Source organism: Mytilus californianus, unplaced genomic scaffold (assembly GCF_021869535.1).
Source record: "Mytilus californianus isolate M0D057914Y unplaced genomic scaffold, xbMytCali1.0.p SCAF_6, whole genome shotgun sequence".
In the NCBI taxonomy this organism is placed as follows: Eukaryota; Metazoa; Mollusca; class Bivalvia; order Mytilida; family Mytilidae; genus Mytilus; species Mytilus californianus.
This window is the reverse complement of record NW_026262712.1, coordinates 68,765,885-68,837,973: the sequence shown is the minus strand read 5'-3', so window position 1 is coordinate 68,837,973 and position 72,089 is coordinate 68,765,885. Positions and strand designations below refer to the sequence as shown.

Below are 72,089 nucleotides of genomic sequence, written 5' to 3'. Positions count from 1 at the left end.
ATTTATATTCAATTTTCAGTTTAAAGCGTTGCAAAATTTTTCAAAAGACAATTTTATTGCTGGTGCTTTATCTCGTGGACAGATAAAGAAGTTAAGAGAAGTAACAAGCAATGCCGACCCGAAGCCACATACTTTTTAACTAGAATTCATAGATCTTTTGATGCAGAAGCTTCAAAAATTGTTGAACTAATCAATTTCTCAAAGTTAGAACGTTTATGAAAATGCAATGCGATCGTTCAATATGTTCAGGATTGAATATTCTATTCCACTGAATTGGCCACCAATTAACTGACATATTATTCGTTTTATTTGTTGTTTGTCACTTAATCATTATTATTCATCTACAAGTAGATCATATACAGTAACATAATTTACAATTTCAAAATTGAAGGTAATGAAGATTTAACTAAATCTTTTATCATTCAGAAACTTTTGGGTGGTTGTGATAGACTTTACAAGATATCGGGGTACTATTAAATATTGATATTTTAATCAGATTTAATTCGGCTTTGAGGCACGTGTGCTCTTCTAGATTTGAAACCATAATGTTTCAAACAAAATTTACTTCGCTTTTGCTGCATTTTTACGTGTGAGTGAATTTGCCATTACATCAAATGTTATACAAGAACATGTTTAACATAGGCGAGATGTTCATATTGACCATGTATAAAATCGGCTATTTGTTACTATAAAATTTTGAAAAAACTTATCAAAAAGGGAGATCCACTACTTAAGTTGTTGATAGAAATAATCAAATGAGATTTGTCCTCTACATAGTTTGAAAGCTTTTTTGTAAATTAGACCTGGAAATGATGGTCCTCTTTTTTGCCATATTAATGGGAAATCATTGACAATTTCAGTTTCAGACTGTTTTAAAGAGAAGACTCCAATTTTTTTAGTTTAAAAAATCTAGATTTAATACCCATTCGTTTAGAATAGGAGCAGCGACATCAGCCTTTATGTCTGGTAAATCTGAAAATCAGATAAAAACCATGGGTCGCTATATGTCGTCGTCATTCCAGAGCTACATTAGAATTCCTAATTTTTAATTTTGGTTTCAGCAAAAATGACATTTGGATTATTGGTTCATCTTTGTAATTTATTCGGTTACTAAAAACATGCATTAAGTTGAACAGTTCTGTTGAATATACAATTTTGTTGTAAGTTGTAAATGCACAGTTGAATAAATGTTGAGTTGTACACATTGTTTACAGTTGTACTGTTGTACTGTTGTATAGTATAGTTGATACACTCTGTTGAACTGTTGTATAGTATAGTTGATACACTCCGTTGAACTGTTGTATAGTGTAATTGATACACTTCGTTGAACTGTTAACGTTGTATAGTATAGTTGATATACTTCGTTGAACTGTTGTATAGTATAGTTGATATACTACGTGAACTGTTATATAGTATGGTTGATTTACTACGATGAACTGTTGTATAGTATGGTTGATATACTACGTTGAACTGTTGTATAGTATGGTTGATATACTACGTTAAATTTAATAACGTTGAAAACCTATGTTATTTCAAAAGGAGTAGGGCCACGAAGGGTTAAAAACGGCCCTGTCCCAGAAATTGACGAAATTACTGCAGAAGGATCACTAACTAGTGTAGTTCATAAAACGATAACCAATAGACTTGTAACTGTGTTTGTATAATTTTCCAGGGCGTCAGAAAAGACCAAGGTACAATGGTATTTTAGCCGTTTGCGCGTAACGTTAAAATTGTTTTCATTAACGTTCTAGTAACTTTATAATCATTTTACCACAAGAATTCTTTTACAAAATATTTCTTGAATCTCGTCCATATATCTTGTTTTTTTTTAACTCTATTAACAGAAACTTACTCATATTAAGGTTTAAGCTGCACATAAGCGCTTCAATTAAATTTTGTATAAGTGGCCCGAATACTCGTTTTCTGTATTGATATTCACAAAAGAGAAGTTGCAGAGACTATGTAAACAAAGATAATTCTATAGCATAGATTAAATTAAAAGTCATAAAGGATTTTAAAACATAAGCAATGAATGTCTTCTATTGGGTAGAAGGAATTTAGATTGAAAGCTGTAAAATATCTTGGCGAGCGAAGTACAGTCGTAAAAAAGTATGAGGATAGTTGATCACACCACATCATCTTATTTGTATATGGAAAGAAAACCGTGATTCACTTAAACACAGAAATTTTTTTTTCTAGTAAAGAAGTAAAAGATGAAAACACAGATAAAGATAAACATTGTGTATAGACAGTACGTATCATTATATGTACTTCAATAATCATAGAACACATTATAATTGTACAAAAGTCATCAGACACCAGAACCACACGTGCACTCATAAACATCATTCTCATTCCGGAGGATTACATGCTTACTCTCAAATCAACATTCAGATACATGTAGCATCTATACTATTAAACGAGAAGACCTCATTTTGTGTGTCGCTTCTCTTCCTTCCACAATAAATTAATCATCATGCCTTTGTTTCCAATAGGTACCATGCATAGTCGCATTTGTCATCCTCGCTTATGATTATTCCGTTAGGGTTATTTTGGGAGAAAAACGACAATAAAGGCGTCCGGATATTGTTTCCGACATCGGTTGGACTTTTAAGTAATAGACTAGACTTCCGTTTAAAATTACACATAGTTTTCATGAATCTTCAAGTTCATAGGTGCTTGGGGGACAGGACATATCTTTTTTCGCTTTATCTGTATACTATGAACATACATATACTATAAATAAAGAGTACATTGTATTTGCTATTTACTATCAATTCCAAGTTTACCACCATTCATCAACGGCGGTCATATATTACATGCTAATCTTTTACTTTCTTTTTGGCTACTTATTATCAGAGACATATATATGTCTCTGTTATTATATGTTTATTTGATCCAACTTAAAAAAGGGGGAGGGCTAAAATAAATTGCTCTGCCACCAAGTACCTTTGACTTTTGATACATTTCCTTAAATTCTCCAGTCATAAAATCTTTTACACAAATTCACCCTACAACAGTTTTCATACTTTCAACCAAGCTCTAAATGCCCGCGATTTCTAGTTCTAGTTAGACTGATTTTAGAAGTATTTTTTCAACTACATGTTTTGATATGATTTCATTTCTACAAATGGATGCTCAATAGTTTTTATCTTTATTCCTTTTTACAAATTCTTATTTTCGCTTGGACTCATAAATGTTTTTAAACGATTATATGTATCTCAAATATTTTGACATTTATGAGGGGGGTAGGACCTTTATCGGGACTTCGGGATAGGGTGTTTTTAAGCTCGGGATTTGGGGATTGATCCTTTCGGGATCCGGGAATTCTTTTTTCAAATTTCGGGATGTCGGGATTTAAATTTCTTTAAATTCGGGACCTCGGGATTTCATGTTTTTAAGCCCGGGATTTCGGGATCAGGACCCCTCCGACCCTCCTCAATTATCTTATTCAACTATATGACGAATAATAATTTGATTCTTTTATGTTGCCAATGCACATTTTTGTAGTATTTTTCACAAGTAAATATCAAAATTCACTCTTTACAAAGAACTGGCAAAATAACAAATTCACTATATTGCCGGCGCCGGCAAAATAGTCATTGCTATCGAAATATTCTATTTTGCTTGTTTTAATGAAGATATTTTAATCAAAGACGACAAAATAGCATATTTTCTATTTTGCCTGCGGATGCAAAATAGCCACTGCCTAGTTTAAAAAACTCAAAAATTTGACTGAATACTCATTCTCAGTTGTCCATTGTGGACGATTTCATTTAGTGATTTAGCTATATTCAATTAAATCTATACGAATTTTGCAAAGTTTTAAAAGTACAAATACTTTTATTATTTTATGATTCGTGTTCTCGTTAAAGGGGCATTAGCTGCGAGATATAGAAAAAAAAGTAGATTTATTTTTGTTCAATCATTAATGAAAGTAAAATAATGAAATAATAATTCGCTTTTAGCAGCCAGTTTGGTTCAGTTTTGTCAAAATAAGCAAAGAAACATCGCTAATGAATTATTCACTTGCAAGTGGATAATTCGACCTTATTAAATCCGTATTCATGTGAAGTTCAATTGAACCCCTTAGCTAGAGATGGGTTACGCATGAACTAGGCGTGTTCAGGTATTAAAAGAAAAAGTATGTCAACATTGGAAGTGGAATAAGGGTAAACCATTTGGTTGACTGATTCGATCTACAAAAACTCATTCTTATACAGGTAAAAATGATTATTAACATATTACTTTAACCTGTAATATCAAATCAAACAGACCTAGAAAAATCCAATTGCACGAGTTTGCTATCTATTTTTATATCTTTGTTTATGTTTATATCGGGTAAGATGACCGTCGGCAGTCTTCAGATGGTCACCTCGATGGTTAATTAGATGGCGTCTAGACTAAAATACACACAAAATGCTGATACATAATATCGAGTCTATGCATCGTAAATTGTTTATTTTATACTTTTTTTTCAATTGGATATACGTTTTAGTATGTTATAAGTCGAATATTAGAATTTGAGTCAAATCGGTGAACATGAACTTGACGGCTAATGCCCCTTTAAGTTTTAAACTGAAATTATTTTTAAAGGTTTTCACAATTGTCAATTTATTCTTAATTAGCTTTTATCTTGTAATCTTACCTAGTCTTGCTCGTGGTTAAAGTGTCCCGATATTCCACATACAACTATCATTCTTATCTCGAAAAAAGTTCGAGTGTACTTTATTATTTTTATTATCATTTGGTCAAATTTAACAGATTCATGCCTTAATCCGTATGAAAAAAAGCAGATGTGTGATATTATTGCAAAGAAGACAACTTTCAACCAGATACCGAATGACGTGCATGGATTCATTTTAAAACTAATAGAAATCCATGAATATCAGTTTTTTTATTTGGCGTTGATTGTAACGATATAAGTGTATGTAAGCTGCGTCCATCCAAGTAATGGATTATCTATAACTATAATTAATATACAAGATCAATTATTTTCGTCTATATATAAAAAGGAGATATGGTATGATTGCCAATGAGACAACTCTCCACAATGTTTGTTTTCTTTAAAATGAAATGAATTGTGAACTATTTCTCGTGGATATGTTATATCATGGAAGTAAAAATATAATACTTCCATGGTTATATTAACCTGTAAAAATGTGTTAAGAGTTTTCAAAAAGTTTGCTTAGTTGCAAAAAGTACGATATAAACAAATAGGTTTCAAAAAGAAGAGCAAGATGAATGCTGAGATAAACGTCAATGTCACAGGTACCTAACAATGATAACATTAATATTCTATTCTTCAACTACACTCTGCTCACTGCCACTTTCATCCATGGCATGTGGGATAAATGCTTCAAGAGAAGCTCCCCAATTCTGGACTCCATGTGTGATGTCCAGATTATGTCTTGTATACCCTAGATACCAAAGTCTAGAGGTAATGTGCGCAAATTAACATGTTCTCGTCCGGAATATGCATTTGACTTGCCGCCGGACGTTAAACAGTCATCCATCATCATGAGACAAACAACTCATGTAGTAAAATGGTGTTTGTATTTGATATTCAATATTCTTTTTTTTTCTTTTTTCCCAAAAAGTGAAGTAAATACCTTCTCAAAAGATTTTAAAAACTTTAATCAATTTATTTAATTATGTTAAAAGTCATTATCGTACTGTAACTTTAGAGGAGATCTGATTGATAGTTGTTTGACGAACGTCCAGTGGCAAATACTTCATGCATATTTATGACGGAGAGCAATTTAGAGAATCTATTTCAAACAGGAAACAAGAAACTGCATGTGTTATCATTGAACATAAGAGAAAATTCTCCAAAAGGAGGGGGGTGGGGGCAATAAAGAATCATTAGACCAATAAAATCATACAACACCATGAACATATACATGTAGAGGCGACAAAAAAAACAGCAATACAAAAAGATAAAAACAAGTAACTACAGATTGAACACGAACTTCGGGCCACCACAAGAAACGAAAAAATCAGAAATATAAAGATATATCATAGATAATTTATTCATAGTAAGCAGCCATTTTTTGTTGGTCGCTTGTGACATAGTCTCACTCAAATTTAAAAGAGACCACCAAAAAGGGACAAAATGAACAATTGCTCCTTGTATGCATGCTGACCAATTATGCACGCTATCCCGCGTGAATATCAGATATGTATTTGAAGTCACCCAAGCTATATGATTGTGTCGGATAGTTTTGTTTCATCTTTATTTCAGTTTTCATTGAAAACAAATATTTCTTCTGGTTGAATGTCACGGACAGTATACACCATGCCCTCTCATGGCGTCGTAATTTTAATTAAAGAAATATTGAAAAGCTTATTTAACCACTGTGCAATATGATATCAAAATTCTCAAGTGGCTTCTTCTTATGTCCTACGATTTTCTATGTATGTTTTTGTTCATAGTTCTGTAATTTATTTACACCATCCATAGTAATTATTTAAAATGTTAACTTGGCATGCCATACATGATAGAAAATGCGGACGTGAAAGAAAGCACTTCATCAAAGCGTCAACATGAGATTACATTCCGCGGAGGTTACATTTCGACGATTTCGTCTTTAAAATACAAAATACGTGTATCTAAAAGGAAATTTGTATTAAATTTTTATGTTGACACCAATATCGATCTGCTGGATGAGTAGAATTTTACGGGAAAAAAACTACGACTCTAATTTAAACTGTCATATTTTTGTTTGCATAGCACAGACCGGGATAATTATTACAAAATAACGTGGAAATGAACTTTGAAATAATTTTCAAATTCATAATTTTTATTTCGAACAATTTGTCTTGTTTTCTAATAAAAACAGTTATGAGGACGTATCTATCCGTGTTTAAAAACCTCGCCGGATCGGCGGTTAACGAAGCTTCGCTAAAAACAAAGACTTGCTATTCCATTTTCTTCTTTTTTTTGTTATGAAAAAGAAAATAATAAATTATAGAATTTATTCTATTTAAAGCAATTGTACAAAATCTTGGTACAGTTATTTCGTCACAGAATCTATCGTACCTCGGAAATGGCGGCGTTGAATCAGGATTTGCTTGTTAGCAAAAGTTAAATTTTCGATGTGGCCACAGGCCTCGACCACGCTAAATAATGTTGCAAACTGAGTCAAAGTGTCAAACAATCAAAATAAGAGTAAAATTACTTTGGTCGAGGCCTGTGGCCAATGCGAAATTTAACCAGGAAGTGTGAAATTCTTAAAGAATTTGGACATTTTGAGCGTTCCGGTTTGATTCCGGGTATTACGTCACATTAATGACGTCACAAAAATATGATTTTATACTATAAAAACAAATAACGATATACGTAGATATGTTTTAGCTATAAAGGATCCACCTTATTACTCTTTTATTTTTTGTCACCTCACAGGGCCAATATCGGCACTTCGTGGCCATACTCCTTTGTTCTATGTGTTTAATTTTTTTGTCATGGATTGATAAATTTTATTTGGCGATGCTAACAAACGAAGTTTGCAAGCATTTGGCTGAATTTATCACAGTTGGCGTCTGGTAGCCCAGTTGCCATTTGGAGAAAACATATGATGGTTGCCCTTCAATGTTTTTATCTTGGACATTAATGGGACATTGTCGATGAATGCAAATTCGTTGGCCGGTTGATGAACTGTCCTAATAAATCCATGACAAAAAATTGCCAAAATTCAAACTTACTTTTTGTTGTTTTTTATTATGATTATTAATTAGTTTGACTTACAATTTGTCTACATTTGTATAAGGAAGATAATCTGGGGTCGTTGGAAATATTACGAGTGATTTCAATGAATTTGGGTTATCTTGAATCTGGTATCTCGAATTCCTAAATTTACATCTGTTGGTTTCTTTCGAATATTTAATAATAAGATTTAATCATTAAGCATTAAATCAATTTAATAGATTGAGATTATCGTCTGCTAAACTAGAGTTAATTTTTCTTTAATTTTGAAGGACTTTAGCATCTTTCATTTACCTACATAATTTTATAAGCGGTTTTCCCACTTTTATTTGATATACAATTGTATGCTTTTCGTGATTTGTTCATTGTGTGATTTGAACTGAAGAAACACAAAAACCCACCCTATCCCACCCTTTAGAATATATTTCTGCTGGGTGTTGTATATTTTCAGATATTGTTAAAAGAAGCGTCATGGATTGGACAGAATGTGAACTGAATATATAGTTTTCCTGAATGGCTGAATATATCACAGTTGGCGTCTGATAGCCCAGTTGCCATTTGGAGAAAACATATGATGGTTGCCCTTCAATGTTTTTATCTTGGACATTAATGAGACATTGTAGATGAATGCAAATTCGTTCGCCGGTTGATATATAGTTGAACTGACCTAATAAATACATGACAAAAAATTGCCAAAATTCATACTTACTTTTTGTTGTTTTTTATTATGATTATTAATTAGTTTGACTTACAATTTGTCTACATTTGTATAAGGAAGATAATCTGGAGTCGTTGGAAATGTTACGAGTGATTTCAATGAATTTGGGTTATCTTTTATCTGGTATATCGAATTCCTAAATTGACATCTGTTGGTTTCTTTCGAATATTTAATAAACAATTTGAATCATCAGTAATCATGAACTCAACAGATCAACTGGACCAACAATAGACTACTTAAATTGCATGTTTATTTATTATGTTGTTAAAAACTTATTAAGGTCATCACTTTTTTCAAGGACATTTCCAGTGCTTTCATAGTCTTCCTTATAAGACAATCACGTTCAACACTATATTGATAATATGTAGCTCTTAATTATCAATGATACAAGCTGAGATTGAGCTTAAAATAAAAGACAAATAATAAGGCAGTATACCAATGGAAGTAGAATTCGAAAACGTTCTGAATTATAGAATCTGGCACGGACAGTTCATTCATACCTATATACAAAATATACCCAAAAAAAAGTTATTTGAGAATCAGCAGTATGCCATCTCTTCTTGTGTTGCAAGTGCAATTCCACTAAATTGATAGTTATGAGAATGAATGAGAGCCGAGATGCAGTTAATAATATATGTGTTTTATACTCATATTAACATTTTTTACCACTGTTTACCAATTAAATCAATTTGTAGATCATAACATACAGAGCACTTCGTAGCAGTCAACATACAGATGAAGAACAGCAATGAAAGCTGTTCCTTTGATTTTTGTTTCTTTTTTTTTTTGTTGCTATTCTTGAACTGATTTTTTGCCATGGATACATACCCTATATACTTTGTTTTTCTATTTTATCAACGGCATTCGTCTCTCGTATTATATAAAATTGAAATTGAGAATGGAAATGAGGAATGTGGCAAAGAGACAACAATGAATGCCGTAGATAATCGGTCTATGAGACCGTCTTAAACTTGCAGTTAGGTAAGATTTTTGTTTTTCCCCTATATATTTTGGCATTTTTTTGGTTACTAAGTCATCATTATTTCTTTATAAAAATAGATATCTATTGTCAAAATCTCATATGGCGTAGTTTATATTTATATGCTGTTACAACCAATAGGTCGATATATCCGCCGGAGGACTATAAGTCCCCAAGGGTATGATGATCTTTATAGCAAGTACTATATTTCGGTACTGTGAGATAAATATCAATAGTGTGTTATTAAAATTTGCTGTGAAAACAATTTTGAATGTTTTTTTTTTTTAATTCAAGAATATATTATTGTCCTAGTGGAAATATATGTTTCCTTGTCCAGCCTTGTATTTGATTGGTGTACGTTTATGTTTATAAACTCGTTATTTTGTTTTACATTGTGCTGTATAATTGAAATTGTGAGCGTGGGAAAATAAATTCCATGTCTCCAGTTTTAAAGAACTATAAGGAGTAAACGGCTTTTTAAAGGAATTTATTGGTGTATAAACTGTACCAAGTCACTCACAAACATATCATAAAAGTCCAAACATAAAAGTTTGGACTTTTATTTGTTTGTTTGTGAGTGAATTGTCCGAGTTTATACACCAATAAATTCCTTTAAAAAGGCGCTTGTTCCTATAAGAAGTGTCCATCTGGTGCAATACCAGATTATGATTGTACCGATACTGCTATAAGCAGTACAGTTATATTATATAAAATATAGGTATTAATAGCACACAATACAGTTATTAATTTAAAACAATTGTACTATATTGAGAGTCCTGCAATAGACTCATTGTAAAAATAATTTTCAGCTACTCGAGCTCGAAAAGTATATCAACACAGAGGGTCAGGTATCGTTTCAAGAAAGTGAAAAAGAATCAAAAATGCTTTCTAGTAAGTGAACGGTTTTTAAGTATATCTCTAAAGTTACAGTCCCTTTTCTTTTGAGAAAACTTATTTTACTTAAATGTGGGATGTGTTTGTTGTTTTAATTCTGCAATTAAAATATTTATTATGGAGAAAACTGAAGCTGCTTTTCGAAAGATAAAAAAATTGCACGAAGCGTCCTTGCTTTTATGATAACAACGATTAAGAGAAAAAAACATCGTTAATAACGTCAATGAATGTATAATATACAAATCATTACGAAATTATAGTTCCAGAATTTGTGACAATATGTTAATATTTAAAATAGTTTGACTTAAAGGTTTCGTTTAAAAAAAGGCTCACTCTTAAAAAAAAGCTCAAACACATCAAACGAATAGATAACAACTGTCATATTCCTGATGAAGTCATAGCGTCACAAAGGGAGCTATATTTTACAGATTTAATTTTTGTTTATGTATCTAATATGACTTAAGTATAAAGCGATATGTTTGTAATTATGTAGAAAGCAGAACATGGAAGACTGTAGGCGTTCATCACACTACCAAATGCAAAATAATTCAAACTGTATATAACAAAAAACGAAACAAAATTATTAAAGACAGAAGCCAACAACAACCCTTCAATAACATGCATCAAAACCGGATAACTTATTCTTTGTTTTTCACAGATTGTTTGTATCACGGGCCGTTCGTCTTTTGGACAAAATGTTTACTGACAACGAACGAATGGCTATACAGGCTCTGGATACCGTTTGTGATGTTTGGATAATAGGGAAATTCCTTTGCACTTCGGACACCAATTTAATATAGAGGAATTCATAGCTCACTCTTCCATCAGAAAGATGCAAGTAAAAGATTCTATTTGTATAACGAAACTGCAGTTAATGACGTCCATTCATATACAAAATCAGAAAAGATAATGGCGAAAGGTCCATCATCACAGAAACAGAAATTGACACATACAAGTAGCGTTTATTCAACTACTATGAGTGGGTGGTTTTCATTTGTAAAGGTTTGTTTACTTCTTTTCAACAGAAAATAATATGTCTCCTTTGGTTTGAACTGAACCTTACAGGCACATTTTACGAGTTTCTAATACTGTTAAAATCGTACACGTTATTTTTTAACAATAACACATCGCTAGTTATAGTCCCTGCATATGTATGAAGCGTGTCTGAAGTTTTCTTGAAAACGTACAAGCCGCACATATGAACGCAAAGAGGGGATTACATTAACAGACAAATAACCAGCAAAATTAACTAACATGAACACCTTTCAAGATAAACACAAACAATATCTTCTAATTAAGTGATTATTAAGCTATGTTAACTACAATGACAATATTGGTAATTCAGGATCAAAGTAATCATATTTAGGATTTCTAGTTTTTAAATGTAAAAATGAAAATAACGTCGCACCAACAATAAATGTAGGAACGATAGTTTACCGATGTTCACATATCATGATTCGAAACGAAGATATTAATCGATGAAACATACATCAACTGATGGAATGGCATGAACTTCAAAAGGAACGATACTTATTGCGTCGGTATTGTGAACAGTTATATATATATAAAAAAAAAAAACATTGAACTCTGAGGGAACTTCTAAACGAAAAGTCCTTAAGCAAATTGCAAAATCAAAAGCTCAAACCCATCAAACCAATGGATAAGAACTGTAATATTCCTGACTTGTTACATACATTTGTTTGTGTAAAAATGGTGGATTAAACCTGATTTTATAGTTAGCTAAATCTCTTACTTGTATAACAGTCGCAAAAAATTCCATTATATTTACAAAACAAACACACATAATAGGTAAAAATGTCAAAATAGGGGTACAGCAGTCAACATTGTGTTGTAAACAAAATTCTGTTACAATCGAAATCGCTATAAAGCAAACAAATATGTCAACACCGTAAAAGAAAAAGGCATACATGTATAGAGAAAGCACATTATGTAGGCAAAAACTAAAGACAAGAATACAAAAAAAAATTACCAAAGCACAATAACACAATGTTAGGATGCATAAGTACCGAGCCACGCCAAACTGATAGCACATAAAATAAATTAAACAGTAACAACTATAATTGACAAAGACAAATTCTTTTTGAAATAAGAAAAACTCGGATTGTGTTACTTACAAAGGGCATTTGATATGATATCGTTAGATAAAAATATGTATATCAACTGCCAACTGTGCGTTTTTTTTTAATTTTTTAAGGGAATACGCTAACCTATTTTTGTTGAACTCGGTTTCAAGTGGATAGTTGTCTCATGGGAAATCATTTCGTATATTCCCATTACTATGTTGATAATTGTGATCATAAATGATTTTCAATAACATTGAGAATGGAAACTGTGAATATGTTAAAGATACTAAAACCCGACCAAAAAGCAGAAAACAGACAAAGGCCACCAATCGATCTTCAACATATCGAGAAAATTCCGCACCTATAGGCAGGCTTCAGCTTCTTCAAGTATGTTAAAAAAACATTAAAAGAAAGTTGTTTAAAAATGGTTCCAGATAAAAAAAGATATATAATGATTTGAAAAAAATGCATTCTTTATAATATATAAAATCACCGCTTGAACAAATGTTTACAACATATCAAATCTACAACAAGGACTGATATATTAATTATGGATTTTTAACGCCCATTTGATAAATGTCAATGATAGTAATCAGATTTATAAGTGTACAAACGGCATTACTCGGAATATAAATCTGTGGTAAAACGCATTATACTTCGCCCTTTTGCGGTTTCTCTTCAGGGACCCTATGTATTCTGTACTTATGTAATTCAGCTGAAATATATTATATACATATGAATTGAGGTATGAATCATGAGAATAAATATGACGAATCGCGCGAACTCCAAAAAATTAGCAATGTCGAAATCAACTGTTTCACATCCATCATCTGACATACGAAAATAAAGTACTTTTCAGTGGCAAGCGTAAATCAAAAAAATATGTAAACAGGTAAACAAAAAAAAAAAAACACATTCATTGTCGAAATGAACATATGATGCCAAAAACTTGGCAACGTTAATGTAACATATACCAGTTGGTCGATACTTCTGCTGTTGAACCTTTAGTGTCCGGGGGTTTGACTTGTCACTTGGGCACTAGACATGAAAATACGGATATTGATTTATTACAAATTGCTTCTAAATTTTTTAAATATTTTGAATTTACGAATATAATACCCTTATGCAAAGCTCTAATTACTTGTCCATCTTTGTCAATAGTGTTTTCCTTTGGATTCCAAATAGTTAAGTCTCGATCATCACCAATGTTGCATGTTTTGTCAAATTGCGCATCTGCATGGTACCGTAAAATTTATATTGTTAATGTTATTGAAAAATCAAATATGCATCGAGATATATTAACTTTCAGACAAGGGACGTTCCTCCAGTATCGATGTAATGGCTTTAACAACATGATAACACCAACAGTTCAGACAATCGTTATTATTTCAGGACCATAATTTCTCCTTTTAATGGTGGTTTAAGTTAACATATATCAAACTACAAGAACATATTCCCTGCAGAGACATTTATTGTCGGAATGCACAAATTTTTGTGTATCTAATTTGGTACCGTAAATGTAATTATTACCATCCTGGTGAACAGTTAGTCGTTAAGATTCTCACAAGTAAAGTAACCTGTAATTTAATACCTGCATTCAAATACGGATAGAGTGTATAATTTAAACTAGCTGTTAGATTACATTATTTTTAATTGAAAAAAGAAACATGTTATGCCTCCAGCAAATCTGTGATTCCTTGTCCGGCTTTAGCTTTACATTTGTCTAAACACTTTAATGTTAAAAGCTCTTCAACTTTTGAATAAGTTTTGAAGTTTTAACTGTGTTTGATAAAGGCAATAGTAGTATACCGCTGTTGAATTATCATCAATCTATTTAGCTGATACAAATCCGGGTTAAAAACCATAACTGAGGAAAACACATCAACTTCCATATTCCGGACTTGGTACAAGACATTTTTAAGAAAAAAATAGTAGTTTGATCCTCGACTATCACATATTCATGTACCACTAAATTACCTTTATTCTTGAAATGCACACCTTATGTTCTTCAATTGGTACATGTCATGTTTTGAGATATTGAGATCAAAGTTTTCAATGGATGATTGTTAATATGTATCATGCATTGGTAATGTTGGTTAAAAAGCCATCAATAAAAATACTATTTCAAACATACCGTATTGCGGGTAATTTTCGCAGGTGTAAAATTTCGCGATTTTCATTGAATAAGTTACTCGAAATATTTTGGCGGTTATTATTTTGGCGGAATCAAAACTTTTATCAATATCTTTGCATGTGCACTTTGAAATTGGCGGAATTTATTTTGGCGATTAAACCTGATTTTATAGTTAGCTAAATCTCTTACTTGTATAACAGTCGCAAAAAATTCCATTATATTTACAACGATGTGTGAACAAAACAAACACACATTGTAAACAAAATTCTGTTAAAATCGAAATCGCTATAAAGCAAACAAATATGTCAACACCGTAAAAGAAAAAGGCATACATGTATAGAGAAAGCACATTATGTAGGCAAAAACTAAAGACAAGAATACAAAAGAAAATTACCAAAGCACAATAACACAATGTTAGGATGCATAAGTACCGAGCCACGCCAAACTGATAGCACATAAAATAAATTAAACAGTAACAACTATAATTGACAAGGACAAATACAAGAATATTTCAAAACGATGAAAACGTTATAAAGATGAAAAACAATTGTATCTTTCTATGCAGCTTCCGGTATTCACATACATAATCAGACATAAAATGTTTGACAGTAGATGTGCGTGCGCACATTGTCTCACATGTTTAGTAATCTATCTCTGTATTGATGTCATTTTGCATTACTGAAATCATTGTGTTTATCAAAATATTTGTTAGCAATGAATTTTGTTAGCGCATGATCTGTTTGAAATATATCACTTTGAAAATCGAATAATCAAGGAAATACAGGTAACGAAATGTGTTCAGGACAATTCGACTTTGAGTCGATACTGACGAATTTTGAGAAATACTTTGTGCAGAAAAAAGACTTAATACTGCCTAATTTTCTGTCGGTTGTGGTATATGTTTGGTAACACAATTTCACGACAACACTCAAATAAAACGTCATATTATGAATCATGTATTTTATTTGTCTTAATCGCAGTCACCTAATCATTGTTGTTAATAATATTGAAAGATGTCCTATTCATCGGGGAAATAAGCATTTTCAAACAAATCTTAGATTTGCTACAACATCATTTTTTTTTTATTTTCGGGTGTTCTTAAAAAAACAAATTAATATTCAACATCTACTACATTTATTTGAGTCATCAATTTAACATAATTGGATATACGTATGATAAAGTACAAACAAATAAATAAACAAACATTGATACACGAACTACGTCATTGATTTACTTGTATTTTATATAATAAACCACGACTTATCTGAGTTATAGGACGTAATTGATTTTTTAAATAGTGAAAGACGTAATTACTTGAACAGAACATGAAACATTTGAAACATGACTACGACAAATAATACAATCATAAAACCATAGAATATGATAACTTTATGTCTCCAATTTTATATCATTGATGTATAACATTACTTTTGCCTGGGAGACATTCATTACTGGAGTTCATTTCAGGACCACTGGAGTAGAAACAAGATGGCAATTTTTACAGCACCTGTTACGAAAATAGTTCTTCACCTAGTGAGTTTAGAAGTTATTGCAATATTCTTCAATTTTATTAATACAACAGTACATCTATACAATCAGATAGCTTTGGCAACTATATAATTGAGTTATAATTAGTTATACTCAGCACATTCATGACACCTTCATCAAAAGGACTTACGGGTACACATACATGTACGGACTACAACACACGTACGTGTTTTTTTCAGATATAAAAGAGGGGCGACAGATACCAGATGGACAGTCAACCTCATAGATCAAAAATAAACTGACAACGCCATGGCTAAGAAATAAAAAGATAAACAGACAAATAATAGTACACAAGACCCAACATATAAAACTTAAGACTACGCAACGCGAACCCCATCAAAAACTGGGGTTGATCTCAGGCGCTCCGGAAGGGTAAGCAGATCCTGCTCCACATGTGGCACCATAATAGCTTTTAAAAGAGTAGTTTACGGATGTGTGAGCATTAAATGGGCGGTGTAAGATATTTACAGATTATTACGACTGTTTAACGAAAACATCAATTCGTTTACCATATAGTTTAATGATTTTTGATATGACAAAGAAATTGCCTCTCCTTTCGGGATTCTTTAGAGCGTTAGCGTATTGTAATGAGATATCTGTGGACACCATTAAGGTATTTGCATATGACTTGTTATTGAACACGAATTGAAAATCCAAAAGGACCAGTGACAACGTTGAGGGGGATTGAAAGGGCTAAGTAAAAGAAGTATAAGACACCAGAGCACTACATGATTTCTCTATATTCATTAAAATCCACAGGTTCCAAGCAGATGGGCTTGTGTTACCCTGGTGATACTCGTTTGGTCAATTTGTCAAAATGCAGATGTATTCAACCGTGGTTATAATGATATGAGGTGAAACCCTTTATACCCAACTAGTTTTACTTTTCAATACTCTGTTTGGTAATGGTCATGTTTTAAGTATTTGAATGCACTGGACATGGGGATGTGAATTCTCGAGGCGTAAACATACAGTATTTATTTAAACCACGACATTTTATTTCTAAATAACGGTTAAAAGAGCGTTTGCTTTCAAATGCTGTCTATGTATTGAACTATGTGTGTTGTGGGAACTTCAAAAGAAACTAACACCATGTTTACAAATGTATGTCTAATAATTAATTCAATCAATTTTCAGTTATTTTTCATAACTACTTTGATCCTGTTCAGCTTTTTTCTCACTCGACAACTGAAGGCTGATTCAATAAATCTAATAGAAGGTCTGATCTTCATATACATGTTTGGTGATTTATTGGAGGAAATATGGAGCATGGTAAGCGTAAATGTTTGCTTCAATTAAAAAAAAATGATGTAATTCTTTTATAATTGGTCATCGTTTGTAAAGGTATGACACTATGGCTGTTTTTCTTTGTAAATCATTGTGTATGACAATGGTTTGATTATACATTTTCTTTTCTATAATTCCTTTTTTTTTACCTAATTGTTTTTAGAACAGTATGTGTTCAGTCATATATTGATTACGGGTATAAAAACAAATAACTCCAAAGGTACTAGTATTTATTCACAAATCAGTAGACAAATGCAAATGACAGCATAAATACTCAATTGTACTTAAAATATTTCCTTTACAGATTCGACCACAAAAAATTGCAACTGGTCACCACAGAGAATGTTTCTCCACATATTTAACATTTGGAATACTTTGGATTTTCTATGCTCAACCTTGTACATTCTTGGATTTTGTATGCATATTTTGGACTAAAATTTGATAGCACATATTAGGAGAATCTACAGCATAGCCTTGTTTATTATGTTCCTCCGACTCTTAAATTGTCTATTATTGTCCAAACGATTTGGTATAATCATAATCATGATGAAAGAAATGGTGAGTTTATATAGCCTATCAACAATCTATTCAGCATATTATGAAATGTTTAATCTTTGTAAACTGAATGAAAATATATCAAACTTAATTTGATGAAACGTGTCTGATGCAAGTATTGAAAGAATCTTAGCATTGTAATTATTTCATTGTGACCATCAAAATCCGAAAGTAGTTTACTCTTACCATAAAGGACACAAATTTTAAAAGATTACTTACGCTTTTGATCAAAATCTCACTTTTTGAAATAAGAAAAACTCGGATTGTGTTACTTACAAAGGGCATTTGATATGATATCGTTAGATAAAAATATGTATATCAACTGCCAACTATGCGTTTTTTTTAATTTTTAAAGGGAATACGCTGACCTATTTTTGTCAAACTCGGTTTCAAGTGGATAGTTGTCTCATGGGAAATCATTTCGTATATTCCCATTACTATGTTGATAATTGTGATCATAAATGATTTTCAATAACATTGAGAATGGAAACTGTGAATATGTTAAAGATACTAAAACCCGACCAAAGAGCAGAAAACAGACAAAAGCCACCAATCGATCTTCAACATATCGAGAAAATTCTGCACCTATAGGCAGGCTTCAGCTTCTTCAAGTATGTTAAAAAAACATTAAAAGAAAGTTGTTTAAAAATGGTTCCAGATAAAAAAAGATATATAATGATTTTGAAAAAAATGCATTCTTTATAATATATAAAATCACCGCTTGAACAAATGTTTACAACATATCAAATCTACAACAAGGACTGATATATTAATTATGGATTTTTAACGCCCATTTGATAAATGTCAATGATAGTAATCAGATTTATAAGTGTACAAACGGCATTACTCGGAATATAAATCTGTGGTAAAACGCATTATACTTCGCCCTTTTGCGGTTTCTCTTCAGGGACCCTATGTATTCTGTACTTATGTAATTCAGCTGAAATATATTATATAAATATGAATTGAGGTATGAATCATGAGAATAAATATGACGAATCGCGCGAACTCCAAAAAATTAGCAATGTCGAAATCAACTGTTTCACATCCATCATCTGACATACGAAAATAAAGTACTTTTCAGTGGCAAGCGTAAATCAAAAAAATATGTAAACAGGTAAACAAAAAAAAAAAACACATTCATTGTCGAAATGAACATATGATGCCAAAAACTTGGCAACGTTAATGTAACATATACCAGTTGGTCGATACTTCTGCTGTTGAACCTTTAGTGTCCGGGGGTTTGACTTGTCACTTGGGCACAAGACATGAAAATACGGATATTGATTTATTACAAATTGCTTCTAAATTTTTTAAATATTTTGAATTTACGAATATAATACCCTTATGCAAAGCTCTAATTACTTGTCCATCTTTGTCAATAGTGTTTTCCTTTGGATTCCAAATAGTTAAGTCTCGATCATCACCAATGTTGCATGTTTTGTCAAATTGCGCATCTGCATGGTACCGTAAAATTTATATTGTTAATGTTATTGAAAAATCAAATATGCATCGAGATATATTAACTTTCAGACAAGGGACGTTCCTCCAGTATCGATGTAATGGCTTTAACAACATGATAACACCAACAGTTCACACAATCGTTATTATTTCAGGACCATAATTTCTCCTTTTAATGGTGGTTTAAGTTAACATATATCAAACTACAAGAACATATTCCCTGCAGAGACATTTATTGTCGGAATGCACAAATTTTTGTGTATCTAATTTGGTACCGTAAATGTAATTATTACCATCCTGGTGAACAGTTAGTCGTTAAGATTCTCACAAGTAAAGTAACCTGTAATTTAATACCTGCATTCAAATACGGATAGAGTGTATAATTTAAACTAGCTGTTAGATTACATTATTTTTAATTGAAAAAAGAAACATGTTATGCCTCCAGCAAATCTGTGATTCCTTGTCCGGCTTTAGCTTTACATTTGTCTAAACACTTTAATGTTAAAAGCTCTTCAACTTTTGAATAAGTTTTGAAGTTTTAACTGTGTTTGATAAAGGCAATAGTAGTATACCGCTGTTGAATTATCATCAATCTATTTAGCTGATACAAATCCGGGTTAAAAACCATAACTGAGGAAAACACATCAACTTCCATATTCCGGACTTGGTACAAGACATTTTTAAGAAAAAAATAGTGTAGTTTGATCCTCGACTATCACATATTCATGTACCACTAAATTACCTTTATTCTTGAAATGCACACCTTATGTTCTTCAATTGGTACATGTCATGTTTTGAGATATTGAGATCAAAGTTTTCAATGGATGATTGTTAATATGTATCATGCATTGGTAATGTTGGTTAAAAAGCCATCAATAAAAATACTATTTCAAACATACCGTATTGCGGGTAATTTTCGCAGGTGTAAAATTTCGCGATTTTCATTGAATAAGTTACTCGAAATATTTTGGCGGTTATTATTTTGGCGGAATCAAAACTTTTATCAATATCTTTGCATGTGCACTTTGAAATTGGCGGAATTTATTTTGGCGATTAAACCTGATTTTATAGTTAGCTAAATCTCTTACTTGTATAACAGTCGCAAAAAATTCCATTATATTTACAACGATGTGTGAACAAAACAAACACACATTGTAAACAAAATTCTGTTAAAATCGAAATCGCTATAAAGCAAACAAATATGTCAACACCGTAAAAGAAAAAGGCATACATGTATAGAGAAAGCACATTATGTAGGCAAAAACTAAAGACAAGAATACAAAAGAAAATTACCAAAGCACAATAACACAATGTTAGGATGCATAAGTACCGAGCCACGCCAAACTGATAGCACATAAAATAAATTAAACAGTAACAACTATAACTGACAAGGACAAATACAAGAATATTTCAAAACGATGAAAACGTTATAAAGATGAAAAACAATTGTATCTTTCTATGCAGCTTCCGGTATTCACATACATAATCAGACATAAAATGTTTGACAGTAGATGTGCGTGCGCACATTGTCTCACATGTTTAGTAATCTATCTCTGTATTGATGTCATTTTGCATTACTGAAATCATTGTGTTTATCAAAATATTTGTTAGCAATGAATTTTGTTAGCGCATGATCTGTTTGAAATATATCACTTTGAAAATCGAATAATCAAGGAAATACAGGTAACGAAATGTGTTCAGGACAATTCGACTTTGAGTCGATACTGACGAATTTTGAGAAATACTTTGTGCAGAAAAAAGACTTAATACTGCCTAATTTTCTGTCGGTTGTGGTATATGTTTGGTAACACAATTTCACGACAACACTCAAATAAAACGTCATATTATGAATCATGTATTTTATTTGTCTTAATCGCAGTCACCTAATCATTGTTGTTAATAATATTGAAAGATGTCCTATTCATCGGGGAAATAAGCATTTTCAAACAAATCTTAGATTTGCTACAACATCATTTTTCTTTTATTTTCGGGTGTTCTTAAAAAAACAAATTAATATTCAACATCTACTACATTTATTTGAGTCATCAATTTAACATAATTGGATATACGTATGATAAAGTACAAACAAATAAATAAACAAACATTGATACACGAACTACGTCATTGATTTACTTGTATTTTATATAATAAACCACGACTTATCTGAGTTATAGGACGTAATTGATTTTTTAAATAGTGAAAGACGTAATTACTTGAACAGAACATGAAACATTTGAAACATGACTACGACAAATAATACAATCATAAAACCATAGAATATGATAACTTTATGTCTCCAATTTTATATCATTGATGTATAACATTACTTTTGCCTGGGAGACATTCATTACTGGAGTTCATTTCAGGACCACTGGAGTAGAAACAAGATGGCAATTTTTACAGCACCTGTTACGAAAATAGTTCTTCACCTAGTGAGTTTAGAAGTTATTGCAATATTCTTCAATTTTATTAATACAACAGTACATCTATACAATCAGATAGCTTTGGCAACTATATAATTGAGTTATAATTAGTTATACTCAGCACATTCATGACACCTTCATCAAAAGGACTTACGGGTACACATACATGTACGGACTACAACACACGTACGTGTTTTTTTCAGATATAAAAGAGGGGCGACAGATACCAGATGGACAGTCAACCTCATAGATCAAAAATAAACTGACAACGCCATGGCTAAGAAATAAAAAGATAAACAGACAAATAATAGTACACAAGACCCAACATATAAAACTTAAGACTACGCAACGCGAACCCCATCAAAAACTGGGGTTGATCTCAGGCGCTGCGGAAGGGTAAGCAGATCCTGCTCCACATGTGGCACCATAATAGCTTTTAAAAGAGTAGTTTACGGATGTGTGAGCATTAAATGGGCGGTGTAAGATATTTACAGATTATTACGACTGTTTAACGAAAACATCAATTCGTTTACCATATAGTTTAATGATTTTTGATATGACAAAGAAATTGCCTCTCCTTTCGGGATTCTTTAGAGCGTTAGCGTATTGTAATGAGATATCTGTGGACACCATTAAGGTATTTGCATATGACTTGTTATTGAACATAAATTGAAAATCCAAAAGGACCAGTGACAACGTTGAGGGGGATTGAAAGGGCTAAGTAAAAGAAGTATAAGACACCAGAGCACTACATGATTTCTCTATATTCATTAAAATCCACAGGTTCCAAGCAGATGGGCTTGTGTTACCCTGGTGATACTCGTTTGGTCAATTTGTCAAAATGCAGATGTATTCAACCGTGGTTATAATGATATGAGGTGAAACCCTTTATACCCAACTAGTTTTACTTTTCAATACTCTGTTTGGTAATGGTCATGTTTTAAGTATTTGAATGCACTGGACATGGGGATGTGAATTCTCGAGGCGTAAACATACAGTATTTATTTAAACCACGACATTTTATTTCTAAATAACGGTTAAAAGAGCGTTTGCTTTCAAATGCTGTCTATGTATTGAACTATGTGTGTTGTGGGAACTTCAAAAGAAACTAACACCATGTTTACAAATGTATGTCTAATAATTAATTCAATCAATTTTCAGTTATTTTTCATAACTACTTTGATCCTGTTCAGCTTTTTTCTCACTCGACAACTGAAGGCTGATTCAATAAATCTAATAGAAGGTCTGATCTTCATATACATGTTTGGTGATTTATTGGAGGAAATATGGAGCATGGTAAGCGTAAATGTTTGCTTCAATTAAAAAAAAATGATGTAATTCTTTTATAATTGGTCATCGTTTGTAAAGGTATGACACTATGGCTGTTTTTCTTTGTAAATCATTGTGTATGACAATGGTTTGATTATACATTTTCTTTTCTATAATTCCTTTTTTTTTACCTAATTGTTTTTAGAACAGTATGTGTTCAGTCATATATTGATTACGGGTATAAAAACAAATAACTCCAAAGGTACTAGTATTTATTCACAAATCAGTAGACAAATGCAAATGACAGCATAAATACTCAATTGTACTTAAAATATTTCCTTTACAGATTCGACCACAAAAAATTGCAACTGGTCACCACAGAGAATGTTTCTCCACATATTTAACATTTGGAATACTTTGGATTTTCTATGCTCAACCTTGTACATTCTTGGATTTTGTATGCATATTTTGGACTAAAATTTGATAGCACATATTAGGAGAATCTACAGCATAGCCTTGTTTATTATGTTCCTCCGACTCTTAAATTGTCTATTATTGTCCAAACGATTTGGTATAATCATAATCATGATGAAAGAAATGGTGAGTTTATATAGCCTATCAACAATCTATTCAGCATATTATGAAATGTTTAATCTTTGTAAACTGAATGAAAATATACCAAACTTAATTTGATGAAACGTGTCTGATGCAAGTATTGAAAGAATCTTAGCATTGTAATTATTTCATTGTGACCATCAAAATCCGAAAGTAGTTTACTCTTACCATAAAGGACACAAATTTTAAAAGATTACTTACGCTTTTGATCAAAATCTCACTTTTTGAAATAAGAAAAACTCGGATTGTGTTACTTACAAAGGGCATTTGATATGATATCGTTAGATAAAAATATGTATATCAACTGCCAACTATGCGTTTTTTTTAATTTTTAAAGGGAATACGCTGACCTATTTTTGTCAAACTCGGTTTCAAGTGGATAGTTGTCTCATGGGAAATCATTTCGTATATTCCCATTACTATGTTGATAATTGTGATCATAAATGATTTTCAATAACATTGAGAATGGAAACTGTGAATATGTTAAAGATACTAAAACCCGACCAAAGAGCAGAAAACAGACAAAAGCCACCAATCGATCTTCAACATATCGAGAAAATTCTGCACCTATAGGCAGGTTTCAGCTTCTTCAAGTATGTTAAAAGAACATTAAAAGAAAGTTGTTTAAAAATGGTTCCAGATAAAAAAAGATATATAATGATTTTGAAAAAAATGCATTCTTTATAATATATAAAATCACCGCTTGAACAAATGTTTACAACATATCAAATCTACAACAAGGACTGATATATTAATTATGGATTTATAACGCCCATTTGATCAATGTCAATGATAGTAATCAGATTTATAAGTGTACAAACCGCATTACTCGGAATATAAATCTGTGGTAAAACGCATTATACTTCGCCCTTTTGCGGTTTCTCTTCAGGGACCCTATGTATTCTTGTATTCTTATTCTGTACTTATGTAATTCAGCTGAAATATATTATATAAATATGAATTGAGGTATGAATCATGAGAATAAATATGACGAATCGCGCGAACTCCAAAAAATTAGCAATGTCGAAATCAACTGTTTCACATCCATCATCTGACATACGAAAATAAAGTACTTTTCAGTGGCAAGCGTAAATCAAAAAAATATGTAAACAGGTAAACAAAAGTGTGTGAAAAAAACCACATTCATTGTCGAAATGAACATATGATGCCAAAAACTTGGCAATGTAAATGTAACATATACCAGTTGGTCGATACATCTGCTGCTGAACCTTTAGTGTCCGGGGGTTTGACTTGTCACTTGGGCACTAGACATGAAAATACGGATATTGAGTTATTACAAATTGCTGTTTCAAAATGTTTGAAAATATTTTGAATTTACGAATATAATACCCTTATGCAAAGCTCTAATTACTTGTCCATCTTTGTCAATAGTGTTTTCCTTTGGATTCCAAATAGTTTAGTCTCGATCATCACCAATGTTGCATGTTTTGTCAAATGGTACCGTAACATTTATATTGTTAATGTTATTGAAAAATCAGATATGCATCGAAAAATATCAACTTTCAGACAAGGGACGTTCCTCCAGTATCGATGTAATGGCTTTAACAACATGATAACACCAACAGTTTACACAATCTTTATTATTTCAGGACCATAATTTCTCCTTTTAATGGTGTTTTAAGTTAACATATATCAAACTATAAGAACATATTCCCTGCAGAGACATTTATTGTCGGAATTCACAAATTTTTGTGTATCTAATTTGGTACCGTAAATGTAATTATTACCATCCTGGTGAACAGTTAGTCCTTAAGATTCTCACAAGTAAAGTAACCTGTAATTAAATACCTGCATTCAAATACGGATAGTGTGTATAATTTAAACTAGCTGTTAGATTACATTATTTTTAATTGAAAAAAGAAACATGTTCTGCCTCCAGCAAATCTGTGATTCCTTGTCCGGCTTTAGCTATTCATTTGTCTAAACACTTTAATGTTAAAAGCTCTTCAACTTTTGAATAAGTTTTGAAGTTTTAACTGTGCTGGATAAAGTCACTAGTAGTATACCGCTGTTGAATTATCATCAATCTATTTAGCTGATACAAATCCGGGTCAAAAACCATAACTGAGGAAAACACATCAACTTTAATATTCCGGACTTGGTACAAGACATTTTTAAGAAAAAAATAGTAGTTTGATCCTCGACTATCACATATTCATGTACCACTAAATTACCTTTATTCTTGAAATGCACATCTGATGTTCTTCAATTGGTACATGTCATGTTTTGAGATATTGAGATCAAAACTTTCAATGGATGATTGTTAATATGTATCATGCATTGGTAATGTTGGTTAAAAAGCCATCAATACAAATATTATTTCAAACATACCGTATAGCGGGTAATTTTCGCGATTTTCTTAGAATAAGGTACTCGAAATATTTTGGCGGTTATTATTTTGGCGGAATCAAAACTTTTATCAATATCTTTGCTTGTGCACTTTGAAATTGGCGGAATTTATTTTGGCGATTTTGTTCTATCCGCGAAAATTTGCGAAAATTTACAGCCCGCGAAAATAACCAGCTATACGGTATTATAACGAAATTAAGATACATAGTTTTACTTTTCAGCTTGTGGATTTGATGCAATATTTGTTAATACTGATCATATTCATACTTGCTGCTGGGGTCGTTTACAATGCCAATGTTTACCCAAGCAAGACGGTTACAGGTTCAAGTGATTTTGAGTTCTCGAGAATATGGGCAATTCTTAAAACTCCATACTGGCAGGTTTATGGTGAACTGTTTTTGGATACATTAGAAGGTTGTTCGTTTAGTTCGACATACTTTGTATTGAAACTATCCTTCGTTGTTTTAGTTGGGTAGTTTCCTTTTAAATAAAAACAAATATATATTTCAATAACATGCACTTTATGGCGTCAGTGAGTATGACATTTATATCTAATCTGGAAAAAAAAACTTACACTTGTAGTCTACTTTTAATACGTTTAAAGTCCTTTCTACATTGAGAATTATTGTGCCAAAGCTAGAACCTATGTATTTCAAATTTTTACACACACCGAGATTATGAATCCAAGATGTTTGAAAGGGTTTTGCCAAATGAAAACAATAAACACTTTCTGAAGATGAATTCAAAATTTAAAAAAAAGTATTTTAAAAACGTAGTATTTACTCCGAGGGTATGGAAAATACTCATACACTGCTGACAAATCATTGTGTCGTAAGACTTGATAAAACACTATCCTATGATGATAGAATAAATGTTCGTAAATAATAAACAGGTTAACAAATTCTTACTACTTTGTATCATCATTGTCTTCTGTTCAAATAGAAAACAAAATGATAATAAAAGCTTTGAAAAGAACACGATATTTTTCGTCTTAAGTTCGTGCATATTTAAAGTAATAATAATTGTTCTAGTTCCTGTCTCTTTTTATTGTTTTATGTTTTGATTGTTTTGCAGACTATTAATAAACCTGTCTAATTTAAGGCACTGACGATTCGGGTTGTTCGGATAATGCTACTATCTGGAATAATGACCATTTAGTTGAAAGATGTCCAACAAGTGATTGGATAACACCAGTAATTGCTGCTTTTTACATAATGTTGACAAACTGGTTGTTATTAAACATTGTTATTGCAATGTTCAGGTACATAATGCCATGGTCGTTTAATTTGCTAGTTCGACATATGCTGATACATGTGTTTTTTCATTGACAGTTACAACTAAAAATCATATACCAACCATATTAAGTTTGGATTTTCGTTATCGGCTAGTATAAATTTGCATTATTAAAAATTTTACTAGAATAGTTCTGGGTTGAACTAAATTACTAGCAGTATACATGATCTTATTAGAAACTTTAGTTTTTATGATTCTGTTGCTATATTTTACTGTATTTACTTTCTCATGATAATTGTGTGCTAGTATATACGAAATAACAAATTCTACCCAACGAAACTTCGTTATGCAGGGAACAATGTGTTGACTCTTTAGTATGTCCTGTCCGTCAGTTCGTCTGTCAGTCCATTAGCTATGTTCTGGCCATTACCACTGCTATGAAACAAAACAACAGAATTTCATGAAACTTTGAAGGCTATAAGAATATACTATAATGTGCATAACGAAAGGACATTTTGATTTAATACTGAACTCTTCTACAACCACATTACACAATATATTGAAACTTTCTAGATATTCCAGGAAATATTTCTTTGGAGTTATGCTCTTTTAACTTTTTTTTTAGCAAAATAAACTGATGTCTATTTCAAATTCAAATTACAATAGCATTGATTATAAAAATAACTTGCTTCAAAAATTTGAATTTCATTGAGACACTGAGTTTTTTTCAGTCCATAACGAATCATAGATTATTTCTAAAATCGCACGATGCATTCAGAAACCTATGTAGATATATTATAAGGAAAACAGTGATGACGACAATTAAACGTCGGAGAGTATTCAGAAACGTATAAGTGTTGTTAAATGACGCAATGCAAGCACCAATCGTGAAATAAAAGTTCGAAAACTTAATTTCTTTCAACACGTTTTAATTTACAAAAGAAATAATCAAATAAAACAGAGGCATATATTAATCTACCAAAAACATATTCAATTGGCAATTACATGGCATGATAAAATGATAAAATGTGAGATATCTGAAGTTTAGCTGATTTTATAAATTCTCAGATAGCTATGACATAATTTGACAAACCAATATTTAGTACTTTAATTTAGTTGTACACTATACTTTAACATTCTATATATAAACTTCTGTTTCAGTGCTCGATTTCAGGAAATTCGAGACAATTCAGAACAAAAATGGCGTTACTATCTGCATTCAGTTATTATTGATTTTGAAGATAAAATACCTTCACCACTCAATTGTCCATCTAGAATATTTAGTTCTGTATGGTATACAACAAAATACTGTTCATGCTGTCAATGTTATAATAAACCAAAAAGCAGGTAATACAATGTAAATGTGTGTTAACGAGATATGTCTCAAAAAAATTATAAAAAAGTAGGGTTACCCTACAAAGGAGTAAAGATCCAGACGAGAAGAAGTTAATGAATAAAACGAAGAATGCAAAGATCAACAACGGTGCAATATAACAAATTGCCAGCCCAAAAAGATGTATTTAGATTTTATTAACGCCACTTTTAAGCACGCTTTTTGGCTATTTCAAGGCGGGCAGTTTTGATTGGTGGAGGAAGCCCGAGATCCCGGAGAAAACCACCGACCTTCGATAGGAAAACTGACAATGCTAGTCAATTAAGATTGGAGTCGGGAGCACCTGCACGAGCGGAGTTCAAACTCTCAACCTCAGTGTTGACTGGCTTGTGATTACTGTAGTAACTACTTAGAACACTCCCCAACCGAGGCCCCACCCAGAAAAGATAATAGGTTCCTAATGTTTGTCAATAATATTTACCGGGGAGAACATTTCAGGGACTGAATTTTCGGCTCTCCCTTGACACCATTTGCGAGTATGGTCTTGAGAAACGATGATAGTCCGTCAGAAGGGCTGACCCGTGTTAAGAGAGAGCCATATCTCTTGCACGTAAAAGACACCCTTGTAGATTTCGAAAAAGAGTAGATTAATGCCGCTACAATGCAGCACTTGCACCCGCAAAGTGGAAAGGGATTATTATAAGTTGCAATAACTTGTTTCACAATCCACTATAAATAAATGTTTAAAAAAAAAACAAAACTTTACCATAAATCATAATTTCAATGTGCATGACTATAAGCAATGAAATAATTGCTTTATATTTTTAAAATACATGCTGATAAACCCAATAAGATATCATTATTAGACTTTTTCGTCCTGGACATAAGGTTATTCTTGTTTTCTTCTTGTATTAATTTATATTGTCAAAAACTTGTTGCTGGCAGAACCAAGTAAGCTGTGTTATATTTTCTGGAGATCACAAACATTTTGAAACCAGTCCTCATCATAAAAAAATGATACACTTGCAAATTTAACTTAACACATGAAAATAGCTATAATTAATATTCAAGAGCATGACCATAATTATCACAGTACGACAATCATAGAATGGATATGTATGTGACTATTCAAGAATCGAGAATTTCTACGGAAAAGAAAAACATTTCATTTTGTCTGTTATAGATGATAACATAAATAAGAAGGATATTTTGAAGAAGCAACAACAATTTGCAAAAGAAACAATTGCCGAAGAAAAGCATCAACAGAAAATTTTGAAGAAGCAACGTAAAATAGAAAAACATCGAAAGAGAACTTAGTTTTACTATATGAATGTGTTTATTTATATTGCAGTATGGTTTGATAATATGACATCGATGTCATAGCAATTGACACTTTTTCTCTCGAATGACCGTCATACATCATGTTGTATCCTAATTTTAAAACATAGTTACAGGGTGATTAAAAAGAATCGTACATAAAACGGCCGAAATAAAACTGATAGGAAAAAATTATAAAAGTAAAGTGTGCCTGACAAATGTATATTAACCCAATCTTCAATTATGATTACTAACCGGTTATTCAATCAAGTCACTGTATGATTAAAACTCACGAATATTTTTAAAATGAAACCGTTACTTTGCTCATAAGCGATTGTATGAACTGAACGAATAAGTCATAACCAGTCTTTCATGCATTCCTTTTTTTCTATGTTATCTTTTCACAGTCACAGAGTGCATATGTAGTCAAAGATGTAATATTGTAAACGGAAATACAATCAATTTTGATACTTGTGTGTCTCTTGATTGTTTATAGCCAATCAATATTAGAGTTCCTAATCAAAACAATATAAGATATCAATAAATGCTACAACTATTGATGTACTGACGAATTAAAAATTAATTGATTTTCAATTGAAAACATTATCTACACATTTATTTAAACAACTCAACTGTCAATTATTGCATATCAACGAAACGCTACAATATATTAGGTATATCGTAAAATACCAAAACAAACAAAGGGATATATACTCTGAATCTTTTATTTACTTATTAGAAGCGATTGTTTTGAAAATATTCCCTAAAATGAATCAGCTATTTTGGGCAAATGCTTATTTTGTTAATATTTCGAGAGAAAAAAACAAACATGAAGGGACACATATTATTTTGCCGTTAATTTCTAATACTTTTGTAAGATGTGATTACAAAATATCAATACGATTATTGGTATGCATCATATGTATTTGAATATGTACAAATTAATCAAGAAGAAGAATTTTCCAATATATTGAATATTATGAAACTGACAATGAGTTTTATTCTAGATAAATTCTAAATGCAGTAAAAAATTATGGTATTTCGACAATCGACAATATCATGTATATCCAATACATCTTTAAACATAATGACTAGTTATAGAATTAACACATGATTAACTCATCATAAGAAATAGTTGGATTGAAATCATGGATGCCAGAAGAGCGTGACGTCTACTAGGACATTGACCCATGCATGAAGAAATATCAAATGGCAAAAAGGTTATGAAGTTAAAGTCTTTAAAATAAAGGTTGTATTGACAGTTCAATATAATTATGATCATACCAATGATTATTGACAATGATTAATGTCAATTCAGACGTGCTGACTTTAAAGCTGGCGATATCCAACAAATATCAGTAGATTAAAAATTTTAATACTTTTCTAGATTTAGATTGACATAACATTAAATCCTCATTTGACAAGGTGTCTTCTCAGAATGATAAAGTTGTGTAGATTCACTTGTACACATTTGTTCAATAATGACAAATTAGTAACTTTTGATTGTTACTGGTGAATTTCTGAGCCAATGTTGCAACGAATATTAACTTTTGCAATTATCAGATACTGTAACGTATTTTCATCTAAACAAAACAGTTACCATTCAAAGTGGTAAACATCGTAGGTGATGTCAGCAACGTAGATCATACATTAGTGTTGCCATTTTATTTAGGCCCACACACGCTATAGTTTACCATTTCGGAAGTAAACGAATTGAAAATTATATTTGTTTTATTATTATGTATAAGTAACTATACATGGTGTATTATCAGGTACATTGGGTGTCACCCTCTCAGTAACGTAACGTCAAGCGTAAATAACTACATGCATGTTCAGGAATAGAACAAATTCAGAATCTACAAATAATACAATAATTAAGTCCTGTAACAGAGGCTTAGTGGCTGCCCCTGAATCTATTGCATAGGGACAGATATTTTGCCATGCAACAGGTCACCAACGGTTCCCTCAAAGAGTTCTTACCCTGCACAAAAATGTGGCAGTCTTATTACACGAGGCATCAGTATCAACGTCCCCATTCTGACAGGACGATTAAAACGTACGTGAACATTCCATTCTTTTTCTCTGAGTCCTATATACATTGTAACATGTGTAAATCCATGATAGTTATAAATATTTGAATCTATTTTAACAACATACATGTATCTTTGGTAAAACAATGTTTCATATAGAACATTATTCAGAGGAAAGTTCTCGGATGATTCGTTGTTGAATTTTGTTTTAAGTGAATTCTCAATGATGAAATACTACGATAACTTCAAATAAGCATTGACAGCCCAACACAATTTTTTATCCTTTATTACTTTCAAAAATTAAAATAACAAATAAAAACGACCACCAAAGATAAATACAAAACGGAAAGTTTATTATCAAATGGCATAATAAAAAAACTCAAACATATCAAAAGAATCGCAGAATAGCAATCAACTGTCATATTCCTGATTTGGTACAGCCATGACCTCATAAAGAAAATAAAGGATTAAACTTGCTTTAATAGCTAGCTAAACCTCCCATATGTAGGACAATCGCATATAACTCCATTATATTGACAACAATGTTGAACAATAGCTAAGTGTCTTTTCACAGTATCGAAATTAAAGGATACATTAATTTTTAACTTTGAACAGCAATTATTTCGACGAACAAATATATTTAAAATTCACAGATAGATAGATATACAAAAGGTTGGAATATCTTGGTCAGCATACAGGTTTTGTCTAAATTTTTCATGGGTGCATATTTGAAAACGATAAGGTAAAATAGGAAAAACTAAGTAATACTATGGAACGCTAACACTGTCTTGTTATGACCATTTGAATTATGTGATGCGCATCAACCTAAATTAATGTGCATATTTCATTATATGATGTGCAAACATCTTTATATGATGTGCAAACATCTTTATATGATGTGCAAATATCCTTATATTGTGTTGAAGTATCCTTATATGATGTGCAAACATACTTATATGATGTGTGTATATACTACATTTGTAATATGATATGTGTATATACTTATATGATGTGCAAATATAATTATATGATGTGCAAATGTACTTTTAAGATGAGTGAGCATTCTTATATGATGTGCAACTATTCTTATATGATGTGGAAGTATCCTTACATGATGTGCAAACATACTTATATGATGTGCACATGAACTTATATGATGTGCAAATATCCTTTAATGATGTACAAATATACTTATATGATGTGTGTATATACTTATATGATGTGCAAATATACTTACATGTATATGATGTGCAAATATCCTTATATGATGTACAAATATACTTATATGATGTGCAAAAATCCTTATATGATGTGCAAATATCCTTATATGATGTGCATTTTCCATTATATAAATTAAATGTAAAAACATTGTATTATGATGTGGTTTTGTCATTATATTATGTTCGTGTAACCTTAAATGATGTGGTTTGGTAAACTTTATTATATGATGCTGAAACGTCTTATATGATGTGCTTTCATCGTCGATATGGTCAATGAACATGATTACGATTAGAACGATTACCGTTTACGACATTAAGATTCAAGCTGTTTCTGTTGAATTTCTATAAACCCGGCTCAAATCTGTAGCTAGCTAGTGTTTGGCAAACGGTTAAGATTTAAAAAGAGATAAACCTTGGCATGTTGATACCTCGTTTTGAGATGTAAAAATTCACATCTGATAAAGTGGAAAATTGTCAAATAATGAATTGCAATATTTAGTTTTAATCATTTTGTCTACAATAATGACCATACGGTTAAAGTTATCAAAAAGAAATAATTCTTTTTTGCCATGTTCTATGCTCAATATAAGGATAAGCACTATACTCGTTAATATCTTTCTACCAAGCGTTAACATTTTTTTACAAGAGTTAATACATGAATTTCCGGTATGTTAATTTTTGTACATTTTGCCTTGCTGATCAATTTAGCTGTTCAAGTTTCTCTTTATATATTCTCAAGATAGACACAACAAATGGGCGAAAATCTGACTTTGATAGGGCAATGGCTCATATATGGGACCAGTCATGTGTAACCCAAAAAAGAGGGGATAGAAAAAATAAAAAAGGGCCTTTAATTGTGTTATTTTTGGAATGGAAAGGTGGCATTCTATTTTTATAGTTATAGATTTGACGCCTTTTAATGTTATGGCGATGTCTTCGTCTTCCGTAGACATCAATTTGTACGCCTCGTTCCGCTCACCTCAATGATTAAAACCTTAATCATTAGTTTCAACCATTTCTTCTAGGAGAATATTTTTAATCTGAAGCTAATATTGAATCTTCGTCTTCCGTAGACAGCAATTTGTACGCCTCGTTCCGCTCGCCTCAATGATTAAAACCTTAATCATTAGTTTCAACCATTTCTTCTAGGAAAATATTTTTAATCTGAAGCTAATATTGAATGAAGGTGTGGTAAATAGCAATGAGACCATAACCGGCAAATACAAATTTGGTTCCCTGAAGTTGCAAAACAACTTCCACACATGAAGCTCTATCTCCACTACTGACGCAATATTTTAAACTTATAATGCAATAGAAACTTAATGCGTTTTTGTTTTGTTATAACGAACAAAAGTATTGAAAATGTGTTTGTGTGTGATTGTTCGGTGCTAGCTGTTAATTCGGAGGGTGGTTGAAATGTTTATGTCTTTGGAAAAAGTAAAATCACAAAAATACTGAACTCCGAGGAAAATTCAAAAAGGAAAGTCCCTGTTGATGGGCTTCGTGTTGGTATTTTTTTCTCTTGCTTTGTTTGTGTACTGTTTGTGTTTTCGTCATTTTTGTTTTCAGCCATAGCATTGGTATTACTCGCCTCTCTGTCATCTTTTTATTTTCTTTGTTTCAGAGGATGGGGGTGAAAGGTCGTTAGAAGTGCCTTTCATTTAAATAAATGCAATATTCAACATTGTTTTTTTTTTATTCTGAGATTGAAAAAGGAAAGCTGGCATTTTATTTGCTTAAGGAAGTATATAATAGCAATAACGTTTTGAGTAATTTCAACTTAAAGTAGGTATGCGATAAAATATGCCCATTGAAATAAAATACTTAAAAAGTATACTGATACAAATTAGATTTCATAAAGAAATAAATACTTACGACACTATATATATCTATTGTTTATTTGGTATATTCAGATGTTATTAATACATCAGATCGTGTCTATCTAGAACAAAGCGTCTCCTACTTCAAAACCGCCATGCGAATTGACATTAAGTGAAAGTTTCACAATCAGGATTAGAAGAGAAGCGGTGAAATTACAGACATGACGACGTACTCGACATTGTTATATCTGGAGATATAAGACCACGTGACTATGTCGCTAGTGAGTTTGGACACTAGCACATCGTATCGATGAACAAATTGGTTAATACACGGCATGCAGGAAAACGCATGATAAGTTAACCCATAGCGTAAAGTGTCACATTTATAAAAGAAAAAAGGTAATGTTCTGTGTAATATGCTTATTATATGGAAACGATACTAAGAGTTGATACCATTGTCCTGCCAGAATATAGATTTTTGTTCTTAATATGTACTTGTATTACGTGCACGACATAAAGTAAGTAGTCTAAATGACGTTGATTAAAGCAGTCGTGTCAACGTAAGGACTTCAACAAACAATTGGCATCACCATAGAAACCAACTATGCTCCTCTTCCTCCCGACGACTTATTCCTTTATTCATATAATGCCGACTTTATACAGAGACTTTTTAGGAAGAAATAAAAGACGTCAGTCGTATCCTTTAACATCACTTCACTTCCGTTTTTAAGATGATTTTCTCTCACTAAATCATTCAATACTAATGACTATGTTGAACGCATCTATCCCTTCGAAATGGAAAAAAGGATGCAACAGATACAGTTAAGTCTGCCTTATATTTTGACTAACATATAGAAGTTTAAGGTCGGTTGATAACAAAACTATACCACAAAAGAGACGATTTCGGCCTCCTAATTGTGAACATTCAGTTTCTATGTATCAACAATCCAGCAGCGCCTGTGAACGTATATCTCCCATTTGGTACGTTATTACAGGGCTTGGATTTTCTATCATGATTTACTTGATAGAGGGTTGCTGCTCACAAGGGAGCTATAACACCAAGAGTTCCAAGTGGTGAAGTTGAAATCGTCCCTTTGTACATTTTACGGACGCAATCACTAGAGATACGACAATGTTAATCAATTATGATACGACGGGTACCACATGTAGAGCAGGATCTGCTTACCCTTCTGGAGCACCTAAGATCATCTTTAGTTTTTGGTGGGGTTCGTGTTGCCAAGTCTCTGTTTTTCTATGTTTGATTATTTTTTAGCAATGGCGTTGTCAGTTTTGTTTTTACTTGTTAGTTTAAATGTCCTTTCGGTATCCTTCGCCTCTCTTTTATGGTTTTATAAGCGTCAATTTCAAATCCACTTGTTTGTTTTGACTTATCAATCCATAAATATATATCAACGTACGATATATCGCATGTGGAGCAGAATCTATACACCCGTCCGGAGTACCTGAGATCTAGATCGTACATGTATTTTCATATACTTACTTTCTGAACAACATATCCGTAAACATTAGGTGATACACGGTTTTAATAAGAATGTTATAGGAATTGCATAGTTTAAAATCTAATCTTTGTATCTATGAAAGAATTAAGTAAAACTTTTAAGATAATTATAATAACGAAATCCCTGACTTTATGTCAGTTGATACTTGAAATTAACAAAAAAAGGTTTGAGATGTTTTATATACTTCAACGGCGACGTTTTATCATGCAAACCTTTATAAGTACTAAGAAGATATTGTTCCTAATATGCCAATACACTTACAGCTAATCCGTATGCAGCGACCTTAAACGTTAACAACCACAAAGCAAGTGCAAGTAAAGCCCATGAGGAACAAAAAAGTAAACACACGTTGAAATACGATAGTATTAATTAATTATAACACGACGGAAGCAACATGTGGAGTAGTAGCTGCTTACCCTTAAGCTTCTGGAGCACCTGATATCACCCCTAGTTATTAAGTGGGTTCGTGTTAATAGTCTTTATTTTTCTATGGTGTGTTTTGTGTAAGATAACAAGTGTTAGTCTATTTGTCTTTTTCTGTTTGAGCCATTGCGTTGTAAGTTTAATCTCGATTAATGATTTTGAATGTTCCTTTGGTATCTTACGCACCTCACTTATGAAAAAAAACCCAGCAAATTTGACAAACGTTTTAAGGTGGATAGGGGGTCTCTTATAATATTGATATAATTTTTTTAATGATTTGTCAAAATGTAGTTTATATCATGTTTTTTTTCCTTCAAAATATAATAAAAAGTATTGGTCACCAGGCTTTTTTCACGCTACAGATTGTGCAAAATTGTCAAATTTTATATAAATTATGCATAAAAAAAAAACACAGTTTTGTGTGATAAAATGAAAACTACACCATAGAATTGAAAGATAAAATATGAAAGGATACCTCTAATAATATGCTTTCGCATAAGAAAAAAAAGGGGGTCACCGGACTCGTTTACTTGCTACATAATAAAAAAGGTAAATTCACAACACATTCTATAAATAAAAGTTACTAGTACTTTATCTGAGTTACTTACCTCCCCCTATGTGACTAAGTTGAAAAATAATAAATCAGTTTAAAAAAATTCAGTTTTTTAGTAAAATACAGCCGTAAATATGATAAAACACAAAATGTTCTATAAATAAACGAAAAGTCTGATCCATGAATTTCATACTACTTTCGAAATCTGCACATTTCATTAAAGAAACCGGCCGATTGTTTACTGCTATTTCAAAATCCATGATGGAGGAAGACATCCTAGCTACCTTAAAAACTATTATGACAAAGTATAAAGCAAATGCGAACGAAATTAAAATACAAATGAAAACAAATATACATCGCTTAATTGTTTCATTTTTTTTACTTGCTCAATTTATTTCATTTTAATTTTTTATTGATAGTTAATAAACAGTAAATATCGGCACGAAAACCAGATATTTAATCAGAAGTCAAAGTTTTTCTATTAACAATTACATAATGCGATATGTGTTGTCCATTATATACGTAATAAAAGTACCAAAAAAACATGTTCAGAGGGGTTAGTATGATATATTTTTTTGCATGCATCGATTCATTATTTCCTTAATATAATGATCACAAGAAAATCGTTTCATAACACTTTACTTATTTACCAGTTATACACAGATTTTGTTCATTAAAATATAAAACGTCACGACAGACACGTCGATAGAGAAATGGGAAGTGTATGCTACGATAGAAAGGAACAACGGAATGTCAACGTTCAAAAAAGGAAAAATAACAATATGGAAAAGAAAGTAGTCTCTTTTGTTGTATTTGTTTTTTTTTTATTTTCCCGTTTGAAATTGAAATATTCAACTCGAGAAAATGGCAATATTTGCTGTTAATATTAAATTTATTTTAAGGAATTACCCCTCGGAAACTTTCAGCAGTATAATTAGAAACATATTGATAATTTAAAGCAACAAAATGTCATCAAGGTATTAACTGCGAATGTTATTAAACTCATCAATTAAAAACTAATCCAGCTAGAAAAGGGCAATAACTGATGTTAAGATTGACTTTATTTTAAGGAAGTACCTATGGACAAATTTCAGCAGTTTGATTAGAAAATTCTTGATGTTTTAAAAAAAAATGTCTCATGTTTTACAAAAAATATTAACATGTGCTGCCTTCTGTATCGTTCTGAAGTGTTTTCTGTCAAATCTTTGTTTAACACTGAACAGGTATACGAGGCTGTATATATTAAAATGTCATGAACGCATCTGCCGAGTCAGGAACATGCATATTACGCAATGTATTTTGATTAAAAGTTCGAGATTGATGGATGATTGGCTGTTTTACATCGCATCATTCCAAAAAGGCTTTATCGCGACGAGTTAAATTTGAGAAACATTTTTAGGCTTCAAGTATTCAAACAGTATAAATATATATATATATATTTTTTAATTCAGTGACTTTTTTTAAAAGCAACATGATCTATATAAAGCACATAACTTCTAACAGAGGTTTAAGCTTACAGATATATCAAAAATTAAAAATGATTTAGTTTTTTGTTCATTCATTAATGAAAGTGAAATAGTGAAATAATAAATTGCTTTAAGCAACCGTTCAATATTGTCAGAATAAGCAAAGAAACATCGATGATGAACCATTCACTTGCAAGTACATAATTCGACCTCATTTAATCCGTATCAATGTGGCCTTCAATTTAATCCCTTAGCGAGAGATAGTTTACACATTAACTAGGCGCGTTCAGCTATTAAAAGAAATGAATGTCAACATTTAAAGTGAAACAATGCATTTTGATACAGGCAAACAAGATGTTTGACATATCTTTTAAACCTATAATATGGAATCAAATAGACATAAACAAAAATCCTTTTGTACATGTTTGTCATATATTTATATCGGGTTATATGATCGTCTGCAGTGCTAGGAGGTCACCTCGATGGTTATTAAGATAGCGTCTGGACTAAAATACTTATAAACTGCTGATACATATTATGGGGTCATCGTTAATTATTTATTTCATACTTTTTATAGTTTGGATACAAGTTTTATAAGCCTGGTACCTTTAATAATTATTAGTATGTTATTAATCAAATATGAGAATGTTGCGTCAAATCCGTGATAATGAATTTAACAGTTTATGAAAGCTTGCATATGTTGCAATGTCACTTTTTCATTTTAAATTGTCGATCCCTTTAGGAGACTGTACAAATTTCTGACCGCTCTTGTCTTCCTGCTTGTTGAGAATGTTTGCATTTTGCAAACTCAGCCTCTATTGCTGAAAAATAATCAGAAAAAAATGTAATCTGATCTCATTTTAAGATCGAGTAACTAATGAAAATAAATTAAAAAGAGAATGGTAATGAGAGATGTGTCAACAACCCGACCAAATTCAGAATACATTCCATTCCAAATCAATCAATGGATCTTCTACGCAGCGAGAAAATCCCACACCCGGATGCTGTTTAATAATTTTCTGAAATAATATTGAGGAGTTATTACAACTTTCTTTGTTGAAAACATGTTAAAGCATGAAGATGAAGCTTTTATTTTTCCACTTGAAGATTTTCGAATTTGATTTCATTTTTAGAACAATACAAGTTTTAAAATTGCTTTACCTATTCTTAATCATTCTGTCATAGAATAAATAAAAACTAGATACTACTAGTGTTTTTTTACAGAACAAAATATGTGCTGTGTTTACTAGAACCTTGGTTGAATGTATATACAAACATGAAGTTACGAATGAATTAGTTAGGTCAAAATTCCTTATACTCTGTGAAACCAAATATTTAAAGAAGCTAGCCATTTTAAGATTGAAAGGCATTTCTGCAATCCTGGGTGTCCTTTTTGGTTGTTAATTGTGCCACGCAATAAACAATGCTCTTTTGCATCTGAAAATTGTACTAATAGTCTTTACATCAACTCTGTAATTGGCATGCAGTTACGCTAAGACATGACATACATTTATATCCAAAACACAACGATAGCAATAATGTATCTGGACATTATGTGAATAAACTGTACAGTTTTGAAACCTTTTAACTGCATGCAATCTTTTGTTAATCTATAAACGTTTGATATCAGTAGTTTTAATTTATTAAAACGACAGTTAAAACATCCATCATCAGTTCAGTAGATTGTGCTTCGGTACAGACATTATATATTATGTACTTTCACTATTTTATTTTCCCTTGATATAATGAGATACAATTAAACAAAAATTAACTCCTTAAACAAAGCTTACATCAGAAGGATTTGGTTATTTATTTTTGGTACTTTTTGGTCACATGGCTCTTTACCATGTTCACGTTTAAGTGTAGTTAAACCTTTTTTTCGTCCATTGTCTGATGAGGTATAATCATTCTTGATTAAGTTTATTCAAGAAAAGATTATGGCAGCAAATTCATTATATTTGTTATAATGCACAACTGATATAGTTACATTAAATGATGAGTATTTGACGGACAATAACGAGAAATTTTTTGTTTATCGTCACCTATTACTTAAATCCGTTAATTTGACAGCAATAAACCAAACTACCAATTTGAAATAACTTGGAATTGTGTAAGATCAATATATTAAAAAGTTAAATGTGGCTAAACATGAAAATTTAAATTGAATTGATACAATTTGTTTAATGAAACTATCTGAATTTAGTCTGAACTGAAAATTCTAGCTTGTGTCACCTATTAATTGAATCCTTTTATTTGCCAGCAATGAACCAAACTACAAAATAACCTGGAATTTCAAAGATAAATATACATGCTAATAAAAATAGATGTGCTGATTTAGAATAAATTAAAAAGTCAAGACTGGTCAATAATGAATCGAGACTGGTCGAGACTAGTCAAAACTAGTCCAGACGGGTCGAGACATGGTTGAGACTGGTCGAGCTCATATTCAGACTATACCAAGATTATCAAAAAATCAATCAGTAAAGTGGAGTGCAAAGTCGAGTACAGTTAAGTAATGTCTAGATTATGTCCAGTCTTGTCAAATAAAACCTGTGCTCGACCTTACTGGTCGAGAACAAAATATGGTCTTTAAGACTCTGCGGAGTTCGTAATGTCTGTATTTTAAACAGTATTTCAGTTATATCACATGGTCAGATATACCTAATTATGGAACATAGATTGATAAAGTTCACATTATCAAACATCTTTTTTCTGATAACGGAGACACATTATTTAGAAAATAAAAAAAAATATCGGGTTATACTGATAAAGACATAATATTTTTTGAGACGATTTTCGTTATAAAATGCCAGATCAATGCTCGCTTCAAATGCAAACAGAAAATACGTAGATCACACTGCTCATTTAACTATTCTCAACATGAACTTCTAGATTGCAAAGTTAGCTACTAAAAGTTAAGAAGGGAAGTTTTGTACTGTCTAATATAACTTTGGTAATCATTATTAGTCTAATGACTTTCATTTTATATCCTATCTGCAAAAGTAATAAGTCTTGAAATTTTATTGTCTAGTGTGTGTTTGTTAAATGAATGTCATAAAATGACACAGAAAAAATAACACTTTATCAGGAGTATATTATCGTATTATGATCGTCAAATACACACCATGATGGCATTTTTACTTTTTTTACTTCTGATGTCAATATTACGATACTAACCTTATTATTGTACCAAAAAGAGATATATTTACATTTGTATCATATTTGTATCTTCTATTTTATTGCAGTATGACTTCTTTTATTTTTCTCGTTTTTCTTTCTTTTGCGACAAAAGTTTACGGAAGTCCAACTAAACAAAATGAGCACGTTTAAATAACACAAGTCATATGAATTATCAAGACCACATAATTAGAAAATCATTTATAATTATATAAACGTATGACAAATAGTGAATGTTTTCCCAAGATTGCTTACCACGAACGTTTGAACAATTATTCCCGTCACAAAGAATGCACATTGGCCACTTATGAATCAGTTTGTGGAATGAACGAAAGTAATAAATACATTTACATTAGCGATAAAAGCTACGCACATTTATCAAATGGGCAGTCACTGGCGGATTGACAAAATGTTTTTCCTAGAGATTGGACTCAATGTCGAACATAAAAGGTTACAGGAATAATATTTAGTGGCATTAGATGGAAATCAAAACAATCCACTGATGATACCTCAGGTTTCAGGTTCGTTGTCACAATTCTAACAATAAGACCGTTTGTCTTTGGCAATGTTGTAAGTATAAATACATAAAAACGTAATATAAAAAGAATCCAGATGTTAAATCCGATGACTTGTGACGGAATGTGAAGCTATTTGCATGCAAAAATGTAATATATCTCTACGTGGTACGCAGGTTTTTCTATTTCTGATGACTCGTGGCAGTTTTAATTTCAATTTTATGCCTGCCATAATACTGTATATAACTTAACTATTTTATGATAATGTGTTGTCGTCCGACAAATGCGAGGACATATGCGCACACCATGTGCTGAAAATTAAAATGTCTGAATTTGCTACCTGCCAGAATCATAGAATTATTCTCATTGATAAAACTAACATACTGTCGTGTTGAAAGTTTCTACCGATAATAAGACAGAACATTTGATTTTTCAATCATAATTGTTTGTATATTATTGTAATAGTTAGCATGATTTGTTGATTATAAAGCAAAAATATGCAATAATAAGCAATTTGTAACCCGTACAAAGATGTACGTTTTAGTACTCGAACGATGATTTGAGCTCGACATTATGTTTATCTTGACTGTTGCTTACCTAACAGATTGATTGCTATTGTCTTCCTTTTCAGTGGCGAAAAGTTTCTGTAAATTCACGACGAGAACAAATTTACAATAAATAAAATAAATAAGTTCTAATAATAAGGGTAAAATACTGTAAATTTCGGCTGTCAATGTAAAACGGTGTAAGATGGAAAGGGACGACTTTATGCATTGTAATGGACCACCAACTAATTTGAGAGTGTTTTCCAGGATAAAGTTTCATGTACATAGAAAGTTGCTCTCTCCTATCTGAATGCTTTGGAGTTACGTCCTGATTCCGACCAAACATGCAAAAGTAAAATCACAAAAATACTGAACTCCGAGGAAAATTCAAAAAGGAAAGTCCCCAATCAAATGAACGCCGCTACTTAACTTTGGTTTTGCGAGTACAAGGAACGACAATATGTCTATGTCCTAGAAAACCATCGTCTTGGTCATTGCTTTGATTCACAAAGACACCTTAATTTCCTTTGTAATGAAAATACTTCTAATATTCTTACCCTCCCGTTTTTGTTTCTCTGATAACAAATCAGCTTCTACCTGTTGTTTTTGTATTTCAATTTCCTCTTTATCTTTCACTAATTTTTCAATTTGTTTTGTTGCATTCTCACTCTCATTTAAAGACAGCTGCTTTTGATCTATACTTTTATCTGAGTTATTTTCTGATTTCTGTTTTTCTTCCAGTAACTTTTTTATTTCTTCTGTTAATTTTTTCAACTCAATATCTGTCTTCTGTTTGTCTTTTTCTTGTTGTTGATTGAGTAGGATATTTTGTTTCATACCTTCAAAAGACGAAAAAATACATGTCCATGCTAAGATGTTTAAGGTGGTATGGGAGTCTAAATTAAAAATGATAGAATTTGTTCATACTTTGCCAAAACGTAGTATATACTGATTTATGTTAAAAAATATAATAAAAATTATAGGTCACCGCGCATTTTCTCAGGCTACAGATTAGGACAAAATGACAAAATTTGTATGGGTTATACAGGAAAAAACATCATTATGTGATTAGAAGCTAAACTAAATTACAGAATTGCAAAATAAAATACGAGAAGATAGCTTTTAGAAAATGCTATAACAATATCAAAAGAAAAGATAGAGTCACCGTGCGTTTTTTCTGGCTAAAATACAAAATAGCAAAATTCAATGTAGATTCCTTCAAAAAATGCACTATTTTAGAGTTACCTCCCCTTAAAGTACTAATTTGAAAACCTTTAAAAAAGGCAAATATTATCTACACTTATAAAAATATTAATATTTATAAGTTATAATCTTATAAATTTGTCCTTTTAAATGCAAATTCACATTAGTTATCTGCATTCCTGCATCAAATTTTGCTAACTTGATTGAAAATCTGGACCTTAGATTCTCTGTTTTTTTACAATCCAAGAATGCGAAAGACACACATACCACCTTAAGTTTAATTTGACGTTTGCCTGCAATCATATATCATGGAATATATCTTACACTAAATAAACAATAATACATTTTTCTAAATCTACATATTAAAAATACGGTGTGTAGAACATAACCTTAAACTGAGATGCAAAGGTAGTCGCTCAATTTTATAACAACATGCAGAAACACAAGTGTTTTATTTAAAGTTTAACAATTAAGTTAACACAATTTTGTGAGAAGTTATTAACTGATATATTTTTTCTCTCACTTTAGTGAGATATGAATGTATGCGCAGCCGTGAACGATTCGCACTTGATATAAACAAGTTTCAGTTTTCGTCCATAATCGGTAAACATATCTCGAGTTGATGTTTTAAATTGTACATGTATTAGTGAAAGTAAATGTTACTAAAGGATCACACTTCGTCAAACTGCAAATACAGACAGATATTACACTAACAAAATGTTGTGTGTTAAGATAAGTAACTATATAGTTATGGTATAGTCAATATCAAGAATACAACCTAAAGTAATTGTTTGCGGTATACATAGACGTTGTTTATGTTCATGAAAACAAAAATTTTTTTGAAGACACACACTGTTTAAAGTAAGAAATACACCAAAACCATGTTCCTATTGACAACATAAATGTTGACTTTTATAGAATCGATATAATAACAGACAGTAGTTGTTTCAATGTCTTCTAATTGCGCATCCCTACATTTTATATAAACATGATAAATATGAAGTTGTACGTTTACAAGACCATATTAAGGCAAAAGGAAAAATGGTATTGCTAATATTTTCACTTTCTTTTTTGTATATATATTGATGCTGATGAGGATGTCCTGTCACCAAATAACCTACATTTACGTTTTACTTGGCTTTCGTGATGATTTTGAAAGAACCTTAATGATGGTGAAAGTCAAGATACTACCATAACTACAATTTCTGCTTCATAATTGGTTATTTTGCTTGATACAAAAGCAACGAAAACATTCTGCAAATCAGACACCACAAAATATTTTCCACAGCAACGTTAACGACTGCATACAAATGTTGAAATCAGATTGAAATAATTTTGTAAACATGTCTACTTAATTTCAAGTTTGGGACTTTCGAGAGTAAAGACAACCTCGGTTTTTTGCTTAATTGAGTAGCCCCAATTAGTTAACGAAGTACATGTTAGAATCCATCCTGATGGTAATAATAGTAAATGATAAAGAAAACGCATAAACGATACCATTTGCATTTAATAGAAATTTACCAATACTAAACCTTAACCAAATTGTTCATTTAGTAATTGTTCTTATTACCTGTTTTTGCAAGCTTTTGTTGTTCAATTATTTCGTCTTTTTGAATTTGAAGGTCCAGTTTTTCTTTTTCTAATTGTTTGATTTTCATATTAGCCAGTTCTCCGTCATTTTCTGCCTTTTTCTTTTCTATGTCTGCTTTTCTTGCGCAATCTTCTGCATTCCGTTTTTCCTTTACAGCTAATTGTTCACTTTCACTTAATTCCTTCAAGAATATTGCATGCTGTTTCCTTTCGGTGTCAAGCTCTCTTTGAAGTTTTGATGTTATATTAAACTCTTTAAAAAATAAAACAAAAAACAATAATTTCATTGTTTTCTTTGAAAATGTTATGTTATTGCAAACAATGATGATTGTTTTCTATACGATTACTGAAGATAAAACCTGTAAATTGTGCATTCCAATTGTATATGGATGCATTTGAAATGTAGTGGATATTTTTTGTTATTCGGGTCTCATACAGGGTATAAACTCTGACATTATTTGCTTAGAGTTTATATCCCCTGAGCCGAGGGCGAAGGCGATATAAGCTTAACCGAGAGTTTCACAGTATAAACCCTGTCTTAGACCTTAATTACAAGTATATTACGGAGTATCCCTGTCTACATGTTTTTTTACCAGTGCAGGTATTTGTTAAACATTCAAAATGCAGCATGTATATTCAATACATGTTTATTGTTTCTTGATATTTTGAGTATGCACATTTTTTATCTTGACAATTTATTTTCCGTAAAGAAAATGTTTTTAATAAAGTTTTTAGATTTCCTGTTTTGTGTTCGTATATGTGTGTGCCTTTGTTTTTTTTATAACACATATATTGAAAAAACCCAACCTGATATGTGAAGGATTTTGTAATTTCCTGAGAAAATAATTTTATCGTGCATGTATATATTTAAGTCTGAATTGAAAACAACATTCAAACCTATGATTGCGTTGGATAAAAATAGAATTTTTTTATACGTGTGCATGCAAAACAAATTTCTTTGTATAGGGTTCTAAATACAGCACAAACAACATTTTCCAAAAGACCAAAAAAGTGAAAAAGTATATTTTAACAAACGTATTAGACTAACAGGTCGAACAATAAATGTTCTTAAACCCTTCCGACTGCAATCGGCGATTGCCAAATAAACGGATCACAAGATTTATAAAAATGGATCTTAATTATAAATTTAATACCAACAGAAAACAATAAACTTGCGGAAAAGATGGTATACCGCAAAACAAGAGGTGCAAACATGTTTGTTCATCGTAACCGGATATCGACAATTAATGTCTCTTCAGTGATGTTAGGAATCGATATAGTATTTGGAAAGGCATATAATTCACCTCAATTTAGGATAGACTTGGATTTTGAAGGGTCGAAATAGAATAAACGGATCATATTAATCCGAAGGCAAATATAATTCAAGCCCAAACGAAAACAAATAAACAAGTCTAAATTGAAAACAACGTTTAAACCTATGATTGTTTTGCATAAAAACCGCTATTTTTTAACGTGCATATATATGCATTTGAAGTATTTAAGCAGTGTTAATCATCGTTAAGCTTCGACATTACACTGATTTCACATTCAACAAACATATTTGTATAATAGATTTGGAACTCACACAGAAAAAAAATATTTACTGGAGTCAATAAAATAAACCAAACAATCTTTGTTTTACTTGAAAGTATTTTGAGATAAATCGTCTGTTAAATTGAATGGGAAATGAGACTTTTGTGATTGCTGAAAGGCGGATATCTCTGATTTTTATCTTCTAGACTTGATGATTTTTTTTAATTATCATTGTAATATACTGACAGACCTAAAAAAACGCAATACACAATTTTGTGATTTGTTTAACCAAATCATGATTGAAACTCATATCATGGAATTTGATAAGACTGTCGTACAAGTGAGAGGTTTAGCGCTATAAAACCAGGTTCAATCCACCATTTTCTACATTTGAAAATGCCTGTACCAAGTCAGGAATATGACAGTTGTTGTCCATTCGTTTGATGTGTTTTGTCATTTGATTTTGCCATGTGATTAGGGACTTTCCGATTGAATTTTCCTCGGAGTTCAGTATTTTTGTGATTTTACTTTTCACTACTATTCATGGTTACCATACTCCGTAATGTTTCGAAAAATTGACTAACCCGAGGTTATATGTATTGAACATACCGGATTATTGAAATATTTTTTTATATATATATATTACCTATAAATCTTGATCAATGTTGTCAACTGAAAAATGCTACCGATCATTGCAAAAACACAGCTACTTTAAAGGTTGGTATCAGTCAATAAAATAGTATTTTTTGTTTAGAGTAAACAGATTTTGTACACGTACATTTCTGTTACAGATAACGAAGAACCCTCTCGGGCACTAAGTTAAGGAAAAGTTTGTAGCCGCACAAACATGTTTACCCTGATACATTATTTATGCATTATTAATGCATCAGTCCCAAATCAGGTGCCTGTAATTTAGTGTTTGCCATTTGTTGCAATTGGTGATATTTGCTTTTCGTGTATTTCGTGTATTAGCGCTATCATATGCTGTTGCAGCACTGTACCAATTTTGGGGAGGTTTACACAATCAATAACATGTATAAACCCGCCACATTCTGTGTGTGCTTTTCCAAGTCTTGAACCCTGTTATTTTATAGTTGTCGTTGATTGCTCTTTATCATATATGTTTTGTACAAAAATCAGGTCATTAGTTTTCTCATTTGATATGTTCATGTTTGTGTTTTGTGCGGTATGAGTTGTGATTATTGTTGAAAGCCGTATGATGACTTTTAGTTGATGCATGTAACTATTACGTCATTAGATTTCTGGTGGAGAGTGTCTAATTATAAGTTAAACCACATCGTTTTATTGTTACAATACTTGTGTTATTCCTATTGTGTTTTTATGTATTACATTATATAAATAAGAAAAAGTGGTATGCTTTTCATAAAGACAACTATCCACCAGAGAGCAAATGACGTAAAATCAAGAATATGTTACGTGCTACTTTTAAGATAGATCCTGAAGTAATAGTTTTTTTACTATTTAATTTCCCGACCAAAATCGTCGAAATATTTTCCTCCATAAAAAGTCCGCTTGGCAACATTTTACCCTGATGAATCTCATGTTATTTTCTTCAATATAGCAATACAGTTAAAAGGCATAATAGGATGTCTTAATATGATCATTTAAAGGACAATCAATGCGAAATAACAATGATTGTTTTTTTTTCATTCTTAACGATTACTAGTATTATGGAATTTGACGAAAGACTATTCATCATAATATGATATTACTTTGATCATTGTTTGATTTAAAAACAGTGTAAATTTATAAATCTCTGAGCTAACCACACCCACTCTATTATTCGTTTCAGCATAAAACAAATTCTGCTGTTGTCATATTAGATTTCACTTACTTTCTATTATCTTGTTAATTTTCTTATCTTGTGTTTCCTTTTCAATGCTATTTTTTTCATGAGCATCCATCAATTTGTAAAAGTTGTCGGAAAGATTCTGTATAGTTTTCTCCTTTTTCTTCAGTTCTTTACTATAAGTAGCCATCCTGTACTTAAGACTATCGATGTGTACATTTTTAGAAATGATTTCTCTGTTCATGGCAATAATTTTTTCCTCTGCTTGGCGTATTTTATCGCAATTCAACTCAGATTCAATTTTCAATTTCTCCACTTGTCTTTGTAGATCTTCTTTTTCGAACTCGAACAGTTTAACAATAACCTTTTCGTTTTCTAATTCTTCCTCACATTCTCTGTTACGCTGTTCAAGCTCAGAGTACGTCAAGGATGCTTGACGTTGCTAGAAATTGGAGAAAGAAAACATATGAAAATGAAACATTTGTTGAGTGTACTTTCCAACTTGGAAAAACAGCTACGTTCTGTGTTTTAAAATACAGTGGAGATCACTTCTAACCTCTCATCAAATCTGTCAGAATCTGTCAGGAGAACTGTTCAAGGACAGTATGTAGAACTGTCATCCTGACGCCTGATTTAGTCAGTTCTGCTAACAGTTCTACGGTTAGAACTGATTTGGTCAGTTCTGCTGACAGTTCTACAACTTAAACTGATTTAGACAGTTCTACCTAGAACAGTTTTAGACAGTTCTACCCTAGAACAGTACTGATCCTGACAGTTCTACCTAAAACTGATTTGGTCAGTTCTACCTAGAACTGATTCTGACAGTTCTATTTAGAACAGTTCTAAGGTAGAACTGTTCTAGGGTAGAACTGTTCTATGTAGAATGGTTCTAGGACAGTTTAGAACAGTTCTATGACAGATTATTCTAACAGTTCTAATGAGAGGTGAGAAGTGATCTCCACTGTATCTGATTGTCTGATTGAGTCCAGTGTATCATTTGCAATCGATTCCCGGTACATATGACTAACCCCTTGTGTCTTATCAAACTTTTTTGTTTCCTTTCATTCGACGAGACCATTCAATGTAAAGCGTTCTTACAGTATCATTATAAGATGAATAATTAAAAATAAAATGAAATCTGATATGTGTAATATAATAGTTTGTTATTTCGTTCTTACTTACTTCCAAACAACTGCAATTAAATTAGAAATGTGTTTGCTGCTATTTCATGTGGGCAAATCAAGGAAACAAATCCGAGTTGTCCGTATTAATTAAAAATATTATCCGAGTTTTGTTTACTCATTTGAGTAACCTTAGCTAAAAAAATGCATCAATTTTTGAAATGTTATTCATTCTTTGTATAATCATCAACATCTTGATTCTGGTATACGTACAGGATGTATCGAACCAAGACAGTTATTTTTTGTTTGCCGTTTTGTTGCTGCCTTCAGAAATCCGTGAGTAATTCGTCTGTCATACAGTAGTTGACGGTGATTTATGTCGGGTATTAGAGTTTTGAAGACTGATTTTAGCTTTAATAACGCCGATACAGTTCTATTTAAAATTGTATCACAGTTTGATGTTTAGCTTGAGCTAGGATACTGTTTGAATAGGATGAATGTTATTAATCAAAACAAAGACCAATTTATTATTTGTTGAAAGTTGTCTAATTGGCTTAAGGGAATACGATACAGTAGCAGGGGCAGATAATAACGTTTTCAAAACTGTTCGTGTTGTTTTCGCGACGTTGTTAATCAGAACGTTGTAATTTCGCGAAGTTTCTAATAAGAACGATTACATTTCGCGACGTCGTTTTAAATGTAGTCACATTTGCGGAAAATCCAGTGACGTCACAAATCCGGTTGCGCGAATTTGAAAAAAAAGTACCTGCCAAGAAAATCGGCCATATCATGAAAATTGTTATATTCATTCATTAATATTGAGGTCAACAGTATTAACTTGAAATGTGAAAAAAAAAATTAAATCCACATTCATACTCTTGTATATGTTTTATTTCATATAGGAAATGAATAACAGATATGCAAATAATGATACGTCGATGAGACAGAAACCCAACTAAACAAAAAGACCAATAAGTAATTAAATGTAATTAAGATATCAACGTACTGTCTTGATCTATATATAATATCTACACCATTTGGAAAACTGTATGGAGAATTGTGCAAATAAATTTAACAGAGACTATCAACAAAATGACAAAATAACATGATAAATAAAGACAACGCCTCATACTGCACCTGACTTTGAATAAGTACATTAAAAAGTTTAACGGCATTTTTAGAATTTAACCCAGTGGAATACATATGTGTATGAAAAAGAACTGTCAGTTTAAAAGACACAGTTATAAGCCCCGTATTATAGACGGAATGACGGACGGACAGACGGACAGGTGTAAAACAAAACGCCACCCAACTTTCATTTACGGGGGTATAAAAATACCCTGAAGACAAATAAACTTAGGCAACTTATCTATTGATACAAAATCATGCAATTTCATGATCTAATACCGACTGCTGTACTTCCTATGAAATGTTAAACTACACCGTAATGGACTTTATTGAGACAATTACGACATGAATTTGCTCGAAACAGCTCTAAATATACACCTTTTTGAACATGTTCAGAGTAGTTCTAAGCTGACCCGAGTTAATTTGGGTATGGTTTTGTGTTCATATAATGCCTATATAGTAGGCCGATAGTTTTCTTGATTGAATTGTTCACATTTTCATGTCGGGGCTTTTTAAAACTGACTAAACAGTGAGGCTTTTTTTTTGGTGAAGGCCGTGCGGTGACCCTTGATTGCGTTTATCTTCGTAATTTGAAATATGGTTGATAGTTGTCTCATTGGCAATCATACCAACTGTCCTTATTTTTATATTATCCCACTTACTTGATAATTGTTTCATATTTTGTCTTGTTGGGACCTTTTGAATAATTAAAAATATGCCCAAGCTGTGTTGTCTGCATGAGTTGAAGGATTAATGTCGGACTGAGATGCAAATTATTTTTTATGCCAACGCCGTAGCGGAGGGGGCATTAAGTTTTACCCTTGTCCGCCTGTACGTACGTACGTACGTCCCAAAATTGGTTTCCGTTCTCTAACTTTAGTTTGCCTCAACCAAATGTTATGAAACTTATACACAACGCTTATTACCACAAAACACAGATCAAGTTTGAATTTTGGTGGCGTCACTTTTACCATTCTAGAGTTATGCCCCTTTACAAATGGAAAAATTGCTGAATTTTTCGTTTCCGTTCTCTTACTTTAGTTTGCCTCAACCAAATGTTATGAAACTTATACACAATGCTTATTACCACAAAACACAGATCAATAGATATAAGAAGATGTGGTATGAGTGCCAATGAGACAACTCTCCATCCAAGTCAAAATTTATAAAAGTAAACCATTATAGGTCACAGTACGGTCTTCAACACGGAGCCTTGGCTCACACCGAACAGTAAGCTATAAAGGGCCCCAAAAATTACTAGTGTTAAACCATTCAAACGGGAAAACCAACGGTCTAATCTATATAAAAAACGAGAAACGAGAAAAACTTATGAACCACATCAACAAACGACAACTACTGAACATCAGATTCCTGACTTAGGACAGGTGCAAACAAATGCAGCGGGTTTAAACGTTTTAATGGTACCAAACCTTCACCCCTTTTCCGAAACAATAGTGTAACATCACAACATAGAAAGACACACTATAAAATATCAACTGAAATAGCTTAACTCAATCAAAGGACATATTAACACCATTGAACATACACTGAACAAATAAATTTGACCTATGACACAATGTAAATACAAAATAAATAAACTAAGGGAAGAATAATAAAAGTAACATGTTATATCGGTAAGAAATGTTAAACAATTAAAGAAAAACAATATGCTCGAACAAAAATATCAGCTATTTGCACTAACTTTAAACACAGGTAAATGAAAATAATTTTGTTGTTAGGTATACGTGTATATAGTACCAATGGAGAAAGGAAATATTTTTACAAAATAAATAATTTTGATGTTCATAGTACGAAGTGAAAATTTATAGTTATACCAAACACTTATCAAAGCTGGTATATAGACCAGATATAACCCTGAATAACATTAAATAACAAAAAAGCAATAAAATTAGTATCAACAGGTCAAATAAACAAGAAAGTACGATTTGAGAGTACTCGCAGTTACTGACAGCTAGTTAAAAGCCAAAACAATTAATAATAAAAAATCATGCATCAGAGACTAAAACACATCCCAGGGATTTAGTATTTTAACGTCATGGACAGTCAAAGAAGACATGAAAAGTTTGAATTTTGGTGGGGTCACTTTTACCGTTCTAGAGTTATGCCCCTTAACAAATGGAAAAAATTCTGAAATATTTGTTTCTGTTCACTAATTTTAGTTTGCCTCAACCAAATGTTATGAAACTTATGCACAATGCTTATTACCGCAAAACTCAGATCAAGTACAAATTTTGGTAGCGTCACTTTTACAGTTCTTGAGTTATATCCCTTTATAACGTTATATGCAAGCGGGGGCATCATCTGTGTCCCATGGACACATTCCCCATTTATTTTTATTGTTATTATTATATTTTGATTATGAAATATTTATTTTTATCAAATTTATCTTTTGATGTTTCCGAACATTTCTTTTCTAAAAGTAATTTACTAGAATACTTTTTGTATCCAGCATGTCCAAGATTCGTAACAATTCATAAAGGTTTGGCAAATATTTTATGCTATTTTACGAGTAACCAGCTTTAAAAATTTTAATGAATAATATCATTGCTTTCGAAAAAAAAACTTGGCTATACCACTGAACTTGACAGCGTAATCATGAACGGCGGGAATGATTTTACGACGTTATTGCGATTAAAACTTATTTCAACGTAGTTTAGCGCTTTATTGGCAAACGTCCCGTTTGCAATTAAAAATCAAAGTTTATTGCTTTTATTGAAAAAACAAGCACATGGACCCCCAGTTTTTTCTTTTGCAATCAATCAAGTAATATTTAAAGAACACTCCGCCAAAATTTTAAGAAAAAATCAACGATCGATTTTTTTCTGCACTTCTGAATAGACGCAAAAATATTGTCAATTTCTTTATTTCACTAATAGTAAAGTAAATTCAGAAAACAACAATTTTGTTTAACCTTAAACTTGTTACAGCATGGTCATGCCATGGATCAAGGGAACATTTTACAAAAAACCCGGTTAAGTTATGACTGTTCGTTCAAAAGTATTGTAACTTTCTTTAAAAGTCCTTTTTTATGAAATTTCAGGGTTTTCCCTTCAAATATGCAAATTTCAAACCAAATTATCTCAAAAAGTAAGTCATGAAGGTATATTTTTCTTTGCATATTTCAAAAGTACACATCGAAATTGACCTTCTACCAAAATTTCAAGAAAATATCAACGAGGGATCTCTACTGTATCGTATGCCCTTAAATTCTATATCTCTCTATTTTCAGTTGTAGGCAGCTAATATGATAACTTCAAGTCAGATGTATCGATATTCTCTTACTATCTTTTTTCTGATTTCTAAATCTGAATATATCTTTTTGTAATTTGCTTCATCTTCGTTAATAGAGGCACTAGCTATTAAATTCATATTCGCCGATTTGACTTAAATTCTCATATTTGATTTATAACCATCTAAAACATTCATCCAAATTATAAAAAGTGTAAAATAAACAATTTAAAGAACATGACTTTAATAATATGTAACTTCTTTGTGTGGATTTTAGTCTTGTGGTCATCTAATTAACTATTGAGTTGACCTCTGCAGACGTTCGATGGTCATATAAGCGATGTAAACATAAATATAGATGTTAATAGAAAGAGAATCTCGCGCAATTGGATTTTTCTAGGTCTGTTAAATTTAATATTTTAGATTGAAAATATGTGTGAATCGTGGTTTTTATCTGTATAAGAATTATTTTGTGTGGATCGAATCAGTGAATCAAATAATTGACCTTTGTTTGACTTTCAATAATGACATTCTTTTCCTTTAAATAACTGAACACGTGCATTTCATGCATTATCCATCCCTAGCTAAGGGATTAAATGAAAGTTCACATGAATACGGATTCAATGAGGTTGTATCATTCACTTTCAAGTGAATAATACATGATCAAATTTTCTTAGTTTAATTTGATAAAATTGAACCATACTGGCTAGTAAAAGCGAAAAATTATTTCACTTTTGTTAATGATTGAACAAAAAAAGATCATACTTAAGACTTTTTATATATCTTGTAGCTAGTGCCCCTCTAATATTCAGATGTTTAAATTCTGAAAATTCAGCATGTTCAGTTTGCTAAAAGTCTTATTTACATGTAGGTCCAAAATTTAGTATATAACCTTTTTTTTACATGCAATACAACATGTAAAACTTGAATGTTTGTACTTCAACTTTGTACTTGTTTGGCTTTATAACTATTTTGATCTGAGCGTCACTGATGAGTCTTATGTAGACGAAACGCGCGTTTGGCGTACTAAATTATAATCCTGGTACCTTTGATAACTATTGTATGTTTTTAGGTAAGCTATGATATTCATGTATCTAGAAAAAAGTTTGGCCGCAGCGAAAGATTTATTATTCAATTGAACGCTTCTTTTACTATTCCGTCATATATCTTTCTTAATTCGACACACTAAATGTGTAATAACTAGAGGTAATGTTACTATAATTAAATGTCATGCACGGATATCTCAAAAGTTTTAAATGAGTGACGAAAAAACATCCGTATTTGATGAAGTACACATTGCGTTCATGTGATGTACACACAATTTGTTTTAAATAAAATGAAAGTATTGTCTATAATCTTGTATATAGTTATAGATAAGCAATATCTGAAAGGAGCAGAGTTGTCATAATTTTAAAATCGACCTTATGATATCTATACATGTTGACCGAATCTACTAATTGTATGAATTATTGTCCTTATCTGACTAATTTAACGTAATGTTTTGTGTTTTGTTTTTGTCTTTTTATGGCTTTTATCTTGAAAAATATAACAGACATAAAGTCGCAAAAAAAAAATATTAGCAGGACAAGATCTAGATTTAAGTCATGTAATCGAAATATGCAGTCGACTCCTATATTTAAAGTTGTTTCTGTCTTTTAAAAAGATTTTTACTATTCCGTGTTATTTATTTTATTTGTTTTTTTTAGGGGGGGGGGGGGGGCTTATTATCAACAGGAAAATATCTATAAAAAAGACAAATTAACTGTACTTACAGGAGTTTTTGTCCTTGAATGATTTTGTGAGCAATAAATCAGCACGATTAAATTTACTAACATGGCAAAAAAAAAAATATATTCAGTCTACTCTTCATATGAGTCATTGCAGTCAATGTTCGTTGATACCGATTGTTGCAATAGTTTGGGAGAAAATTGCGAGGATAGACACATGATCAGAATAAAATTTATTTATAAGTCAACATAAACGATAGTGTCAGTCCCTTCGTTATAGGAATAAATATCCTTGAACGAAAAATATTCATAGTTTATAGAGAACATGGTAACTGTAAACAGCAATAATGAACAAAGTCAAGAGCACTAAGATCAATTAAAACTACTATTTGTAAATATGGAAACCAAATTCAACAATGACATCAACGAGCAAATCAATTTTGGGATTTGGTCTCCATCCATTATCATGTTTTAATGACAGTATGGATAAGTCAATTGTAAAGTTTGGTATGATATGACTGCTTTAGCTCATACTTACAACTTCTCGTCCAATCAAATTGCTTGAATTTGCCTTCTTATTTTCATAGTACATACATTTTCCGTGTACTAAGTAACTACGCCTGAATGACCACAAGGGTAAGATTTCATTGTATCATAATCAAGATATTAGAACAAAAATTGGCTCTGGCTGTTTTGAAATAAAATGCTGTGTTCAAATTTAAACTAAATAGTTTGTAATTAGTTTTCACGTTGATTTTTAAATATCCTGCTATTTAATCTGTGGATCTAAAAATGTTTTTGACGATTGCAAGTTTCTTTCATCAATAAAAAGTAACAAATATGGTTCTTTATACCTTGATTAGAGTACAACGCCATCTTAAAATTGTAATCATTGATCATCCATGCAATTACTTTGTACACAAAAAAGCGTGTACTATAAAACCTTGTGAAAGGCAACTTGATCTATTCCGTCATGAAATTAATGTCCAGTGGCAAATAGTTCATGCATGTTCAGGAAGATGTGAATTTAAAAAAAAATGTGATAATGTCTGAAGAGGATGTGCCACCTATATATAATATATAAACACATGTTCTGATAAATCTTTTAGTAGTTACTCGAAACAAAAACATAAGGCCTAGTATCTTTGATCTATTGGTAGTTGTTTTTTAATGACTATCCGCTATACTAGCTATAGATACATACCAGGGGCAGATCCAGCCGTTTTTGAAAGGAGGTTACAAACAAGGATAAAGGGAAGGGTCTAACTATATGTCCCCATTCAAAAGCATTGATCGTCACAAAAAGGGTGTTTTCTAACCCCCAGACCACCATGTCACCACCCACACCACCCCTTTGAATCCGCCACTGCATACTATCCATATGTTTCAAATTTATTAAAGCTTTAGTTTTTTCTGTGAAATTGAAAAATGTTTTCAAGATGCAATTATATTATTGCCTTCTTTGGGTCAATTTATTTTTCATCTTAAAATGTAAAGAAGTACATGTATAGTAAAACACTGCTTTATAACAATAAACAAACTCATACCAGCAGCTATCATCTTGTCATTCTGAAGTCAACGACCTTTTGAAATCACATGTTTAACAATGATATACTTGTGAGTAGATTTACAGTTAATGAGCTCCATTTTACAAACACTTGTGATACAAGTAGTCAGCAACAAAATATATCAATAGACTATAATTACAGGATTACTCGAGTTGTAAACATGTGCTAAATTGGATAGTCTATGAAAAGGTTTAATAGACTAAGCGACACTTAGTTTGTACCATCTGAAAGCTATATTTAAATGTATACCTACGAAGGGCTATATTACCGTAAAACAGTTTACGTAAGCTTTAGTTTTTGGTAGATTTTGGATACTGTTATCTTTATATTCAACATTCATTAGCAAACTCCGAATTTGTGATAAGACAATTAGTCTAAATTCCAGGTATTAATCTTTAACAACATAATGATTACTATTCAAAACCTTTTGATTTTCTTTTGCTAATGATATGTTATTGAAATTTGAATATCAAAAGGTCTTACTAACGTGATGAACAGAATTTTATACATATTTGCTCTTGTATTTACATGTAAGTTCTTCACCTTGATGTCCAAACCCAGCTTTATAAAATAGTGCCTTTCTCTTTTTTTAAATAGTATTTTCCAATATAGTACCTCGAAAAGCAAAATGAAATAATTTGTGACAGTAACTTTTTTATTTTTTTTAAATTTTTTTCCTAAATTGCAAATTCTATGAAATTGCGGCGTCCTTTTTATATAGAATACGATTTGTTACGTCAATTATATGACATCAACAAAGCAATATGGAATAACATATGACAGCTACATGAAGATGCATCTCAACTAACACCTAGTTGACTTTTGGGGAGGGGTATTTTTTATAATAAACTTTCTATAGTAGTGTTGTGGTGTTTTGTCGTTTATTTTTCTTTCTAGACATTATGTTGTTTGCTTTTATCATTTGTTTTTTGTTTTTGTTGCAAAAAAACAACATACCTTACTTGACTTGAAAAATTGTATAATATAAAAAATGTTTGTATAATGTTTTACTGAGCGTGAAACAAATTTGCTAGAATTAACTAGTGAAACATACACTATCGTTTGAGTGCTTTTGGTGTATTCAACTTTTATAAGAATTCACAAAAGGTAAACTTTACAAATACGCGTACATGAATTACTCAGAACGGTTTGACGACCCAGATATAGTCTCTATCCTTACACAACAGAGGAAGATTAAGACAACAAAATTAACTGCATTGCTAAAAATAAGTACGAATAAATAAATATCTGTACTTTTCGGTTATTTTTATTACTTTCAAAATATTCAAAAGTTTTGAGACGGAAACGTCTTGCACAAACAAGAGGACAGGCGGATATACAAAAATGGTATACAAATTGTTCCGGATATAAATACAACAACAAGTACATTTAATTAAAGATCTTGAACTCTATCAAATACAATAATTTTAGAACATACTTATATTTGCTATTGAGATACAAAACAATACTTTGACAAAGCATAAATATGGTTTATAGTTTGATATAAGATTAATTGTCATTGTCATTTTGTTTATTTTAAACACTTAATGGCTGAGATAACTTAACTGCATGATTAGTAAAAGCCAACTATGGGCCAAAATGACAATTGCTTTATATTGTATACTCACCGGGTTAAGTTCAGCTACAACAATAAAAAGAAATAAGATTTTATATAAGAATAAATAATTGTTCACATAACTTAAATGTACATGTCTCCATTGAAATTCAGAATTTCTGACTGCACATTCTATCCGTGTCAAGTTTACGATACACATTTGTTATAACTTGTAATTTCACTACAGTATCATATACGTATAATTATAAGGATCTAATGATTCTTTTCTAATTTGTATAGGATTAGCAACAAAGATTGTGTATTTAAAAAAGATAATTGTAATAATATGTAATTAATTACAAATTTGAGAGTAATTTGAATTAATGTGAACTGATTAAGCATATTTTCAATTATTAATTACTTTTCAAATACTTTCAATTATATTGGAGTTTTAAATTTGCTGTGGAATTTTAGATATTTCTTATTTTTCTGATGCACCAACACATGTAAAATGTTTTTTCTTTATTTTTTATTTAATATGAACTTTATACATGTACAAAATGTGTAAAATCCTGTTTGCATATTCTTATTGTAAATAAGCATAAGGTGTGAGAAAGTTCCTAGCTATCATTGTTAAATATTGCATAGTTTTAAAACATTTTATAATTATTATCTTCAATTTAATTTAATTGATTGATTAACATTTATAAAAGTAGCAAATAATTAAACAATTCCAATTTATTGACTTTTAATTTGGCAATAAAGTGTTAATAATAACCTCTGTATATTTCCAAGAACGTGATATAATTGTTTTATAATTATTTAAGTTCATTTGAGGTGAATTTTAGGTCAATTGTGCTGGGTGTATTAATATTAATCAAATACTATATGTTTATAATCTGTACATATTTACACATGTCACTATAATAAATAATGTACTTACTTACATTACTTACTATATATTCATATCCTTTCTAATTTATAAAGGTTAACAATGGCCCCTGATTTATACCAAAGGTAATACATAGTTCTACTTCGCAAACCAATAGATAAATGTACATATTGATCAATACTATAATTGGTGTAAAATGTAATGTAACGTATTGAATTGAGCGTCATAATATATGAAAAGGAAAATGTGGTAAAACTATGATTGCCAATGAGACAACTCTCCACAAGAGACCAAATGACACAGAAATTAACAACAATAGGTCACCGTACGGCCTTCAACAACGAGCAAAGCCCATACAGCATAGTCAGCTATAAAAGACTCCGAAATGACAATGTAAAACAATTCAAACGAGAAAACTAACGGTCTAATTTATGTACAAAAAATGAACGAAAAACAAATATGTAACACACAAACAAACGACAACCACTGGATTACAGGCTCCTGACTTGGAAAAAGCACATACATACAGAATGTGGCGGGGTTAAACATGTTAGCGGGATCCCAACCTTCCCCCTAACCTGGGACTGTGGTATACCAGTACAATACAAGAACGACTTATGTATTCTATTTTGACAAACATAAAATTTTCAAAAAAGCATAGGAAAAGTACAAAAAAAAATTAAAAAATTATAAACATTAATAAATTGAAATTTGATAAAAAGAACAAATAATCATGCAAGTTACGAAAAAGATGGAATAAAATAAATCTTGTATAGTATGGGTTAACTCAAATTTCAAAATGATGCCTCCGAAACATTTCTATGAATGTAAAATTTCAAAACTAAATAACAACATTTCTATACACTTATTACTACTAAACAATGATTATAAAAAGGCCTCATGTTGGCTGTTTCAAATTTTATCCTATACACTTAAGTTTTTAGCAAAACAGTACAGTAACTGTAATGTATTACGTTAAAAAATCAATTTAATTTCAATGGAGTATATAAAATAAGAACATCAATGTTATTGAAATGATTTAAGTTGCTTTAGCATTTAACGAAGCCAAGGTATGTTCCGAATGCATTCGAACTTCGAACTGACAAATTATAAATGCCAACTTGGAACTGAGAAGTTATAATGAAGCCATCGATTATTCATGTATATCGATTTGTATATGGATCTAGCAAGTCACCAATTAGATTGTGAGTTTGAAACCTCCCCTTGGCAGGATCATTAGACTTCGTTTATTGGACTGCAAGTTTTTTTGCTAAAGGTCTCTCTTTCACTCTTGGATCTCCGGGTTTCTACATATTAACATTGCAATGTTGATAAATCAAGTGTGCAATTATCCAATCAATGCGCAAATGTACAGAATCATTGTACTTCTTCTTGACTTACATGTATCAATGTACATAGGTCATTGTCAATTCAACGGACTTATATCATTAGGGAAGTAGAAAATTACAGTAAAACACATCCCTTAATATACTTCAAGTTCAAATCATGATAAAACTTTACTTGTGTGAGTTCTCCCACGGTCTTATAGAACAATAGAGCTATATACTGTTCTATAGAATTTGATATGGATTTAATAACAGAATGTATTATTAGTCTTGAACTATAAGTCAATGAATACATTGCTATAATTCAAGGGATATAGCGATAATATCAAATCCCATGATGCTACATGGCTATGAAAATACTGCAAGCTTACATACATATAAAATCATGTCATTGTTGTTCTTGATACAGACTTGTCAGCAAGAATATCAAACGAGTTTGCTTTATATCGGTAATTTGTCCTAACTGCAGTTTTTTTTCTGTTTTTTCTGTTTTTTTTCTGTTTTTTTTTTATTTTTTATCTATTTTATTTCTTTCTTTTTTCTTTTTTTTTTTTTTGGAGGGGGGGGTTGTTTGGTTTGAAATATGAAATTAAATTAGATAGACAGTACATTTGTTTATGCATACAAAGGGTTTTGTTATTTGTCGGCTTCTATGAATGAAGTCGCGTGCATTTCATTGACAAATTGACGCGTATGGACATGAACACGTGATGTTGCTTCATTGTAACGAGACGTCATTGCCTTATATTTTCGAGTAGCAGGTCCCGTTCATGATGTTAGAAATATATGGCAGTAAGATCAAAGGAAAAATATATGAGTTGCAGATTCATTTGTGTAGCAAAAATCCTAAGAAGACTGGATAAATATACAATGTATAACCAGTAAATATTTGACCTTGGATCATTACGATTTTTCACATTGTCACATACTTCTTACATAGCAAGTAAAGAAGAAAGTAACATTACTTTACATTATAATAAAATTATTATTTAATGTTTTTACATTTTTGAAATATTATTACAATTACTGTAAATGTAAAAAAAAATCTTTTCATTGAATATAAGAAATATTTCTATTTAGCCAGTGCAATGATTTGCAATGATACCAAAAACGTTTGATATTGATAGGAAGCATTTGGTACCCATGGGAATTGGTCAATATTCTCTATTAGAGAAACGCGTACAAATTATGTCAAAAACTAATACATAAACTCTAAGAAAATTAAATTCCAGTTCAACATAAATTTCATTAGAATACATCATTTTGCACAATCCATATGAGAGTAGACTAAACTACAAATGTATTTAGGAAAATATTTCAAATTTAGGACATTATCCTTTAAATCTTTCACTCTGGTTAACAATAGACTTATTGATTAGGGTTACACTGATACTGATGTTTTTTCAAACACTACGAAGCGTATTTTTCAAAAAATTTGTTTTTATTTAAATTTATGAAATATCAGATGTTGCTTTGTTTCTCTACCCAGTTGAATATATTCGTTGCCCTCAGACCATCATCCCTCCTTAACCCGTTAATGATTTGTTTTACAAAATCTGCTACAAAGTAAGCCAAGCGATAGTGAACGTATAATGCGTCATTTCGGATTAGAACATACACTACTTAATCTTACTTTAGTAAGTACGAGCATATTTTATTATATTGTTCTTGTGTATTGTTAATCTTATATTAGTGTATTCGGGATATACGGAACATTCCTAGGTCTGATTCCTAAGTTAAGTTCGCAATATGTATTACTTGAATGTGAAAACAACACTTTATACATTTCATGTGTCCGAATTACTTTCCTGGATAAAAACTCACCAGGATCGCTTAAACCCGAATCTTTGAAATCCAAGGATCACAAAAAAACCGAAACAGTTTAAATGCAATATAAACAAAAGGACCAAAAAAATCAATAAAAGCAAAATCCATCTAAGGTCAACTTTGCATGAGGTAATTTCATGAACGGATAATTTAAAATAGGTCTATCATCATATTGAAGAACTGACTACTGAGCTGATGATACCTTAATTGGGAACAGATTGTCCATCAGCAGAGGTATCGACCCTGTGCTGTTTGATATGAACACAACATTTATCCCCATCAAACTTTTATGTAAATGTAGAATTCTATACTTGTTTTGAAGTTCAACGGATTAAGGATTAAAAAATCGTTACGCCAGTGGGCCTTTGTGTCCACGAAAGACTAATCAGTGACGCTCAAATTTTTAATGCATTAACTACTTTTTTCACAGAATATTACTGTTTGAAATAGTTCGTCAAGTTATTTTTGATTTAGTTTATTCAGAATGTTTGCCAAAACGGTAATATTTTTGAGAATTGATATATCGGATCTTGAAAGATTGGGTACCGCATTTGTATGATCGTATAAAGGATCGTGAAAGATCTGTTGCCGCGTATACGTTATTGCAAAACATGGTTTACGTTGTCATATCTGGCATCCAGTAGCATACACCACAGACATACAGCACAGCTTAAATTAACGTTCAATGGATATCCGATGATGTGGTATGATTGCCAATTGTCAATTCTCCATCATGGTCACAATTTGTTAAAATAAACCATTATAGGTCTTTAACACGGAGCAGTGGCTCACACCGAACAAGCACACTTGCAATCGAATCAATAGATACGCCATCCAGAAAAAAAAAGATTATGTAGTTGATAATACAGTCAGTATAGGAAAGCGTAATTCAGGAGCTCCTTAAGGGTCACGTAAATATAAATATATTCGTTTGCCGGATCAAAATGGTGCGCACGACTTTCAAATTGGCGCGCACAACTTTCAAAGATGGTGTGCTAGAATTTCAAGAACTGGCCCACACGACTTTCAAACTTTTTCGTATTACTTTCAAACTTGTGTGCATGACTTTTAAAATGGTTCGCATGACTTTCAAACTGGCGCGCACAACTTTTAAACTGGCGCCCACAACTTTCAAATTGTGCACACGACTTTCAAACATATACACTTACCCGATGAAATTCATGAAATTTAGACAATAAGTATAAGAGAATACACAAATATGTCCTTATCACATACTGTGGATTCATTTATTTTCGTGGGCACCAATTTTCGTGGATGAAGGAAAACTTGCATGTTCGCGGACATTTTATTTTTGTGGTTTTGCCAAAGTCTTTATACAAGCCTTTGAAAAATTTGATATTCGACGAACATTTAATTTCGTTGTTCACCTATACGCACGAAATCCACAAACATTGGTTTCCAACGAATAATAATGAATCCACAATATCTGGACCAACCAAGTTAAAGAACGCTATAAGTTAAATATCTGAAAGCTGGATGCACCGAACCACGACAAGAGGTCTACGGTCATAAGGAACATAATACATACACTATAGTAGTTCAAAGACAAATAAAGATAAAACTGTAAAGTAGATAACATGTTTTAAAGAGTCAACATCTTAAACCCTGGTTAATTAATTGTTTGCGCAGGCACTGATAACGTTTTACAAACTAAATATGAGGATCAGTTGCAATCTCTTGAAAATCGTATATCTACGAGTTCAGAAATGTATAGTTCATAGGCGGATGAAGTTGGTTAATCGCTGCTAAGGTGAGATTGTTTTTATAATTTCAAAATTAAAATTATCTCGCTTTTCATAAATGACCGCTACAGTCAAATTCGGAGTCTGTTTAAAAATGATACAGACAAAGCTGTATATGTGGTGTCTATACTATGTAGTTCATGACTATTAATGTGACCAACTGAGAAAAGTTCGTGTTACTAATGGAAAGAACATCTTCAATACACCCGTAAAAAATAATATGATCAAGCTTATTAGATCTAATATAAAATTAAGAAGCTATCGTATGATTTCCAATACAACAACTTGGCACAAGAGACCAAATGACACAGAATTTAACAACTATAAATCATCGTACGACCTTCAACAATAAGCTAAACTAATGCAGCTATAAAAGGCCAACAAATGACATATGAAAAAAAAACCACGATAAAACTAACGGCCTGATTTATATACAATAACAAAAAATAAATATGATATACACCAACAAACGACAACCACTGAATTACAAACTCTTGAATTGGGACAGGCACTTTCATAATATGGCGGGGTTAGACTTGATATCGACACACTTTTTAACCTAGGACAGTGGTGAAAAAACAACAACAGTGGAACAAACTATAAAATTTAGTTGAAAGGGGCTTAACTAATCAGATCGGTATCAAGAAAAAACAAGTAGCAAAAACACAGAGTGGACTTATACATCTGCATTCCCCTTTCGAAAACAAAAAACGCACGCATGAAGATATTTCCGAGGAAAACCACCAGACCCCCTCTCGCTGCCCTCGTTTGTGAATGCATTACGCGTTATGTATACAAAATATTGACCATTCGACCATTTACGCTGCTGTATGTCTTATTATCTTGGATGCCTGTAGTTACGCATAGCATTGCCTCATAAATAAATACAGGTCTAAATATGGTTAAATATATATTTATCACTAACAAAAACTTAAGCAATGATTTACGTTCTAAGAAAGTAATAACACTCTTCAACCAATTATAGTATATCAATTGGTAAACAAATGCTGTTTTCTCATCATTAAGTCTGGTCATGTCTTGTCTTTCACGATCTAAATAATGCGTTGAATATTCTTTCACGATCAATTTTGATAAAAAAAAAAATACCCTTTCAAACATAATATGAACCTTTTTCAACTAATAACATAAATATATTTTACCAGACTATCTGACATATACAGATTAAGTTTAAAATATATCATGCTATATTAGAATTTGACTATTATAGTTACCAAACGAGATTTTTTCTTAATGATTTGCATTGGATTGTGTGTCTCCTTTTTGTGTTTTCTTAAAAAGTACTGCATTTTTTTTTTTTCATTTGTTAAGTGCACGGTTTTATTAAGGAAGTGAAATCATTTTGACAGACATAATTATTGTCTAATTTGTTTCACCTATTGAAACAACAGCAGATTGTTTCATAAATTTTGAAGTAGAATAACACTTAATTGCATTCACGATCCGATACCAGATCTTTCACGATCTGATCGCAATGCTTGACCACCATTAGTTATTCTTTCACGATCATTTCACTCGATAAACCGATTGACACCCGTGTGGTTGTAAAGATATGCATCTGTTTCCGTTTAACGTTGTATTAAAGTATACAACAAATGTGTGTTCTAAGCGTTTTCTAAATTTGTAAACAAAAAATGATGAATAAACTTTTCATTTGTTTTCACATCACAATTACATTTAGTTTGCTTGATTTAGTTCTTTAAGTAAATATTTGGTTAATTTTTTTTATATTCGTTATATTTACTAAATTGAATAACATGATATTATAAGTAGAATCACCTGGTATTCTTATAGTTGCTTGTGTAGAGGCAGTATCACAAACACACTTATAGACACCCGCATAATTCCTTTCGAAATTCAAAACTGTAAGTTTCTTTGTAAAAGCCGTATTTTCTGTTTTAAAATGACCATTTCCTTGAGGTATGCCTTTTCCATCTTTGGTCCATTCTGGTTCTCCGTTGTAAGGTGTATTCAATTTACACTGAAGCACGACCGTCTCACCTGTTAAGCTGAATTTGTCTTCTAAGGGTTTTATAAACGCTAGAGGTTCTAAAATAAATGTAATTGAAAAAATAATGAACGCTAAATAATGAACAAGTTATAAATGATTAATAATGATTATTGTAGAGAAAAGTAACCAAGAGGAGACAAAAAACAATAATGAACGCCATCGAAAAAATGTGGTAAGCACATGTTATCAGGAGGACGAGGTCGTCCCTTAGTTCTGACGAACAGACAATCGAATGATCAAATCAAGACGAAAAATAAAGTATATAATCATGATAATCTGCAGACTAAAATTTACAAATTTGATTAAAAGAAATGTTGTTTTTTTAAACCCGAAACAACAACTCATTTGGGCAAAACTATTATGACATTATGTCAGAACTTTGAAGCACTAAGTGTCTTTTTGTTGTTAAGATATACAAGTACCCGGCCTATTCCAATCTGTGTTCTTGTTATATGTATTTCTATTTGTATCCATCTGAAGTGATAAGCCTTTTTCAACTGATTTGTATAGTTTGTTCTTATATTGTACTGTTACACCACAGTCCCAGGTTAGGGGGAGGGTTGGAATCCCGCTAACATGTTTCTCCGCCACACTCTGTATGTATGTACCTGTCCCAAGTCAGGAGCCTGTAATTCAGTGGTTGTCGTTTGTTGATGTGTTACATATTTGTTTTTCGTCCATTTTTTTGTACATAAATTAGGCCTTTAGTTTTCTCGTTTGAATTGTTTTACATTTGTCATTTTGGGGCCTTGTATAGCTGACCATGTGGTATGAGCTTTGCACATTGTTGACGGCCGTACGGTGACCTATAGTTTGTAACTTATGTATCATTTGGTCTCTTGCGGAGAGTTGTCTCATTGGCAATGATACAAATCTTCTTTTTTATATTTGGTATTTGAAAGATATAAACGATACATATATCTGTACATAACAAGTTCATAAATATTGTAATTGGGTTAATAGGGAGGTTGCAACTTCTTAGAGGAATGTTAAATTTTGGATATCCTTTTTTTGTTTTTATGCATTCACATATCGCATAATGTTTGTTTTTTCCAATATTTGGTCACCAGTGATTGTGATGAATTCATGACTCGTATTCAAGCCATTGTGATGAGATAATAAAATTACTAAATTTTATTTAAGATCATGAAATACATTTTGATATAACGGTAATTTCACCATTTACCTTCAATCTTGAGTTCACAGAGAGTTTTGGCTGATCCACATACGCAACTATAAACCGATAGTTGGCTTCTTTTAATGTTTGAAATGGTAAGAGTATGAGTTCCGTTTAAGCTAGTGATGGTAATTGTCTTGTCATCCTTTATCTCCTGTTTATTGTTTTTCAGCCATTTAACAGAATATTTTTTTTCCAGCTCGCACTCGAGTACTGCTGTATCTCCAATTTTAACATATTTTATTTCTTGTAATGGTCTCACAAAAGTCGTTTGTGGAGGTCCTGTAAATAAGGTACTAATGTAATCAAAGGGATAAGTTCATACCTCTATACATTGGAAAGCAGGACCAAACACGCATAACATGTAAATAAAATGTAAGGTATGATTTAAAAAATTAGACTGTCATGTAATTTGATTTTGCTTTCATGTGCACTCTACCTATAATAATTTTACCTATCGAGGCGAGAACAATTGGTTAATTAAACATATTTGACAGGGTGTGCGTATGCGCAAGAAGATAGCTGATTTGTTCTGACCTCCGAGATAGGGACTTTTATTTTGTTGCTTTGCTCTGTTATCCGCATTTATCTAAACACATACACAGCCATGAGTGACACAAACACGTTTTTAAACAATTTTAAAGTAATCATATTATTTTTTTATTGAGTTGTGGCCTTATCACTCATCACCACATGATAGCTTTGCATCCAACATGGCGCCCAAAGTAACACAATACATTTGTAACTACTGCAGCAAGGAAATTGTATGTAATGAACAAAGATCTATCGTGTTCACTTTGTGATAAATGGTTTCACATTTAGTGTGAAAGAGTTCCTGTAGCAGATTATGATTTTTTACAAAAAAAAAAACTGACTACAGCATCCAGTGGGTATACAAGGTTGTACATGGGCATCCCAGAAAATGTGTAAGATGTTGACATCAATGCATACAAGACAAGATAAGATAGAACCAGAAGTTGTTGGTTTCAAACATTGAAATGAAAGAATCAATTCTATGAGGAAAAAAATATATCCAAGCTAAATGAAAATTTACCAAAGATAGTGTCACAACAAATAAGTCAGATTATTGATGATAAGTCAAAAGAAGAGAAACGAGAGGCCATTATTATTATATTTGGTATACCTGAAAATGAAGAGGGGGATTCGAGAGTTAAAGAGACTGAATTTATTAGGGACTTTGTAGAGAATCCTTAGGGATTCATAAAACTGGTATTATTTAGATAACACGGTTGGGTGCAAAGCCAAAGAAAGGCTCTAGAAAATTCAGACTTGCATGTTTAATTGTTAAAGATAATGCATCTAGGAATAACCTCTTCCGTTATGCTTATAAGTTGAAGGAAAACTGGTATAGACAGAGACATTACAAACAAATCAGAGAGAAAGCAATAATGCTTTACGTATTGAATTGTGTCAGACGAAAACAGATTTCCCATTAGGAGTTTGGCCATTCGTAGACGGAAAAATGTTGAATTGCCGAAATTTGGAATTCCTCCATCGGCCGTAGATAAGTAAAAATAACAACAATCATTGACGTTAGATATTGCTATTACAACGAAATATAGCGCTAAGTAAATATTTGACGGAAAAATTTTCTTAGAAATGCTAAAATAAACATGTCCTATAACATGTATAATATATGAAAATAAAGATTGTATCTCAAATTTTCACATTATGATAGAGAAAGAATAAAAAATATAATGTATATAATGATCGGAAGACACAGATTATCAGAAAAATACGTTTACTAAGCGTTGTCGCATGTAACAAACTCGATTATTAAACTCGAAAAATTCGCGAAATGTTCACGCATCAAATTTTGCATGAACGTTCTATGACGTGATATATTTCAGTAATGGTTTACATGGCTGCCTCCGTCTAAATTTTGCATCGATATTTTGAAAGGAATATGATGAAATGAAATGTCCCATGGGAACTTTAGTTTGGAAGCTTGGAATATTTCAGTTGAAAAATTAAAATTTTTGACAGATATTTAACTAAATTGAAAGCACGACCGTTTTGTACAAAGTGCAAGCTCCAAAAAAATCAATTTATTTGATAAATTGAGCTACACGTTTAATTCAAACCAATAGGGTTGCAATGTTTTGCGGAAATGTCCGAAGTAAAATGTCATGCCTTACAAAACTTTTAAGGCCAAAATACAGAGAGTTAATTTCGTGAAGATTATTTTGGGGCTTTGAATACTCTACCAATTAAAAGTACTTTAAAATTTGGAATTGGAATACCAAATTGTATTAAGAATACAGGTTATTTATAAAATGTCTTGCAAAGTTGTCCGTTAACATTATGTGACGCCGCCACAAGCGTAATTTGCCGGGGACAGCATGAACTGCATTCAAGAGTTGAGTTCCTTCTCCGCTTACTGTAAATGTCCTGCATTCAACAAAACAGAATGTATTTCAAATAATGCACACATTTAAGACCATCAAAATAACAGTAAGAAAACTTAAGTATTCTAACTATATGTAGTGTTTCTTGTACAACCGTTTGATTAATACTATATTCTATGAGGTTTGAATATATAAAACAAAAATATTTCCAAACACCACAAAATTACTGACAGTAAAATCTAATATCCTTTGTAAATTATAAAATCCTATTGGATTGGAATCATACGGCACTTATACTTTTGTGTAATACTTTGCATTTACCCAACAAGGAAAACGGGAAAAATTAGATAGTGCGCGTTTTCTCTTTAACGTCATTTGCATTTACCCAACAAGAAAAAAGGGAAAAATTAGATAGTGCGCGTTTTCCCTTTAACGTAATTTTTCTGTTACACTAAATGGTAGCAATATCTGACGTTGCATCATTCAGTTACTTCACATGTGAATACGTTAACAGTTAATGTTGGTTATTTTGTTCCTGGTAACAGCTATGTGTCAGTTACAGTTGAGGATAATAGAAATTAATTGATTATTACGAAAGATGTTTCTGATCACTAGTCAATTAGTGAAGATAAGAAATTTCCTTCGGAGGATAAAAGGAAATCTTTAAAATGTGTGTTCTCTTATGTTGACACACTGTCAAATAAGCCTTCAGAGTTTGAGTCATATTTGCCAATAGAGAAGCCACATATTATAGGTGTATGTGAAATATATCCTAAAAACTCAATGGATAAATCTATGGCATCCATGCTAAAACTACGCGATTATGAAAAGTATATACTTGACTGGTTGGGTGATAAAGGTGTAGTTATTTATATTTACAAGTCTTTGACAGCTTTTGAAATTGACATTTTATCTGAATCTGATTTTAATGAATCAGTGTGGTGTGAAGTGTGAAGTGAAGTTAGAAGGAACTGGTAAACTTTTATTAGTTTGTATGTATAGGAGTTC

At 31.5% G+C, this 72,089-nt stretch overlaps 1 protein-coding gene across 1 annotated transcript; it reads right to left on the bottom strand.

The window, feature by feature from the left end:
* Positions 1-45,077: 45,077 nt before the first annotated feature.
* On the bottom strand, positions 45,078-49,766 carry LOC127706581 (calponin homology domain-containing protein DDB_G0272472-like). The gene is made up of 3 exons (XM_052211237.1): positions 49,376-49,766; positions 45,968-46,240; positions 45,078-45,082 (listed from the first exon to the last, which is right to left on the bottom strand). The coding sequence occupies exons 1-3, from the start codon at positions 49,572-49,574 to the stop codon at positions 45,078-45,080; spliced, it is 477 nt and encodes a 158-aa protein (XP_052067197.1). The 5' UTR covers positions 49,575-49,766.
* Between the last annotated feature and the right edge of the window lie 22,323 nt (positions 49,767-72,089).

Coding starts and splice junctions, on each gene's coding strand:
- LOC127706581 (XM_052211237.1), bottom strand. CDS start 49,574: ATGAACAGAGAAATCATTTCTAAAAATGTACACATCGATAGTCTTAAG. Junction 46,241..49,375: donor AATTAACAAGATAATAGAAA/GTAAGTGAAATC, acceptor TATTTTTTAAAG/AGTTTAATATAACATCAAAA.